We start from the raw sequence: 72,089 nt of genomic DNA, 5'->3' as shown, positions 1-72,089 counted from the left end.
ATTTGACTACAAAAGAGCACAACTCAGAGGAATAGTGCATAGCCCTCCACTCAGTATTTGACATAACCCATCTGACCCAAAATAGCCCACCTACTTAGAACTTCCAACTATATCTCTGGATCCTGATTTCAGGCCTAAAAGACCAAAATTCTCAGGACCATCTCTCCTGCTGTCCATGGCTAAAAATGTGTGTTATATAGAGGAAAGGCCAGGTTCAGCAATTCTAAGTGGTACATCCAAAGAAGTTGGAGCCTCGGGAGACGGGAAATGGAAATCACGAATATTCCCATTGGGCATTAGAGTGAAAGAATGTTGTAAGAAATAATTTTGACCAGAAATTTTTAAAGGGACATCAAAATATGAACAGTACTCTGAGAAATGAAAAGGAAGTTAACTGCAGGAAGCTCTATGGAAGTTTGAAATGAAAACAATAATTGGACTAACTAGAACTATCTCCTTCAAGATTAGGGCCTTAAGTTTCCATTCTTCTTCCAGCCAACCTGTGAATTTTTTACATGACAGAGAAACTATTTTTTTATTTTGTGGTATTTTGAAGTTTTGCCATTTGTGTTTATTGGTTTAAGGGGCCATTTGCGTGGACCAATCCAATCGGGGAATTGCAGCCCCCACAGAATACCTGCCAATGGCCACCTCCAGATGGCAAGGGAGGAGGTGCTCTTGAAGACAGGCAGAGACTTCCACTCAATAAACATCGTTTGATTGCTCTCTGTTCCTGTTATCTTCTGCCAAGATATCAAAGGCTTCTGAAATTTTATTATTTGGTGCCTCAAAGCTATATTTCTAAGACATTGACACAAAGTGACTCTGAACTACCTATACCGTGGTTCTTGGCAGCAGATTCGATCCTCCCTCCCACCCTACTGCCGTGACCTTCTTCACATCTCCTTAAGTTCCATTTTTGTAAGACACAAAGGTTCTTAAAATGTGTTAATAGCTGGAACAAATCACACAACTTAGGTTGTGAGGCAGATTGGGCTGGTGCCTCCATCTCAGTTAGCTTGCTTTCTTGCCTCATGCAGATTTGGAGGTATTTCTGCTGCCTTGGAAGAGATAAGAAGCAGTGACACCCTCTGACTCAGTTTCATTCTCCTTACAATTTCAACAAGCTGTGTGTGTAGAAGGCAGAGTTAGCACTGTCTCGTTTCTTTTCTGAAATGTGTGGGAAAGAATGGTTGCATCTCATACAATGCCTCTTGTGAAACACAGGAGACTCAAAGGAGTCAACACTTCTTTCTAGAACAGGTAAGTTGTACCTTGGGCCTGATAAGAAAAGAGAAAGAAAAGGAAGACCACATCTATAACACAGTCTCTTGTCACTGTTGCTCCCTGTTCTTACTTGTCTTGCATTTGACTGTATTTATCACAGTTTCTGTTGAACAGTTTTTTTTAAGTATTGGGGGAGTTTATCTTACCATTTCCCCTCCTAGTTCTCTGTTCCCATCTGTCCCACTGAGTTTCCTTCATGTTCCTTGACTTTAAGAGAAGGGAAGAAGGGTCTTGGGTTTTGTTTCTTTTTATCTCCTTAGCAGCAGAAGTTGATATTTTTATTTTAGAAAAAGTAAAAGGTAAATAAATTTTTTAAGTGGGCCTTAAAAAAAGCTCTGTGTTCTGCAAAATTCTCTCTATAATAACAGCTACAATTTAATGAATATCTACCTTATGTAAGATGCCCTATACTCTTGATCCCATAAACCTTACAACAGTCTTACAAATGGGTAATATTATCTCTTTCACATGTAATGAAGTCAATGTTGCAAAAAATTGAAGAATCTGCTTTATTAGTCAAGACTTCCCAGAGAAATGGAACCAATGGGATATAGAGAGAGAGACTATAGGAAATCTGCTTGTGTAATTATGTAATTATGGAAGTTGGAAGTGTTATGTTGGAAGTTGTGATTATGTGTTTATGGAAGTATTACAAGTCCCAAGATCTGCAGTTGACAAGTTGGAGACCCAGAAGAGCTGATGGTGTACTTCCCATCTGAGTTAGAAGGTCTGAGAACCAGGAAACCCAATGGTATAGTTCCAGTCCAAAGTCTAGCAGGCTGAAAATAGAAGAATCAATGTTTCCATTTAAATCTACAGGCAGGAAAAATCGATGTGCCAACTCTACATCAATCAAACAGAAGAAAATCCCTCTTATTTAGGGGAGGTTCAGCCTTTTTGTTCTATTCAAACCTTCAGATAAGGCCCACCCACACTACGGAAGACAAGCTACTTCACTAAATCTACCGATTTCAATGTTAAACTCATCCCAAAACACCTTCACAGAAACCCTAGAATAATGTGTGAGCTAATCTCTGGATACCACAAGGCCAAGTCAAGTTGTCACATAAATTAACCATCACACTTGCTTAAAGCTATCTAATTTATATGTGCTAGAGAAGAGATTTAAACCCAGGTCTATCCTCAAATGCCCGTGGTTACTCCTCTGCCACAAACATTGGGCCACAAGACTTGCCTAGAATATATGATTTTACTTGAAGTTTGTGCCAAGATCACAGAAAAATTCGTTGATTTTTTTTATATATATATATAAAACATACATGTATCCCTCATACATACACATATATAGGTACACATACAATTTCAAAATATTAGGTAGCTAGGTAAACCCATTTAATTTTTGTTATTGAACCAAATTAAGTATGCTGGAGCTGGAACACCGCAGAAAGGAAGAAAGTAGTTGCCACTGAAGGTACTATGGAAATAGGGAGAAACCAGCCACCTGGATTTCTTTTTTCAGTAATGTAGAAGTTTTTTCAATGATGACCAAGCCCACAACGCCAAATACATCACTTGTCAATTTGATTATATTCAAATATAGAACAAAAATTAGTTCAAAGTAGGGTTCTCCCCTGTACTTGCAAAAGTATCTCTTTGCAATAACTCAAGAGAACAGGGAGAATTAGGTTTGTGTTGCTGTTGTTAAAATGAGGAATTCAGTCCCTAAAATAGGGATGATCAGTAATTGTATTCTATCCAGACAGTTTAACGACATTTTGGGAATCAAACATCAGGAATATATTAAGGAATTACAGCTGACTAAAATTATAAATTGATTCTGTTTTGTTCCCATGGTTTCATGTGATGTCATGCTTTTTTTTTTTTTTTTTCTCTTACAACTTTTATTTTAGGTTGGGCATACATGTGTTAGTTTGTTACAAGAGTAAACTGTATGTTGCAGGGGTCTGGTGTACAAATGATTTTGTCACCCAGGTTGTGAGCATAGTACCCAACACTTTTTCAATCCTCACACTCTCCTCTCACCCTCCACTCTCAAGTAGGTCCTGGTGTTAATTGTTCCCCTCTTTGTGTCCATGGATACTCAATGACATTATGTGCTTACAAAAGTGAAAGCATATTGCTCAAAATGTGCAGGATATGTCTGCATATGTAGAAATTATAATTCCTTAAGGAAAGATAGTTACATATAAGTGCTGTTCCTAGAACCCACTGCTATACCCATATGCTCTTTTACCAGTGCAGTTTTATTAACCAAATGTCTGCATATGTAGAAATTATAATTCCTTAAGGAAAGATAGTTACATATAAGTGCTGTTTCTAGAACCCACTGCTATACCCATATGCTCTTTTATCAGTGCAGTTTTGTTAACCAAGTATGTACTATTTTTAAACTTGTCTGAGACATAATGAACAAACCAGAGGTCATCTAATTCCATCTGAGTCCAAAGATAACCCTTCAAAATTTCTTTGGCATAAGATGATTCTAGGGGAAAAAGAGAATATTCTGATCACCAAAAGAATAAAAGTCCATCAAACTGGCAGCAATTTGATTCCTAAGATGATTGAGTGTGTGAACATTTATAATCAGTTGTGGTATGCTATTTATTAAAGAAAGAATCTTGGAGGGTTTGCACATCATCATGCTAATTTGGAAAAATTTGCTAAGTCAAACAGGCTTGACCCAATGCACTTTGGCTTCTTTCATCTTCTCTCGTCTTCTTCAGTATCATGTGGGAAATAATACTTAAAATGGGAAGACCTGAAGACGACATTTTATATCTTATTAAATATAAGTTTGGAGGCTACTGTTATGAACTGACATAAAAGTAAAATAAAGTTAGAGCTCAAGATCTCACAGCTCACCCTTTCATAGAATGGGGACCTAGAGTGTGGAGGAGACAACCTTGGACTAAGAGTTGGACCTGGATTCTAATATCTGGACCGGGCCCGGGCATTATCTATGACATTATCCAGGCCTTTGTCCTCAGTTTCTTTACATATCATACCTAATTGATAGTAAGTTACTTATAATTTCAAGTGCATACTATGATGATTCCATAGAAAATTACCAAGGAAGAGAATGGGCAAGAAAACCCCTGTAGTAATGATCAAAAAAAACTGGGCACAAGTAAGCAAATTAGAATAAAATGTTGGTACTAAAGATATGGATATAAGGAAAATAAGAGGAATGAAATATGGAATGGAGTTTAAGGGAGCAAAACCCAGGACATCTAAATTATTATAATTTAGGTGGGAAAAGAAGGAAGAATTAGAAACTCCTGAGAGGAGAAAAAATAATATATAAAAGGGAAAAGAGGAAAATGCAGGAATAAAAAACCAAGAAAAAGAAAAATTTCCATTGGACACTATCTGGTATCTACTGACTCCTCCAAAAGGCCTGGAAAAGGAAAAGAAAAATCCTTTGAAAGACAATAGTCAAAGTATTGTATACTTTGACATGTTAGAACATCTTTACTTCTTTCTCTCATTTGATATTGAAGAACAGATTACAGAACCTTAAAAAAAAATCTGTAGATTTATAAACAAGGAAAGATGCAAAGAAGTCAGCAACTGCCCATATAGGGACTAGGTTATGAAACTTTGACTGAAAAGACACTGGAAATATTTCCAAGACACATTTTTTCAATCATTCAAATGTCAGGGTTGTATGATGTAAGCTTTGGAAATAGCACACTGATTTATTTTCAAAGATTTATTTGGGGAAAATAATCAGAAATGCAAGCTGCAATTTGTAATACCACTGTTAAATAAGCTAAAAATATTGGGTACATATTAGAAATAAAATATCTGGTAGAGACAAGAGCTTTTTGCATTAAAAACATACTACAGTATTAGAGTTCACCCAATAGCTTAATGAGTTGATCTGAAGTCAACACAAAACAATACCTAAACTAAGGAAGAACTCAATAATGGGATGGCTAAATAAGCCATCTGCAGATGTGTGCTTGATCCTTTAACCACACAATTCTATTAAGAAAATAGATGAGTCAGTGAGAGGAATAGCAACCAGCAAGATCATCTGAATAAATAGCTGGTTGGTGGACTTCTTTTCCAGGTTGTCTTCTTTGCTATAAAGATTTCTTTACTTGGAATCAAAAGAGATTGAATATGGCATTTCTGGAAGAGGACCTTTTGGAATTTATAATTATATTAGTTTCTGGTAATAGTTTATAATTATCACCCTGGTCAGAAATGCCTTGTGCCCTCCATTGTATCAGTAAAAATGACCAATAACAATAATCATCTAAAATGTTTATGGGAGTTTTTTTAAGTGATTTGGTTTAAAATGGGAATAAGTATGCATTATCATGCTTTAATGCTCTGATTTTGATAAAGATCCTGCAAAAATATAGAAATAACCCATTTGAAAAGGATGTAATATTCAAGCATGTTTTTTTTTTTTTTTTTTTTTGAGACGGAGTCTCGCTGTGTCGCCCAGGCTGGAGTGCAGTGGCCGGATCTCAGCTCACTGCAAGCTCCGCCTCCCGGGTTTTTACGCCATTCTCCTGCCTCAGCCTCCCGAGTAGCCAGGACTACAGGCGCCCGCCACCTCGCCCGGCTAGTTTTTTTCGTATTTTTTAGTAGAGACGGGGTTTCACCGTGTTAGCCAGGATGGTCTCGAACTCCTGACCTCGTGATCCGCCCGTCTCGGCCTCCCAAAGTGCTGGGATTACAGCATGTTAACACAAAATGTTAAGAAATAGTTAGAGAAAACTTGTAGGTAGAAAGTCTCCAAAAACTGGTAAATAAAGAACTTAAAGTCTTTTGTAAAGGTAGTTCCCTTCTTAGGGACTCACTTTATGCAAAAATATCCAAGGCGCTCTAGAGTAAATGTGGATATATACCCCAACTTCACCACTTTCTAGCCTTTGGATGGTTTATGGAGACCTGCTAAACTCTCTAAAAGCTCAATTTCCACACTTATGAAACAAGAATAAGATTTTTATACTGATATTTTGAAGATTAAGTGTTACCTTTATCACATTGCAGTATAATTATGTGTCCTTGTGGCTTTTTCATTCTTTCCTTCCATCAACAAACATCTCTTGAGAATCTGTTTAAGTGAAAATTAGCTTTACCTCTCTCACTAGTCATGTGGCTTGGGTGAGTTATGTAACTTCTATGTCAATTTCATCTTCTGTGAATGTGGAATAAAAATAGCACACATCTCTTGGGGTGCTGTAAGGTTAAAAGAGCTAATACAAGTAATATGTGACATATTAAGAAAAATAATGCTTGGTATAAATTAGAAAATCAGTATTCATTAGCTAGATTATTGTTGATGCTTTTCTCCTACTATTCTTCCTGTATCTTTTTATCATCATCACCATCACCATCATCATCATCGTCATCATCATGATGTGTCAGGTATTCCACCAGACCTTATCCAATCAGAAGGTGATATTTTTCTGTTCAAATTATTATAATTATTGTAAACATGCTTACTAGATGCTATTTAATAGTTTCCATGATTAGTCAGGACCTTTGGTTTGCAAGTGAAAGAAAGTCCATTCAAACTATCTTCATTCAAAGAGAAAGATTTGTTTGGCAGGTGCGAACGAATAATAAAAAAGTAAGAAGTGAGACTGATCTCAAAATATTGTGGATTCACAGACTCAAAGTTTGTCAGGACATTCCTTACTACCACTTTCATCTCTGCTTCATGTAGAGCATAGGCGCCATTGTTTTCTTCTGCAGACAGCTTTCTGTGAGGCAGAAATCATGTATTTACAGTTCTGGGACTGAATCCTACGAGATCCAACCAAGATAACAAGGAATCTTACCATCCAGTTGCTTCTGGAAAAACGTATGGAAAAGGCATTAATGTCCTGTGTCACATATCCACCCTTGAGCCAGTTACTGTAGCTGGGAGAGAACACATGCTAATGGGACAGAGTATATGATAACAAAACTAAAGAGAAATGGAAAGCAGGGCTGACCCCTGGATATATCCAGCACCTAGTTAATTTCGGTCACTGACAATTCTCTTCTCTATCCCTTCATTTGACTTTACATCTTTAGTGGCAAGCACTGCTTGATATATAAAAAGGCACTCAACAAACATTTTTTGAAAAATGAATCTCTCAAGTGTAACAGCACTACAAGAATGCAAAGAAGAATAATGCAATTTTTAATTTTTCTTTTTAACAAGCTTCTTTAAAAAGATCAACATATTTTCATGATGCTCAACTTTTAATTTTATTTAATAAATGTCATACTACTCATGTCCATCATGATAGCACTCATAAATCTCAGGTTCTCTCTGGTTATTATCAACATTGTAAATCTAAAAATTGTACCTGCTTATCTCCTCTGGACTGAGAATAACCAGCAATCAATTCTCATGTCCTTAGGCGGGTCTGACCTGGATTATCATAGTTCAGAATCACCTGGACAGACTTGTAACCACATGGAAGCTTGGGAATAAAATATTCAGACCTTGGAGTTAAAGGCTTAGTGGTAGATTTAGTGCACGAATGATCCCAGTTTAGAACTTTTTTGCAAGCTCTCCAAGCAAGAGAAATGTATTTTATCATTCCGTGGATATGGACTAGTTTTTTGACTTGTTGTAGGAAGTCAAATATTTTAGAAGTCAATACTATGCTAGTTTCTCAGCCTAGATTTCAAGAGGCCATGTGCATCTTCCTGTGCTCAGGCTCCCTTCTCTACATTCACTGTGAGAATACGTCCAGACTATTAGGCTAGAGGATAAGAGACTTGTGGCAGCCCTGTGGCCGAATCACTCCTGCTGGTACCCAGACATGTGAGCAAGCCCAGTCATAATACAGAGAACTGCCCAGCTGAGCCAATACTAACCATTGATCTGCAGTCTTGGAAGCTAAGTAAATACTTATTATTTTTATACTGCCTTACAGCAGCCATAGAAATCTGATAAAGGGTTTCATTGAGGCCCTACTTAGATTATACCTGTATCAGTTTAGTTATCTCATCATTGATCACACTATAGCCAGTTAAGTTTTTATCCTTGTTTTTCACACATAACTTACAAAGCTGCCTAAAATATCTTCCACAAGTATCTCGTGTTCTCCAGCTGGCCCTTCTGGTCCATTTGAGAATATGATGCTAAATATTGAAGCAAATGCTTTGCCACGAGCAGCCTTGTGTGCTCAGTGACTTGGCAGGCCCCTAACAAGCATTAAGCCTGGAATGTCAAAGAATTCTTAGAAACTTGTCAACTTGACCAAACATGGGCAAAATCAAATTCATAACAACCAGAAACTAACAAAATAAGACCATGTGTAATTTTTAATAGTTGCATAAATCATCCCAGGCCTTGACTAAGAGCTGTATTTTTGAATAGATAATAATGGAAACTCTTGTACTTCAACGTCTCACTGCCCATTTTATGTTTCCAGATAGCACTGATATTTTTAAAATGAATGCTTCAAAATACATTTGGTCAAGAAGTTTCAGAACTCACACGTAATTCCCTGCCTGCTTATCTATCATATCCAAGAAAAGCATGTTTAAAACAAGATGCCAGGTTTTCTAATGAAAAGCAAGGTGAATCTTTAAGGTTCAAGGCTATATTTAGAATAAATAACAGAGTTCCCAAGATTACTCTCTGAAAGTGACTTTTAAACCCAGGGTACTAGAAAGAGAATATTGGCAGCCCTTCTCATATAAAGATGAATAAATGAAAAAGACAATCTGGCAATACAATGAAAACTTCTCTTCATCTTTCTGGAAATTCTTCAAGATCTTCATTTCAGGGAGCAGATATCTGATTAGTTTAATCCTGAAATCACTCAACTGATTATCCCATGATACATTTGCTACAAGAAGAGCTGTCTAGCAAGTTAATTTCAGAAGAGTGGTGCTTGGCCAGATCCAGACGAAATTGAGGCAGTATGGTTAGGATCAGGATAATCCTTTATATTTCATTCCCTAACACGAACGTTTCTTTTTTTTTGTATTAACCCACCTGCAATTAGCAGAAGAATTAGTTGATACAAATAGGCTGTAACCACCTAACCCTCTTTGCCCCATGTCTTCTCTTTCATACCATCTAATCTTATTCTTTAAGAAAAGTTTTTCTAGAAAGAATTCACACTAAGGTGCAAGTAACAGATATTCCTGAATTGATTACCTTCTCAAATGCATTTGTATTTTCATTTTACACTAAAGGAACCTTTGATTTTGGCATTTCAGATAGACATGAATCATCTTGGTAGAGATAATTCACACGTTTGCCAATTAGACAATTCATATATTATGCTCACCTCTATATACAACTGGCCTTGGATGATTATATTAGATAGGCCTCTAGTTGGGATGGAAATTCCACAGAAAGATGCCCCACGACAACTGATGAACACATGTCAGGAAACTGAGAGACACTGTCATTCTTTATTATCTCATGTTTTTATTTTGCTTCCATGTTACCGTCTTCCAAAACTTGATCCATAAACTTTCACTCTTACGCCTCAGATTAGTCTGAATATGTGAGGTCTTTCATCTTTGACCTCAAAAACCATTTCAAGTTTCTGGCCTCACTGCCAACTATTTCCTTGTATGATGCCTCTGTTTCCACAGACTTATTTGCTCCTAAGGTCATAAGTAACCCTAGAACTTTTTGTTACACGTGCCCAGAATACTCGTTAGTTAGAGATCTTCCACCCTGCAGAGTCAATTCTTTACTCTCTTTCTAAACACCTCAGATTTTACCTCTTTATTTAAATTAATGGCAACTAAAATCATAGTACTTTAATGTCTATTTTACATTTACATTGATATTTAAAAATTGAAATTTCCAATCTGTGTATATTTTTAAACAAAAAGTTTTAAAATTCAGCCATAATAGATGCCTGTTTACCTATTCTAGCCAAAGAAAGCACATTCAGAATCAAATACTTAGACTGCCCAGTAAAAAGCACACCATTCCAGACCAATCTTGTCTGAAGTGATCTGTCTCTCTAAATTCCTATACAAATTATTCTGTACACTTGACTTACAGTGGAATCTTCTGATATCTTTCTATACTCTCTTAAACAACTGTTGTTTAGCTGCATATATACATTTTCCTATACATAACCAAAGGAGTGTTTATGTATTCTATCTTTAAAGAGAAATTTCTTTCTTTCCTTTATGTTTATAATGTATGTACAAGTTGGAAAGTTGTTAAATAATATAAGTCATTATGACTCTATTAATATGAAAATAATTTTATTTTTTTTAAATAAAAAAAAATTTATTTTATTAAAAAAAAAAATTTTTTTTTAAATTTATTTTTCCTAAATTTATTTTTTATGTTTACCATAGTCAGTTTAGTGTTGCTATAAAGGAATACCTAAGGCTGGGTATTTGCTTCACAATTCTGCAGACTGTACATGGCACCAGCATTTGCTTCTGGTGAGGGTGTTGAGCTATTTCCACTCATGGTAGAAGGTACAGAGGAGCCAATGTGTGCAGAGATCACATGATGAGATAGGAAGCAAGAGGGGAGGGAGGTTCTAGGCTCTTTTTAACAACCAGCTGTAGTTAAAACTAATAGTGTGAGAACACCCTCATTCCCATGAGGACAGTACCAAGCCATTCATGAGAGTTCCAACCTCACGACCAACACATCTCCCATGACACATCCACCTCCAACACTGGGGACAAAATTTCAATGCGAGGTTTTTGGGAGACAAACATCCAAACTATAGAAATGCCTTTCTCATTAAGTGTTTTTTAAAAATTTTCCTTCAATTTTTTTTTAACATTGGTGAATGTTAATAACAAATCATCTTAAACTATGTAAATTATTTTTGAAGTTTAATTTCTTTGAGCTCTTGATGCTGATTAAATTAAAATGTAGCTTACAACATGATTTGGGCCGGGCACAGTGGCTCATGCCTGTAATCCCAGCACTTTGGGAGGCCGAGATGGGCGGATCACGAGGTCAGGAGATCCAGACCATCCTGGCTAACACGGTGAAACCCCGTCTCTACTAAAAAATACAAAAAACTAGCCAGGCAAGGTGGCGGGCGCCTGTAGTCCAGCTACTCGGGAGGCTGAGGCAGGAGAATGACGTGAACCCGGGAGGTGGAGCTTGCAGTGAGCCAAGATCGCACCACTGCACTCCAGCCTGGGCCACAGAGTGAGACTCCACCTCCAAAAAAGAAAAAGAAAAGAAAAAAATGCTTTGACATGTATTTTCAACAACTAAAGAGCTTACAGTTTTCCTCCAACTGAGAATGGGCAAAACAGTTTTTGCAAGGAAATATGCTAGTCTAAATCTTATCAGTAATAAGAAACATTTACTTTAAAGCTATCCATCACTTTTGAAAAACCACAATTTTGACTGAGAAAGCTAAAGAAAAATGATGACAATAAATGGACTTCATGTTTACTGATAATATCAGATTAATCAAAGTTAAAACCAATTTGAATGTAATTAAGCACAAAATGGTCACAAGATTTCAAGCCAATATCATTGTTCTCCCCTTTTGATAATACAAGCTATAACTTAATATCTGTAAATTTAGATCACTTTTACTTCTATTAGTTTCATATTTCTGTTAACAGTATTTTCCATGCCTTGAAGTTTTTTGAAACTCTTAGAAAAAATAAGAACTGTATCTAGTGAGGAAAAAATGAATGTAATTATGGAATCTCTATTAAATCAAAACTAAACTTTGAATTCCATTTGAGGTTTATATTTTCCCAAATTAGCATTCCAGAAATATATTTTTAGAATAGGCGTTAAAACAGGTGATTCTCAGCTGGGTGTAGTGGCTCACACATATAATCCCAGCACTTTGGGAGGCCGAAGCAGATGATCACCTGAGGTGATGAGTTTGAGACCACCCTGGTCAATATGGTGAAACCCTGTCTCTACTAAAACTACAAAAATTAACCAGGTATGGTGGCGGGTGCCTGTAATCCCAGCTACTCAGGAGGCTGAGGCAGGAGAATTTCTTGAACCCAGGAGGCGAAGACCCCAGTGAGCTGAGATGGCATCACTGTACTCCAGCCTGGGTGACAAAGTGAGATTGTCTTTAAAAAAAAAAAAAAAAGAAGTTGATTCTCATATTTCAAAATCATGAAGAAAAAAATAGTGACGAATCTATTGTACTTTTCTTGGAGAAGCAAAATAAATTATTAGTAAAATTAGACTTTCTTTGTCTATATAATGATTCAGAAAATTATTCAAAACATAATGGATAATCCACCATACTAAATCTTAATTTCGATAAGTAGAATTCTAATGTAGTTTATTTTAAAATATAATTTTTCTCTGTTTTTAGTGATATATTAGTCTAACTTTCAGAAATCAAAATGAATCTTGATTTTGAGTTCTGTTAAAGTTGGGAGAGGGAGAAATTCAGTGTGGGTTGAACTTACTAATTCATTTCCAAAGAATAGAGTATAATAAAAGAAAAAGTAGTCACTTTACAGTGGGGACACCTGGCAGACACCTTAACCTTAATTAAGTGATCAAGGTTAACACCACCAGTGATGTCATCTTCATATCATGTGCCCCTTAATATCATGTGATCATAAATCTTATCATAGTGATATTCTTCACTCACACACACAAAAAAACGGCAACCCAGTCTAACCATGAGAAATATACCAGACAAAACCAAATGGAGGAGCATTCTACGAAACACCTGATGAATACCCCTCCAAACTGTCAAGGCCATGAAAAACAAGGAAAGATTGGGAAATTGTTACTGGCCAGGGAAAACTGAACAACGATAATTCAACATAATATGGTATACTGAATTCGATCCTAGGGCAGAAAAATAGCATTGATATAAAAACTGGTGAAGTATAAAGTCTTAAGTCTAATTAATGAGAATGAACTAATGTTGCTTTTTGAGTTTTAACAAATACAGTAAATTAAGGATGTTAACATTAGGGAAGGCTGTATAAGAAATATGTAGACAACCTGTGTGTTAACTTTGTAGTCCTTTTGTGTAAAAAAAATTATTTCAAAATAAAATGGTTATTTTAAAAAGGATGTAAAGAGAGAGGGGTACAAATGAGACACTTCCAGAAGAAATTACTCATGATCCAACAATCCCACTTCTGGGTATTTACCCCCAGAGATTTGAAATCAGTTTACTGAAGAGATGTCTGCACTCCCATGTCATTGCAGCACTAGTTACAACAGCCAAATTATGGAATCAAACTAAGTGCCCAGCAACAGGTAAATAGATAAAGAAAATGTGGAATATGTAAACAATAGAATACTATGCAGCCTTTGAAAAGAAGGAAATTCTGTCATTTGTGACAACATGGATGGAATTAGGAAACATTAGGGTATGCAAAATAAGACAGGCACATAAAGACAAATACCACATATTCTTACTTACATGAGGAATCTAAAACAATCAAACTCGTAAAAGCAGAGGGTAGAATGGAGGTGGTCACAAAGGTTGACGGGTAGGGAAAAAGGGGAGATGATGATCAAATAGTAAAAAATTTCAGACAGGAGGGATTTTTTCTTTTTAGTTTCATTGCATAGAATGGTGAAAATAGTTGATAACAGAGTATTATACATTTCCAAATTTCAAAGAGTAAATTTTACATGTTCTCACTACAAAAAATCTTAACTCTTTGAGGTGATGAGTATAGCAACTAACTTGATGTAACTATTCCACATTGTATGCACACTAACTTGATGTAACTATTCCACATCGTATGCACAAATCATAACATCATTTTGTATACCATATATATAATAATTCTATAATTATAAATTATCAATTTATAATTTTTAAAAAATCATGTTTAGCTAATTGGAATAGACATAGGTAATTAAATATTATATGTGAAAAATGATCCTGTAATAAATAAAATTGTGTAAGTAAAGCTAAAAATGGAGACAATTTTCTTTTAATTCTCCTTAGTACGCAGCAGGGAGCTTTGTGCAAGTCCTAGTTGCTATCAATAAGCTCCTGATTTTGTGAAATTTGGACAAGATCCGTCTTTGAACACAGAGGAGCTTTATTAGTACTTCTCAATCCACAAACTTTAAACTGTCTCCTAAGGCTCTCTTTCTAGTGGCTGAGGCTCCTAGAGTTTCAGTGATTGTTTCTGTCACTTCTACGGGACTAGCCAGTAAATGGCCAGTCTGCTATCTCTTATTCCTCCTATCATTCAGAGCTCTTTTCCAGATTTCAGGGCTTCTAAATTTCTGGGGGTATACTCAGATGTTCTGCACCTTGTCACCTACTGGAGCCTCGGATTGCAATCTTCCCTACCTGGTCTACCAGGACATGGCTTGATGTGCATCTGATGTTCAGATTTCACACTGTATGTCTTTGATCTTTCTGACTGCCTGGTCTGATCAGGACGCTGTTATAACTTGTTACTTTTAAGTTAATTCCTAGGATTGCTGATTTCATTCCTGGGCCTGCCATATACTCATGCTATCTTCATTTTACAGTGGTCATCTAGCATCCTAGCTCAGTTAGGTCTCCATTACTTCCTACCTACTGAAGTAGAAATTTATGTTAATTCCTTTCTCCGATCAAATTATGTCACCTTACATACAGTAGATATCCAACACATATTTCTTGAATAAATTAGTGGAGAAGAAATAACCAGATTTCTTACAGGTAAACATATTTTGATCAGAGTTCTTTGTTGCAAATGATAGAATGCACTGTAGTTAATTTAAGCAAGAAGAGAATTTAGGAAAGAATATTAGATAGCTCAGAAAATTTTGGTAGAAATAAAAAAAGAGTATTAAGGTTAAATTTCAAGGAAGATGCCTAAAACTGTGCCATAGAACTGGGCACATGAGATAAATGTTGTTGCTACTACTGCTGCTGCTGCCATTGCTACCACCAAATACTAAATATGAATTGAATTTTACGGCAACCATATCTACCGCCAGCACCTTCATGAAACCTGTCTTTCAACCAATGCCGCCCTCAAAGCCAGGTATTTCCACCAATATTTGCAACAGCAAAATAAAAGCTCCTCTTCACAGCCTCACCGCTAGGGTGAAATCTTATATCTATGCACCTCATCATCAGAGCCATGATCACACTTTTAGTTATGAGTAGGACTGATATTTGAGAGTAAAATTTGCATTCAGACTTCTGCATAATGTAGTGTTTAAGCAAATATACGCAAGTGATGATAGGTATCCATCACCTTCTAGACAGCCCTATATCATCACATAAGTGGTTTAGACGCAACAAGAATAGCAATAAGCTATCCCCATGTAACATAGTGCAGTTATTGTTCAAGCATTAAGAATCTTATTTTCAAGGAGTGGAAAGTCCAAAGTATAGATATTACTGAATCTAGCTCTAAATCCAGAATCTTTAAGTAATGTTCATTTTTCTCTCCTAGTTCCCTCATATTACTGTCTTCACATGCTAACCTATGGACAAAATTATAATTTAACCACCATGACATGTTATATAAAATAAAAAGGGAACAGTAGAAAAGACAAAAAATATTTCTGTTAACTGGTTACCAGGCGATAGTTGGTATTGACGATCTGTTTGTAGAATATTGATTCCACTATCGTCCTTTGCCCTCTTATCAGTACTTTGACTATTCGAAGGTCTTCAACAGAAAGGAATGACCCAAGTCACTTTAAATAAGAAGTCCAAGTCCTTGAAAGTCCTGCCAGTGTTAGATTTTTATATATCTAATACACTGAAAACAACATTAGTAGTAACTCATTGTTCCACACTCCTTCCTTCCTCCAGTCTGTAGCAACAATCCTATGTCTTCATGACACTCAGGATACATCGCCCTGGCCAACACGATTACTTCTTTTGTTGCCCATTTGTTCAGAGATATGAGAGTTCAAAATGGAAAGGTGGCAGGCACACTGGATTATGTGGTGCCATATTTATGTCTCCTATTGAAATGTTCCTCTTTGGTATCAAAATGTTTCAACCAACCAAACACAAAGTTTTGAAGATACAAAGTGAACTATTAGGTCTAAAGGTAAGAAGTACCAGCTTCATTTAGGCTCCTTGGTTTCCAGATCCATATGTTTAGTCTAAAGAGATGCAGTTCTATTTATGGAAGGTTTCAGAACATTCTTAGTTATGTCTCAATTGCTCAGTCAATACAGGCTATTCCATAAAGCACACTACTTCTGGGAGATGGAATACATCATACTAGGGAATTCTTTGAATGTTGGCTCATTATTTCTTTTGCCATAAAATGGGTTCCTTGGTCAGAAATAGTATTATGTTTGAAATCACGATATGTAAGACTTTCAATAAGATCATAAAAGTTGTACTCAAAGCATAACACATGAGGAAGGCCAGTGTATATAACAAGAGTCTATCCTGGTGAAGACAAATCACTGCACATTCTGTGATGGAAGAGGTCTAATATAATCAATTTCCAAAGACGATCTAGCCTTTTTGGGAAGTAAAATAGCAGGGGCTCATCTTGTTGCTGATTCTAACAAGCTGGGCTAGCATTTGTAGTAGGAATCAGAGCAGCTGCAGTTAGGGGAATTCCATGTTGTTGAGTCCATACATGACGTTCATATCTGTTATTCTGACCACTTCATTTATGAGCCCGTTAAACAAGTACTGGATTGGGTGAGGAAAAAAAAAAAAATGATTGACATTCATGGGGTAATCTTGTCTAAATTATGATTAAAAGACTTCTCCACAGAAGGGTCTTTCTGGTGAGTTTTTGCCAGGACACAAATGTTCCCATACTTTGGACTCATTCTAAGAGACCCATCCACATTTATCTTCTCCAGATCAATTTGTTACCAGTCCTCCTGTCTTACTGCATCCAAATCCCTTACTATTTAAACTAGTAATCACTATCTGTGAATTGGTGTAAATTGGTAGTTTTTTTTTTTTTTCACTAAGACACTTTCCCTTTCCCTCCAATGCTACCCCCTCAGTTGGGTTTATAGTAAAGCAGTTGTCTTTCATCTCATAGTAGAAACTTATCTATTATCTTTAAAATAGATTCAAAATTTCCCTCCTTTAGGTCATCTGCTTATAGGAACACAATCTTAAGGCCATTCTGCTTATAGGAACACAATCTTAATGCCATTCTATAGGGTCAGATGTATAATCATAAGAGCAGGTGGACTGACATCAGTTACCTGCTCATGCATCTTTCTTGTGCCTTCAGAACCTGATAAATCTGGATTTTACATTACCATTTCAATTTGTTGATGAAAGACTGCTGAGTCTACCTGCCTTTATGCTTAGAGGATAATAACAGTGCATTTTAGGAGCTCAGGCTGCAGTCACCTGCTCATAGTCTCTACCCCAAACCAGTAACAAGCTTAGATCAGTTGAGAAGACATGACTTGGCAATAAAACCTTAGTGGCCTCTACTGTAGCTCTCCCTCTCGGGCTTCCACATGTTCCATACAACACACCAATCTGCCAAAGATATCACAAACTCCATTGGATCTGTTGATTCATAGGGACCAAAGGAAGAACTGCTTGTATTCCAGCTGGAATGCTTTCCTAGCTCTAATCCCACAATTTGTAAACAATTGTGTAAGCAGTTTACTTAGTAAACATGTCAGAGCCACATGTCCACATGTGGTATATATTAATCCAAGTAAGTTCACGAACCATTATGTTTCTTCCTAATTAACAGAGGATAAAAAAGAATATTAGTAGACTTTTATTTTGGAGGAAACATCTCAACAAGCCCAGGACCACTGGACTCTCAGAAATGTTATGAAAATAGATCTTTGAATTTTATGTGATACCTCTGACATGTAGGTATTACCAACATGTTTATTTTGCTATTACTGCTATATTCAGTTTACATGGTCTTAGCAACACAATATATTAATAATATACAGGAATTATTTCCTAAAGGATAAGATGGTAAAAATAGACCAGTGTGATATCCTAAATGATTATGAGATGCTCAAAATCTCTGAACACTAAATTATGGCATAGAGATAACAAAGATAAAGTTAAAGGCTTACATCTATCATTTAGTCCTATTAAGTGATAACAAATAGTATTCTCTACTTATTGGAATAGAAAAAGTACTACACTGACAGCTACATAGTAAACCAACTTTCTGATGTGTGTTGATTTGCCCACTTAAAGAAAACCGTATGAAACAGCAGCTGAAATGGAGTCTGATATGCTTATAATTACTACAATTCATTACATTTCATAAGACCTACCCATCTGCCTTCTGCACAAACCAAACAAGTAAGTTGAGCAAGTTTAATGGGGAGATCCAAGAAACTATCACCATTCTAAGTTCTTGATGGTGGTTCCAACTTTGAAAGAGTCCCAGAAATGTGGCATTGCTTTATGTATCATTTTATGAAGGAGCATGGTCCGCACATTGCTCTTCCCACTGCAGAGTCTTAACAGCACGTGTCAGGGAAAGATTGGGAAATCTACCACTTTCTAAATATATTTAATCAAATTGTCCACACAGGAATGATTCTATTTTGGAAAATAATCACAGTATGCGATTAGTGACTTCTTGGACTCAACATGAAAGGGTCTTTCAGTAGAATTCATTTATTCTCTGACATCCACCCGACCAGTGAATCACAGTGTCCTTTTGGTTCCCAGGGATTGGTCTTGGGCTCAATCTATGTGTAACAACCCTCAAAAGACCTGGATATTTCACATTCCTCAAATCCTTTTGTGGAAGACTACAAAATAAATATGTGTGATATTGATACGGGATGTTTCTTCAAGGGTACCCATCTCCTTATTTATTTAGTAGAGAGTTCTGGCTCTGTGAGATGACTCAAGGCTGAAAATCATACTACTATTCAGCACACTTGAGTTGTATAAAATTTTATAGATATTGGAGGGATTTCAGTGTCCTCACTGCCTCTTTTGATCCAAGGACTCTACATTCACTTAGTTATCATTAAAGATCACTGTAGACCTGACTAGCTAACACAGTAACTATATTCACCCTGCCTCTGGCATCTAAGAAATGCTGTTTGGTCTCTACCTCTACAGAATCTCAACATTTCCACTGAAATCAGGAAGCCTAATCCTATGATAATGTCAGACATGCACATCACAGCTGCATCCCAAGAGAATGTCCTCTACAGTACTTTTTACACATTCTTGTTCTTTTCTCATCACTTTATATCTAATAGCTGAATGAAGGTAATGTCTTCTGACTCTCTTGAGACAAGTGAACAGTTTACACATAATAAATTATTCCAACATTCTTATCTCTCAGTTTTAGAATCTTTCTTCTACATTATACCAAGTAATTTCTGTCATCTTGGCTTTAGTTATCATAGATTAGCAACAAATCCATTTCCTAAAGGTAAATTATTCCTAACGTAAAGTTCTTGATGCAGCAAAACTATTAATTGCTGTGAGTATAAAATACAAAATTCATCAAACATGTAAATATCAACAAGGTTATTACATGCATGAACCCATACCTACAAACTTACTGGAAAGTATGCTCTACCATAATATGTGCTGGTATGGAAAGAGAGGATTGACCTGGGAAAATGGTAAAGACAATGTTTAGGATGATCGTGGTGTGGAGATCAGAGGAGAATAGTTGTGTACCATGCAGAGGCCAATTCGCCTATATTCAAGCAGGTCAGAAAGCTCCAAGAGAGATTTCTTCTATAATATGATGCTAACATGTCACTTAAACGTTTGATGGAGATTTGGGACTTCAACTAGCAAGAAGTATACATAAAATACATAAAAATAAAACCCCAAAAGTAAACAAGATATTCGGTAACTCCAGAGAAAATAACAACTCACTCTTGGAAGGAAAAGCGATTACAGTATATAGGAAATCTTATCACCTGTGGTTAGTGTTTATATGGTCATAATAATGTGAATCCTAAATATTGATTTAACTAAAATTACATGACTATAATAAGACATAGGCAGCCTTGGAAGAGAGAGAGCATTAGGGGGTGTGTGTGTGTGTGTGTGTGTGTGTTGAAAATAATGAGGCACTGTTGAGGCAAGTTTCATTCTTCTCTTACCATATCAACATATAATACCTACAACCAAAAGAGCAACAAGTTGCAAAATAAGATATTTTTAAGGCATCTGGAAATAGACACACAAAAAAATAGCTAAAAGAATTGAAAGTGTTTACCCACAGTGGGAGAACAGGCAGGCAGAGGTGTTGAATGACTAGCGTATGTAGCAAGCAAACCTTGTATAAATAATGTGGATATTTCAGTTATGGGCATGAGTAAACTTGATACAAATAAATTCTTTTGCTTAAGGGAATGTTATCACAAATAGGCATAACATCGGTATCTGAAATTTGGGTGCCAGGTAAATTTTGTCTCATCTAATTTTTACAAAAACTCTATGAGATAGACATTACCTTCTATATTACAGACAAGAAAACTGGCATTCAGAAAGATTAAGTAACTTGTTCAATGGCTCTCATTTAGTCAGTAGTGAATCCAGGAATCAAACTTGGAACCACCTAGCTCCAAAGTCTTTGCTCTTTCTATTATAAATGTACTGCTCTCAGTAAAATTTCTTTATAGAATGACTAAAGCAGTATTGTATTAGGCTTGTAATGAATGGATTTTTAAATATATTAAAAGGGAAAAAAGTACAGCACTCACAGAGAGAACAATGGCAAGTGTTCAGAAAAAGGCTAAAGACAACTGGCCTGATCATAACAAGACCATGTTACATAACAAGGAAGACTGATGTTGGTTAGCTTTAATGGAGACATAGCCAAAGGATTTTTCTCATTAATATCAGAGTGTAGAGGGAAATAAAGAACACTTTGGCTATTATGCTAGTTCCTTTATAAAATTAGATTTTTCTGACAGAGCAACAAACACACATCCATCTGGAAAATTCCTGTGTCATAAGAACAGATGTTTAAATGACCCACAACAAGAAGAAAAGTAAAAACAGAGTAAGAATCTCTTGCTAAAGCAAATTATTATAACAAGAGCATCCACTTCTGCTTGTAGCCAGGAAACTATTTGCTTAACTGAGATACAGCGATGAACACAGGCCCCCTGTGCAATACCCAGCCCTCTTCCATGACTTACATCCATCTTTAAAAACAAAAACACAAATAAAAGCAAATGCTTGTATCTTCTTCTATGGAAGTTCTAATCTAACAGTAATCTAAATTATTCAGAAAAGCAATTGAATTTTGATCAGAGCATTCTTATCAGGTTTATCTTGAGGTTTATAGAATAACAAAACTATCTGCATTCCTTCTAACATGCATGGTCTAAAGAACTCTTTAAAATTGCCCTTTTTTGAATCTCTTTGACCTTCTTTGGACTCTGTGACGTCATCTTTATGAAAAGAAACATTATATAAATGTGGGCTTGGGCTATATAATTTTGGACAATATTTTCTGTGGATATATAATAATTGTGAAAACAATGCTCATATTTAGTTATATATTAATAATTATAACCTAAAAGATTCAGCTGTACTTTAACACAGAAGTGGTAAAGGAAATTGCATGGGTAGAAAACAGCTGAAGATGTTCCACCAATTATTCTAAGTACTATTGTAATAAAAATCTAATGACTTGGATAGTTAGGTTAATAATACACTAAGAAACAACATTTGTTTCAAAAGGAGTTCATTGGAAGTTGTATTTTTTTTCTTTTTTTTTTTTTGAGACAGAGTCTCGCTCTGTCGCCCAGGCTGGAGTGCAGTGGCCGGATCTCAGGTTAACGCCATTCTCCTGCCTCAGGCTCCTGAGTAGCTGGGACTACAGGCGCCCGCCACCTCGCCAGGCTAGTTTTTCATATTTTTTAGTAGAGACGGGGTTTCACCGTGTTAGCCAGGATGGTCTCGATCTCCTGACCTCGTGATCCACCTGTCTCGGCCTCCCAAAGTGCTGGGATTACAGGCTTGAGCCACCGCGCCCGGCCTGGAAGTTGTATTACACCTCCATACAATACCATGGTAATCTAGCAAAGACTCTGCCTTGTGGTCTGTGATTCTGATTCGGCATGCTGAATGAGAATGTATCTGGCAAATATTTTGCCTATGGCCAAGTTTTAAAGAAGATAATTATGATTCCAAGTATTTGAGCAAAGGAGAGGTGAAACTGTTACACACTAGGCATAATAGGTGAGCTGTTACCTGGATTTGAACTAGAAATCCCCCGATACAAAAGAAAATGATATATGCTAGCTAAAACAAACGCACACATCTGCCTCTACCTAAGTATATGAAGAATCATCATTCAGAGTAAAATAACTACATGATAGAAACATATGTGTAAATTATGTTTCTAACAAAGTCTGCTTAGGTATGAAATTCTTCTGTCATTCTGGTGATTCTAACAATGGCTCAAATGTGCTGTGGAAAACCAGATGCTGAATGTCAGGGTCACTCAAGGCTTCAGGAGAAGTAGTGAAAAATAAATGTACCCTAAGAGACCTTTGCAGCCCGACAGCAGAACTGTGTCAAGAACTCTGATCTTCCCTCTCCCTATCTCAGGTATCAATACATGTAATTAGAAGATGGTGGGTGGAGCCATATTCATGTCTCCAGGCTGACAAAATAGTCTGACTCATACGGAAGCTCAAGGCTCAATTTTTTTAAGTTTCTACACCCATACATACATAACTGTTTGGATTCTCCTGGGATTATATTAGTCAGGCTCTTTGATATGACTCTAAACAAAGACACAGCAAGTTTTCCCTAAGTAATAGGAGTTTTTCTAAGAAAACACCCTGAAGTAGGTAAACCACAACCAAACACACACACACACACACACACACACACGCACCCCTCTTTCTCTACAGCAGTCAGATGGATTTCTGCTTCTTCACGTCTCTTCAAGTTGCTAAGCAATATAGTATCTGATTAATGTATTTCAAAATTCTTTGAAAGAAAATAATTAGGCAGAACTCATTAGAGAACCTTCCTAAAAGGCAGAGTTCTAGATCCAGGACACCTCCGAGATCACCAGATTCCCAGGTGTCCAGGTAGCTGCTGAGGGCAGTAAATAAGAACCATTAGTGGCTACTTTGCTAAGAAGGGACTATGAAACACAGACACTTAGAGTGACATGGAGTTTAAAACAGTTTAAAGATGGGCTCTGTTTTCAGTTGGTCTGAATTAAATCCTGAACTGACTACATGCAAGCTTATACAGCTAATGAAAGCTATTTGATCTTCCTAAGCCTCTGTAAAAGTAGTATGATGTATCTCATGTCTGGTTGCATAGATTAAATGATATAATCCATGCAGAGCATTTAGCAGAGAGATCGGATATCATTGCTTAGAAGAGCCTTTAAATCATGTTTAACTATAAATCATCTGAATATCATTTGCATACCAATAAAAATCTCAAGGGCATACAAAACTAAACCTACACTTACCATACAATTCAGCCATTGAAATCCTTACTGTTTACCCAAAGGAGCTGAAAGCTTATGTCCATGTACACAAAAACTTGCACACAGATGTTTACAGCAGCTTGATTCATTATTGCTAAAACTTGGGAGCAACAAAGATGTCCAGCGGATAACTGGATAAACTGTGGTACATCCAGACAATGGAACATTATTCAGTACTAAAAGAAATTAGCTATCAAGCCATAAGAAGACATGGAGAAAACTTAAATGTATATTACTAAATGAAATAAGCCTGTCTGTAAAGGCTACCTACTGTATGATTCCAACTGCATGACAGTCTGGAAAGGGCTAGGTTATGCAGATGATAAAAAGGTGATCAGTGGAGAGATGAACAGTTGGAGCACAGAAGATTTTTAGGGCAGTAAAACTATTCTGTATGATACCCTAATGATAGAAATATGTCATTATACATTTGTCAAAATTCATAGGATGTACAGCACCAATAGTGAGCCCTTAATGTAAACTATGGACTGTGGGTGATGATGATGTGTCAATGCAGGTTCATCAATTGTACCAAGTGTATCACTCTGGTGGGGATGCTGATAATGGAGGAGGCTGTGCATGTGTGGATGCAGAGAGGATATGGGATATCTCTGTACCTTTTGCTCAATTTTGCTGTGAACCTAAAACTTCTCTAACACAAAAAGCCTACTGTAAAAAGCTCAAGGGCCACCAGTAGTCCTTACTCACATAATAGTTGGGTGTGAATGCTTTTGTAAAGTAAATACATTGTTCTGCTTGAGGGCGATTTTATTTTTTGGTTCTAAATAAAAGTTCTGTGTATCAGATTTACTGAGGATGGGGGTATATTGTAGTAAGTCTAGAGAGTTTATAGGTTTGCAAACAAATTAGTTAGCATTTTTTAAAAGTTAACATAACACAAATATAGCTAAGGTATATTTATACCTTGTTCTCAACTTACAAAGGAATATCTTCAAGTACCATTACTGTTCAAAGACTCTTTTTTATTATTTATTTATTTTTTAATGGAGACAGAGTCTCCCTCTGTCACCCAGGCTAGAGTGCAATGACACAGTCTTGGCTCACTGCAACCTCCGCCTCAAGATTTCAAGCGATTCTCCTGCCTCAGCCTCCCCAGTAGCTGGGACAGGCACGTGCCACCATGCCCAACTAATGTTTATATTTTCAGTAGAGATGAAGTTTCACCATGTTGGCCAGGTTGGTCTCAAACTCCTGACCTCAGGTGATCCCCCAACATCGGCCTCCCAAAGTGCTGGGATTACAGGTGTGAGCCACGGCGCCTGACACAAAGACTCTATTCTTTGAGAGAACAGAAACAAACAATGAGACGCCTTATTTATAATGAGCCCAGGTGTCCATGGGAAAGACTGTTCTCTCTCTGCCCTCGCACAGGTTGAGAGGTCTATGCAACAAAATGAACAAATCGGGGCTTTGGTGACAGGCACAGACATTGATTCCTACCTATTAACTATGTGGCCTTAGGGAAATTACTCTCTCTCTCAGAATCTCAGTTTCCTCACACCAGTTGAATCAGATCCTCTGAGATGGGGTACGGGCATATTTTTAAACTCCCAGGTGATTCTGATGCAAAGTCAAGTTTGAGGGCCCACGCCCTGAAGCTAGTGGTTTCCAAACTATAGCATGCATCACAATCTCCTGGAGGGTATATAAACTCCTGGCTGCCGGGCCCCACCTCCAGAGTTTCTGATTCTGCAGGTCTGGGGTGGAGCAGGTTTGCATTTCTAACAGGCTTTAGGCGATGCTGGTGCTGCTAGTCTAGGAAGTGCACTTTGAGAACCATTGCTAAAAGTACACAAATTACTCGTCTTTCCCCTTGAGCAGCATCTCTGTGAATCCTCATCAACATTCTGCTCCAAATTATTCAAAATCCCTTCTCTCCTAATCTTTCTTTTTCACTCTCAGTTCCCACCAATCCTTGGCAGTATGGACGTTCCTCTATGCCCATTAGATACTAATTAGAATGATTTCTACCACAGCACTAAAATCAGGATGTTACATGATATTTATTTATAACCCTGTTGTTCAACCAAGCCTCAAAGTTCCCCTCAGACAAAAGTCCTGCTCTTTTTATCCCTGACTTTGAGCAAAATGGCACATAATGGGAGGATAATAAATGGTTGTGTTAAATGTAAATAATTCATTAGCATATATATGCTATATATAGCTATAACTATATAACTCATTAGCATATATATATATATATAAACACCTAGTTTCAGACCCATTTCCCTGTGAAAGAGCATCTCAAATAATGGTGCAAACCTCATCCTCATGTATCAGGACCTTTCAAGTTCTTTGAAGAAACACATGCAGTGTTTTGCTTGGTAAGAAGAGACATGTATTATTTATAGCCTTATTCTTGTTAACATCTTTTCACACCTCTGGACGTCAGCCTGACCATGTTTGTTCCTGTCAGCCTCCACATACTAAACCTGATAACCACAAACACCTAACACTCATTGCACTATGACTAAAAATACCTAATTTTCCAAACAAGTGTTTCTCACTTGTTACACAGGATGAAAATAGAGAACAAAGGGAAGGCTAGCTGTTTTCCCAATCTGCAGTTCAGGCTAGTAAACAGTATGAAAAGCACAATGAGAACGTCTGAATGAGCCCCTATGGGTGCCCTGATGTCTCTGGCCCAACGTCTGTGGAACAAATGTCTGCTATATAAGGTGGAGGCCAAGACCATGCTGCTATCCTTTAACCTCAGGGTCTGTTTATAACTTGTTATTCATTACACTGCTAATCTTTACCAGGAGGCCAAAAGCTGGCTATCTTTCCATGATATGGTGTCATAAGTCCTGTTGCAGCTTGTTTTGCCTTTGCTTTCAGCAGACATTATTACCAGTGAGCTAAAGGAACAAAAGCATGAAAAAAAAAAAAAAAATAGGGAGATGACACTATGTGTCTAAGATGAGTGCAAGCTCTGGAAAAGAGTCTTTGATAAAACAGGGTCTTGGTCATGGGGCACCAAAGGGCTATAAGGGGAGAACTGTTTTGTTCGTTTGTTGTTGCTGGTTTTATGATAGTGGTGGTTGGGAAGAATGAGAGGTCAGAATAGGCTGGTGGAAAATTGTGGGATCTTTTGACTCCAGAGTGTAAGGAACTCAGAAAAATGTCAGAAGGAGGGAAGTGCCTGAAATAAAGTGCTAGGAAAGCAGGGAGGAAAAAAACCAAAAACCTGTTAACATAACGGCCTGATCTTAAGAAAGAGAATGATTCAAGGAAAGAATGAGTTTTCCTACTTAATACAACTGTTTGAAACCCTGCCTATTAAAATGTCTCCCAAAGAGCTTTACCTTCATAATTTTCTTACTATTTTTCCATCTTCCTAATGAATTGTATCTCTCAATCCCAAAGCACGTTTCCCTAATCGAAATGATGCCTGATGCCCCACCTGTAACTTCTGTTATGTGGCAAATAGCTTCTGCATGCTTACTGTGTTTAAAACTCTGTAGTAAATGAGAAGCACATGCATGTGCACGCATGCACACACACACCCACATACACACACACACACACTGGATCCAGTCTCTCTCCTCACACAGCTTTTAGGCTGCAAAACACCTAATAATAAAATTTTGCTTTAAAGATAGATTTTTATCATAAAGACATTCAGAATGAAGATAGACAACATAAGCTAAGCAACTCTCTATGACATTTGGATATTGAGGGAATAGTGGAGATGCAGAAAGACAGTCTCTGAGTAAATACAGGTTTACCATCTCAGATCTGAAAATCTGAAATCCAAAATGCTCCCAAATCTGAAGCTTTTTGAGCACTGATGTAACACTTAAAGAAAATGCTCATACAACGTCTAATGCTTCAAAGAAGCATCCAGGATTCATCATTCTCAGTGAGAATCTACATCAGTGGAGCTAGAAAGAACAAGAATTTAAATTATTACTTTAGAGTCGTGTAAGGAGATAAATTTACAGGGAGTATTTCTATGCATGTTATTTTCATAACTTGGATCAGGGTGAAACAATTAGAGAAAGAATTGCTAGAAACTTTTTTAAAGAAGACATAATCCATATGTCATTGCTTGTAGAAAACAGAAATAATATTTCTGCTCTCACTTAAAACAATCACTATATTTTTCTTAAGTTTGATTATCACAAATTATGGTATCAACAGATTCAAATCTGTAACACCAAAATATGTTGTTGTAAAAGCCATTTTCTGCTCATCAGAAATCATCTGCCCATGTAGCTCTTTGTAGAATTGTGCTCTTCTCTTAAACCATCTAATTTACCTTCCATTCACCTCTGAAAATGGGTTTTACACATTTCTGTTTTACTTTTAGGGAATACCTACCTACCTTTATCATGCCACACCTTAAGTCTAGCAATTCTTTTAAATTGTAACCAAGACTTAGTATAGCGTGCCCTGTTACACTCTATGTTGAATTATACCATACCATATATAGCAAGTAGTCAAGAGCAGGTTTATCAAAACAGAACAAAAAATTTCTCCTTGTTATTTTAGAATATCTCAAAATCGTGCCTCTAAGCATTAACTCATGGCTTAATTAATGCATGATTTCCTCTTTAAAATTAGAAACAGGAATGAACAGTGCAGCTTAATAATTTTCATTTGCTCTTCTTTTCCAAGCATTCTAATTAAGGCCTGGTTCTGAGACCTGATTAAGCAGCTTCTACATCTGACTGCAGTTTGCAGTTATCCCTGCAAGGCAGGATCTCAAGCTTATTTTGAGTGAATGGGAACAGTCTAGGATGGAGCAAGATGACGGGATGTACTGTGAAAGGGGGAGTTACTTGGTTTGGGTTTTGCTCTTGTATTTAGAATTTGCCATGTGCATTGCAGAGTGCAACAACTCCATTTAATAACAAATGTCAAAAACATCAGTCTCAGTCATAAAACCTAAGTTTATTGGAGCACTTTGTCAGGAGGATCTTGTTTTCATTGCTTTTTCATTTGGCTTCTTTGAATCAAATGGTGTCAGAACAATATATGCTTTATTTTTCATTTTATATTAAGAAAATGCAAATGAGGTCTGTGGTTTCACTATCCAATGTTCTTAATCTCTTGGATTCACTGTAATCCTGAAATTCATTTGAGGTGTATTTTTGATGGCTTTCACGGAAAAATGTGAAGAAAAAAACATTAATTAGCAAACATGAAATATTTCAAAATTTTATAGTAATTTGAACAGCCCTAAAGTACTTAAATACTTCAGAATATTTTTTAAATATTGAAAAAGTCGCACTGCAATATAGACAGTATTCATAAAATGTTTCTAATATTCAGAAAATAGATATCTAAGTAGTCCTTTGTAACACAGGAGTAAAAGTCAAAATTCCTGTTAGGCAGGGTAAAGTCAATGTTTTAGAAGCTACACAGATGTCCACCACCACCACCACCTTCGTTTTAAAAAATATATTTTAGCTATGAAGCTGGTGTCAGGCGGAAGGACTACCATAAATGTAATTGAGTAGAGTGCAAACGTGAGAAATTGAGAACTGGTCTTCATTCTTTCTCTATAATTTACCACTGCTCTTATATTCTCTGTATTAAACTTTCATGCCTCCTAAATCCCTGTTTCATTTTCCTGGGGTAATGTTAACTCATCCCAAGAAGTCACTTAACTCATTAAATAAATTCAGAATGTTTCACAGTCTCTCCCTTACCATCCCCATTGCCAAAAGCCCACACCAGACCAATAATGTCTTTGCTTCAGTATTGTCCCCCCGATGTGTTCTCAGTGCTTCCGTCCTCTCCCTCCACACCTGCCTGCATGGTGGAGTCACATGGCTCTTCTTTCTTAACACTTGGTTTACATTATTCCCCAGTTTAAAAACTTCAGCCACATCCAGATCAATCACTGGGGACCTTTAAATTCTATATCTCTTGCTGCCTCTGAGCCTCCCTTTTTTTTTTATTTTTATTTTTTGAGATGGAATCTCAGTCTGTCACCCAGACTGGAGTATAATGGCATGATCTCAGCTCACTGCAACCTCTGCCTCTCAGGTTCAAGCAATTCTCCTGTCTCAGACTCCCGAGTAGAGATGGGGTTTCACCGTGTTGCCCAGGCTGGTCTCAAACTCCTGAGTTCAGGCAATCCACCCGCCTCAGTCTCCCAAAGTGCTGGGTTACAGGCATGAGCCCCTGGACCCAGCGAGCCTCCCTTCTAAAATGACCTTCTCCATTACTGTTTGCTTATGCAAATCCTAGAGACACTTGAAATCACTGGTAGTTCTTGTCAAACACGAGTTTCAATTCAGTGCATTTGTGATGGAGCCTGAGATTCTGCTGTGATTTGTTGCTGGTGGTACATGGACAACACTTGGAGAAACAATGATTTAGGTAACTTTTTTGTCAGAGACATACCGGTCTCTGGCAAGGACTTGTGTGAAGGGCCAGTAAAGAAAACTATATACAGATTTTATTGTATATAGGTACCATAAAATACCTATGTCTGATTGAGGTTAATGGATCAGGTTAAAGACTAGGCAAATTTTAAATTATTTTCAGGAGTTATACATTTATACAGTAGGGCATGGTTAATAACTTTGTACATACATACCATAGAATTGTCAACACGTAAATAAATAAATGGAACTCAAAAGGATAATTGAAGCTTCTGAAGCAGCTATCCTAAGTGTTTTTAAGTAAATACAACTCAAATACTAGCCCAAGTTTCATGACGAAACTTTGTGTAAATACTGTAGCTCTGTCCTCCAGGGCTGTGCATCATGAATTTATTTGTTTGTGCTCAGTCACTCACTCCTGCCTGCAGTGATCCATGAGCTGGATTCTCTCCATCTGTTCCACTACCTGGAGTCCAGTACCCTGTAGCAAATGGTAATTTGGGCTTGTCTTTAATCTCTGCATCATTTGGAGAGCTGAAAAATACCTTTCAAAAAATTCCTGGTCTTTGTGGTGTTATAGGGTTTATATACTTTTAAATAAAGCATGCATTTGTTTTAAGAAGATCATAATTTCTACTTGGTTTCCCATGTGGAGTATTGATGTAGATTAACAATCCAACTGAACAATCTTTAAAGTGGGCACAATAATAACTCTTAATTACACCGTCCAGAAAACACAGGAAAGTAAAAACAATCTAATGTGCCCCGTGTTTCAAATACATTATTAAATATATAGCTTCAGTGCTTTTATTGAGTTCATTTTCATGATAAAAGCTTAAACCTTCTCAATTCTGGGGGTCCAAAGAAGGCTTTTATCTTGTGGAAAATAAATTCAGCACGTCTGTAAGTCTTCCATACATGTAATTCAATTTTTATATAATAGAAAAGTTTGTCAATTTTATAAAACCTGATAAAATAAGCATTGTCAAATAATGAGTGCTGTTTATCCACGTGTAATATTTTATCTTTTAATAAATTATAAGCTTATTATAAGCAGTGTCTATTAGTCTTGTAATAAGTCCTGAAACTCCAACTAACTTGAATTCCATTTTGCTTAGTCCAGGGTTGGACATGTTACTCGATCAAGCCAGTAAAAGACCTTGCCTGAAATGGTTATAATTACATTTGGAAGAAAAGTTCTGTTTCTACTAGGTTTGCTAATTTAGGAGAATGTGAGAAGTCCCTGCCACGGGGGAAAGTATATAAATTTGAACAAGTAGCAGAAAGAGAGAGGTTGGAAGGAGAGGAGAGGAAAAGGCAAGGATGAGGAGAGAAGAAATTTGACAGTATTGAATTTTAGAACCAACTGGTAAGGTCCTAATACCTGAAGCTTTTCTTTAAATCATGTGAACTACTCCCAGCAGCTTTTCCAAACTAAAAGATGAACTCCCTTATTTTGGTTAATCTAGTTTGAATAAAAAATATATGACTACTGTACTACATCCATACAGAATGTGTTCAATCTACTGAAATTGGTGGCAGGGAGGCAGTTCTTGTTTGTTTACTGAATTGCTGTTTTTTCATTGGCTCGATTCCATTTGGGAATGCAACACTTGTATATTTCTGTAGCCATTCTCAATGCTCTTGTTTCATAAGGTAACAAGTATTCAATTTTATGACTGCATTATCTTCCAGTTTGGAAGAATATACTAGGACTATCTTTAAAGCATATGACAAATAAAAAAAAATTCTTTTTTTTTTTTTGAGATAGAGTCTCACTCTGTCACCTAGGCTGGAGTGCAGTGGCGCGATCTTGGCTCACTGCAAGCTCCGCCTCCTGGATTCAAGTGATTCTACTGCCTCAGCGTCCCAAGTAGCTGGGACTACAGACACGTGCCACCACACCCAGCTAATTTTTGTATTTTTAGTAGAGACAGGGTTTCACCATGTTGGCCAGGATGGTCTTGATCTCCTGACCTCGTGATCCACCTGCCTCTTCCTCTCAAAGTGCTGGGATTACAGGCATGAGCCACCGCGTCCAGCCAAGAAATAATATTTTGTCTGATTTTTTTTCTGTCTATATTGGACCTGAAGCCAAGAGAAGAAAAGATTATCTTTCTTTTCCTCTCCCAGATACTCCAAATGCCAACAAGGTTTTGCCTGTATGGAACCCATAATGGTTGGCAAGTCAATACATTTGTGTGCCAAAAAACTCTGAAGGTTAAAGTCCTACCCAAAATTGTGTAGAGCTCAACAAGTTTACCCTAATGACAATTTGAAGAATATACTTGTCAATTTTTCTGAGCCTTCTTATAAACTCAGAGTGAATGAGGACTTCCAAAACTGCTACTCCTGTGGTGGCTGCAAAATTTAATATTATTTCCTGTTTAATGAAAGTGACATACATGGAGTCTAGAACCAAAATTAGATTTTATGAATAAATAGGAAAGAAGGAATGGAGAGCAGTGGAATCCTAAATCCAAGAAATTGATTCCATCATTGAGCCCTATCTAAGTACTGAAGCCCTTGTTAGGAAGAGGAAGCCTATTGTAATAAGAGAAGTTTTTTGCTTTGTTTTCTTAAGTTGGAGACATGCAGAATTATTGACCCTAAAAACATGTCTCTAAAATATGAATCAATTTATTCCTATCTCTGCCTTCCCTAAGGTTGTTCATTTCAGCTCTCATCTTCCTGTGGCACCTCTCTAGCAGCTTCACAAAGTTGAGCCATCCTCAACAGAGGGAGCCTTTTCTTCCCATCCTAATCTCCATTCTTTCTGTGAGAGTAAATCATCATCTAATCAGTCATGGAAAAAGAAGAGTTGAAGTGGTGACATATTTCCAGAACAGACATCACAGCGTTGCTCCTCATGGGCAAGGTCCACCATCAATACTGCCCCAGTGATTACATCTCATACTCCAGACATTCTAAGTTCTCTCTTGGCTTCTCTTTGTCAAACTCCCTTAAGCTACACAGCCACCTTCTCTGGTAGACCACGGTCTTGCTATTGGTGAAAGATTTCCAAAACCCTTTGGCTTTTTTCTCCTCAAAGACAGACAATAAATCTGGTGCTAATGTTTCACAAAGGATTCTCTTTCATTATGCTACAAATTTATGCTTGAGTCGTAGTTGAGAGAAAACAGCATAATACAATGCTTAGGATGTGAACCATTTACCTCTGCCACTTAATAACTGTGTGACCTTAACTTTTGTGTGATTTAAACTTTACATTTTTCATATGTAAAATGGAGAAAGCAACAATACCTCACGTGTTGTGGTATGTTGAGAATTAATGTGTGTGTGGCTATGTTGAGAATTAAATTAATACATGTAGAGTTTATACAATGCCTGACACAGAAAATGCTATATAAGTACATGCTGTTATTGCTTCCTGAATTCTCTTCTTTCACTGTTTCCTCTACCTTGCATCCTCCTTTTACTACTTTTACAGACACACAGGCACATACCTCCCTACCCTCACACACAAAACCACATACACATTCCCCCCTCAATTAAGTTAAATCCTTAGCTTGTCACTTTAATGGGAATTTACTGCTTAACAAGCTTTACGCCACTTCGGGAATTTGTGCTTGTTATAAACAGATTAAAAATTAACATATTTAAGAACCTTGTCTTATCACAAATTTCAATCCAGGTTTACAGGCAAATCTACAGGAGTTATTTTCAAGTTGGTCTGATAAATGTACTGTTAAAGCTAGCTCTACTTTTTTTTAGTAAAATGAAAGGGAGCATGGAAGGAAGGAAGGAAGGAAGGAAGGAAGGAAGGCAGGCAGGCAGGCAGGCAGGCAGGCAGGCAGGCAGGCTGGCTCACTCTAAGGAAAATCATAAAACTGCATCAAAATTCAATAGAAAACAATCCCATTTCATATTCTACTAAACGCCATAGGAAATGACATTTGCTATAGTAAGAAAAGCAGATGGTGGAAAGAGAGTGGAAAATAAAACTCCTTGAACATTGAGAATGAAAATGCCACTGTGAACATTTTGGGTCCCTCTGACGTGTTCCTTTATCAAGTTGTAGCCTCCAAGACAACCACTTTCTTCATTATACGCACGCCTTCCAGCCTGAAATAGTTTTGTGGGGCTTCCAAAGTAAGAAACGAGTGGTGTTTTGGATGTGTGTTTGTGTGAGGTTGCATGTGAGTTCATGAGTGGGGCCAGGACAGAGAACACTGAGGGTCATTCAAACCCATGAGACAGACAACTATGACCCAGGATCCTTCGCCAGCAGCACAGTGATTCATCCTCTCAGGCACAAGTACATCAAGTCCTCTGTTTTCTCTTAGTTCACATTTGTCCTCTTCAAACCAATGAGTCATAAGTTGGAAATATGTATGAAATAAGCTAGCATAATATGTCACTGAGTTATTTCTGGTGATTCAATATACACATCCTAGGACACCAGGCATCTGAAAGGCAAATTTTTAAATTCAAGAGATTTATACAAAGCAGATACAGTTGATTGTGTAAGAAAGAAGAAAATCAGGTGCAAGAAGAAACGGATCCTGGTAAAATGATTAACTTTCAGTGAGGGGGGTAAACTATTCCTTCCTGCTCTCAAAAGGATAATTTTCTTCAGAGGAAATTGCATAAATTCTTGGTCACTTGAATTAGCAGAGAACTCTTCTCGCCAAAGTTTAGTGCTGGGAAACAACTGATACTTTGGCCTCTTGCAAAGCGATTCTACCTCTCCAAAGCAAATATGAGCTTCATTCCTTAATGCAAAAAGAATTCATACCTTCCCATTCATATCTTCAAACCTCATTTACCTGAGATATCAGAGGATTTCCTCTTATGAAGAAGTTTTATCATGAGAAAATGGAAACCTGAAAACATAATGCCTTGTCTGATATTGACCAGTGCAGAAGCTTTTCCCATACTGATTTGTCCAGCAATTACTTGTTGGGTACCTCCCTTGTGTCAGGTCATAGGTATCCAAGGCACTGAGGAGGCAGCAGTCCACAGGCTGACACTGCCCATTTCCTTCTGGAGCAATGGAGTAAGATAGGCACTTAGCAAATATTAAGTTGTTGCAAAAGTCATTGAGGTTTTTGTCATTACTTTCAATGGCAAAAGCCGCAATTGCTTTCGTGCCAACTTAATAGTAACAGAAGTCATGCCCATGACAATCAGGGGTATAAAGAGCAGCAGACATGGCCACCTTGCTTGTTTGGGTTTAGAAGAGGCATGTATGATGAGGACCTGAAGATGTGAAATTCAGCTGAGACTCCAGAAATTGGAGAATGAGAAGGCATTGGCAAGAATATTTCCAAGTAAAGGAAAGGTCACGGCAAGGCCCTGAGGCTGGAAGGAGAACGGAGTTTCTGAGAAGCTGACATAGGAATGTAACTGGAGCACAAAGAAATAGAGATATGGGAGACGAGGCTGGGGAAGGCAGGGGTCAAACCGGCAAGATATTCTAAGCCATGCTGAGAGCGGCTGACTTTCTCCAAAGGGTAATTACAAATCACTGGAAGCTGACAGGGAGATAGCCACATGTGCATTTTTAAAGATAACTAGCTTTTATAAAGAGAATTTGTGGAGGAGAAAGGAAAAAGAAAATGTCCGGGGCAATATAGAGGTTCTCCAACATCTGGATCCAAGATAATGGCTATGGGGGAAAGGAAATGTAAAAAAGGCTGTGAGAAACTGAGAAAGCCTTATCAATAAGACTTGTTTTCATGCATGTATAAGATGGAGCTGGATGAAAGGAAAAAAATCAAATGGGAGTGAAAGGGGGTCTCTGTAAACCCGCCTCTGTGATTTTTTTTTTTTTTAAATCTTCCTCTCAGTATCACACATATGCTTATAGCTTAACTAACCTAACTTTCACTAGTCTTCCAACTCTCAGTTCCCTCTTCCTCGCTGTTTTATATAATTAACTTCACAATAGAATTCATAGTTGAAAGACCCTCTGGTCAAAGTTTTGGCAGAACAATGGGAGGAATTGTTATTACTCAGGGTAGCCTGGGCCAATCGATAACTAATAGGATTGGTGTTATCTCCCTTTTGGTAAGCTGGGAATACATCCTCAGACTTATATGAAATTTTTTGTACTTGTTTCTTTTTTAAATTTTTTTTTTCTGTATTTAAGGGGCACAAGCATGGGTTTCTTTTTTTATATACACTTTAAGTTCTAGGGTACATGTGCACAACGTGCAGGTTTGTTACAGAGGTATACATGTGCCATGTTGGTGTGCTGCACCCATCAACTCGTCATTTACATTAGGTATTTCTCCTAATGCTATCCCTCCCCTAGCCTCCCACCCCCTGACAGGCCCTGGTGTGTGATGTTTCCCATCCTGTGTCCATGTGTTCTCATTGTTCAACTCCCACCTATGAGTGTGAACATGTGGTGTTTGGTTTTCTCTCATGATAGTTTGCTGAGAACGATGGTTTCCAGTTTCGTCCATGTGCCTGCAAAGGACATGAACTCATCCTTTTTTATGGTTGCATAGTATTCCATGGTGTATATGCCACAGTTTCTTACTCCAGTCTATCACTGATGGACATTTGGGTTGGTTCCAAGTCTTTGCTATTGTGAATAGTGCCGCAATAAACATACATGTGGATGTGTCCTTATAGTAGCATGATTTATAATCCTTTGGGTATATACCCAGTAATGGGATAGCTGGGTCAAATGGTATTTCTAGTTCTAGATCCTTTAGGAATCACCACACTGTCTTCCACAATGGTTGAACTAATTTACACTCCCACCAACAGTGTAAAAGTGTTCCTATTTCTCCACATCCTCTCCAGCATCTGTTGTTTCCCGACTTTTTAATGATCACCATTCTAACCAGTGTGAGATGGTATTTCATTGTGGCTTTGATTTGCATTTATCTAATGACCACTGATAATGAGCATTTTTCCATATCCCTGTTGGCTGCATAAATATCTTCTTTTGAGAAGTGGCTGTTCATATCCTTTGCCCACTTTTTGATGGGGTTGTTTTTTTCTTGTAAATGTGCTTAAGTTCTTTGTAGATTATGGATATTAGAGCTTTGTCAGATGGGTAGATTGCAAAAATTTTCTCCCATTCTGTAGGTTGCATGATCACTCTGATGATAGTTTCTTTTGCTGTGCAGAAACTCTTTAATTAGATCCAATTTGTCTACTTTGGCTTTTGCTGCCATTGCTTTTGGTGTTTTAGTCATGAAGTCTTTGCCCATGCCTATGTCCTGAATGGTATTGCCTAGGTTTTCTTCTAGGGTTTTTATGGTTTTAGGTCTAACATTTAAGTCTTTAATCCATCTCGAGTTAAAATTTGTATAAGATGTAAGGAAGGGATCCAGTTTCTGCTTTCTACCTATGGGTAGCCAGTTTTCTCAGCACCATTTGTTAAATAGGAAATCTTTTCCCATTGCTTTTGTCAGGTTTGTCAAAGATCAGATTGTTGTAGATGTGTGGTGTTATTTCTGAGGCTTCTGTTCTGTTCCTTTGGTCTATATATGTCTGTTTTGGTACAAGTACCATGCTGTTTTGGTTACTGAAGCCTTGTAATATAGTTTGGAGTCAGGTAGCATGATGCCTCCAGCTTTGTTCTTTTTGCTTAGGATTGTTTTGGCAATGCGGGCTCTCTTTTTTGGTTCCATATGAACTTTAAAGTAGTTTTTTTCCAATTCTGTGAATAAAGTCAGTGGTAGCTTGATGGGGATAGCATTGAATCTATAAAGTACCTTGAGCAGTATGGCCATTTTCACAATATTGATTATTCCTATTCTTGAGCATGGGATGTTCTCTCATTTGTTTGTGTCCTCTTTTATTTCATTGAGCAGTGGTTTGTAGTTCTCCTTGAAGAGGTCCTTCACATCCACAAGCACAGGTTTCTTACATACATAGATTATGTAGTGGTGAAGTCTAGGCTTTCAGTGTACCCATCACCCAAATAGTGAACATTGTACCGATCAGGTAGTTTTTCAATTTTCACCCCCTTCCCATGCTCTCTCTGTTCATAGTCTCCAATGTCTATTATGAGATAATTTTACTATGATATCTGAAAAAATAGAAGTATACATGTAGAAAGAAATATGTTATGATTTTAGGCAGTCAAAGAGTGGTATCCTATCAGACATTTGTCATTTTTGGAGGGTGTCTAGCATCTGATCTTCCTCCTTAAATTTAGAGACATTCACAACTTACAGATCTTGATGGGAGGCATATCCTACTGCAGAAGCAAAAGGTGGTATATACTCGCTATCCCAGACTTTCTTGCAGCTAGGGCACAGGCACATTTCCACAGCATCAATCATATGTACCCAGCCTGTATTATAAGGAACTAATGACAAAAAGAAAGGATAGTTGAAAATGTGCTCTGCTGATGGTGGTGGTAGCATAGTATCTGCTTTTCAGGGACAGTAGGCTGAAATTCAGGAGTCAAATTCAGGAATTACCAGCAATAGTGTAGGTAAGACACATCTGAAGGTGTAGTTCTCAGCAGTGTACCCACTATTATTTTCTCCAGACCAGTTACATGATGTGTTTTCTTGTTGTTGTTGTGACTCTTGCTGCATTAAATCTAAACCTCTTTATTCTGCCTTCCCAGTAAATCTGGGAGTTGCAGTATCGTTTCAATTAATTTCTTTCTTCCATTTGTACCTGGCCTTTAAACTAAAACGCTTTACTCATATAATAACTACTCTTTAACAAAGGATAAACAAGTGTGAGAATTTTAAGAGTTTGTGTGTTAAAGTGTGTGTGGGCATGACCATGACCTAGACAGACCTGGAAGACAGCCAGTGTATCACTGAACACTTAGATAAAGTCTGTAGAACGGCAACAGAATCAAGAGCAATGGTGGATTGTTCAGATTCTGTAGTTCTTTTTTTCTGTTTCAGAGAAAAACATTCCTTTTGTGCAATTCAGAGGTAGGCGAAGTAAGTTTTGCTCAAGAAGTGATACTGAATTTCCTGGTATAATTTAGGAATAAGTAGCATTCTATGCAGTTAGTTAAGGGGCATATGTGTACCTGAGCAAATCAGGCCAGTAACACTGCCAAGAACCTATCCAAAACTGAGCCCTTAAAAGGAAAACACAGATGATTAATGTTTTCAGAGTGTCAAAACCATGGAAGACATCTAATTCTAAGATCTCTGTATGTGAGTTATGAGCACTGAGGAGTTCATAAAAATTCACTTTGAATAACTTCTTGATTATTCTCTAAAGGTAATAACTCAAATTTTCAATTAGAATAATGATGAAGAAATGAAGAATGGCAGCCATTCTCTTCCTGAATGACCAAATTTATTTTAGCTGAAAAGGTCTTGAGGGAAAATAATGATATCCAACTATAATTGCTTCCATTGTTTATTCCCATTATCCTGAAACTTGACAACATTGACAGGTTTCACAACAGCCTTTCAGATGGTAGACTGCATACTATCCATCTTTATGCACCTTTTAAGTTTGGGTCTTTAAATTATGAACAAGATTAAAACATCGAACAATTCTTTTCTCTGCCAATCCCTAACAATTTTATTCACCAAAAAGCAAATTGACAGTTGTCACTTAAATTATTAGTGGATAATATTACTGCTTGAGCTTTCCCCACTACTTAAGCGGCTTTCTGAATGGCCCTTGTGAAGCACCTACTCCAAAGTTGGTATCACTGGCTTCCTCTAGAATCTTGGTACTACCTAAAATTAACATTATTTGCATCAAATCACTTCTTTTACATAAATCATTGTTACAACTGCATTTTTTATTGGTACAAATCACCACATAAAATTTAACACCCCTCTCACTGAACAGTTCAACAAACTGAAGAAAATTCCCCAAATGTGGTTGGTTGATTTGGAAGTTCATAATTGTATATTTCAGATCATTGGTTTCTTTATGTGACATATCTTCATTCAAAAATCTCAGTTTTTACTGTTTGTTGTGTTTTATCACTTCTTAAAATTTATAAAAACATATTCTTTTCCCAAAAGGCACATGTACTGTTATAATCTTTGAGAAGATGATGAGTAGGGATTTGACTCCAAGCCTCAAAATAACAAGTGCGATTCTTTCAGCTTACATCTCCACAATATTCATGCCAACAGGCATGATCCTACTCACACTGCTGACATAGAAACTGGCCCCTTGCACCAACTGTCAGAATCCAGAAGACACACAACCTCAGAAAGGATGCGAGCCAAAGGCAACACAGGAACAGCAATGAAAGGAGAAGACTTAATGTTTCCACAAGACAAAGTGGAGAAAACCAAAGGTACATAATTCCAGGCTCCAATTCCAACATATTCCTCACATGATTCTCTTTTCTTATAATAAAAAGATCCACCAGTGAGCAGGATATGCTCACTTACCATGAGTCCAGCCTAGCCTGATAATCCTGCAAGCATTACCACAAAGAGGTGGACATTCCAGGAAGACTCAAACATGACCCTGCCTTGTTGATAGTTTTTGTCCTCCAACTGCCTTCTTGGCAGGGCACCCTCTTTAAAAAATTGGCAATATGCCATGACAAAGTTCTGGCTTGTTAAAGGTAGCCTTTTACTCTTGGCAACCAAGTGCATTTTATTTTCCCCTGAACTAGAATGTTTCTGATATTCCATTAGTCTTAGCTCCAATGCCTACTCAGTGTCAGGGGCTCCACACTGACCACACTGTATTGTCAATGACAGTAACATGGCTGACATTACCAGAGCTCAAGACAAAACAGAGGTGAATTGAGAGTAAAGAGTGCTGAATTAAGTGGGGTCATCCCTGCCAGAAAATGTTGTATATGATAGGTTCTCCTTATTAATTCTATACCAAATACTCTCTCATCCTAGGTTATTCTCGTCTAGTTGCATGACTTCAAATATCATCTGACAATAGCCAAATATCTATTTGTAGACATTTGTATTTCTCCCCTAAACCCTAGAAACATATACTCACTTATTTATTTGACATATACACTTGGATGACTGAAGGTAAACGAAACTTTAAATGAGCAAACCCAAATATTTGATTACTTCAACATCTTCCCACTACCTGCTCACCCCCCAGTCATCTTCATCTCAGTTAATGGTAGCTCCATTCTATCAATTGCTCAGCCCCAAAACTTAGAGTATCCTTCACTTCCTTCTCATTTTTAGACTTCACATCCCAACCCTTCAGAAGTCCTATAAGTTCTATTATTAAAATATATCCAGAATTTGCCCAGTTCCCAACATCTTCCCACCACCACCCAAGTGCAGACTCATCTCTTCTCAGGGCCAGTATCAATAACCCTTTAATTGGCATCTCTGGTTCCATTCTCTCCTTCCCAACTTTCACTGAAGCCATTCAGTCTCCACTTAACAAAGTTAAACCTTTAAGGCATAGATCCTTGCTGATTAAAACTCTTACAGTTTTATATCTCACTCAGAATAAAATCTTAAGTTTCTACCATGAATCACAAGGCTTTCCTTGATCCAGTCCTGTGCTTCCTCGCTCGCCTCTAATCCTACTGCCCTCTCTCTCTTTCCACTTCAGATACACTGGCTTACTTGGTTTTTCTTATACATACCAGGCATCCTCCCACTTGAGGGCTTTTTGCACATTGCTGTTTTCACTTCCTGAAATGCTCATTTTCAAATTACAACCTACAACTTTTCTAAACTTCTTTCAAAAACTTCCCAGATTCCTACCTAAAATTACCTCCCCCTATTAAGTCATTTTGTACCCCTCTCTTCATGCTTTATTTTTCTTCTTCCCATTTACCTCTATATTTTTTGCTTATGTGTATATTTTTTGTTTACTCCCATTGGATTGTAATTCATACAAACAAATTTTCCTTATTTGGTTCACTGCTACATTTCAGCTCATGATAGCCCATCCATAATAAACCCTTGCTGTATATTTATTAAATGAATAAATGAAAGAATAAAAATAGATCCAAGCAGGCATCCCTAAAGAAATCATGATATTTGGGGACTGAGGAAATAAAATTAAGAGAACCTTGTATAAAATACTGAGTAGTCTCCAAAGAGTGGGCAAGTAAACCAGAAGGGCCAGTGTCACGGTAACCAACGGAAGCTCTATTTTAAGTTAAATAATGTGGTTAACATAGTAAAACGCTAGAGAGGACTGGCCAGTGAAGTGTGCGAAGAACAAAAGGTGATAAAGACTCAGGGTTAAGTGAGGAAAGAGTTTTAAAAGAAGATGATCGGGCGCAGTGGCTCAAGCCTGTAATCCCAGCACTTTGGGAGGCCGAGGCGGGTGGATCACGAGGTCAGGAGATCGAGACTATCCTGGCTAACATGGTGAAACCCCGTCTCTACTAAAAATACTAGCCGGGCGTGGTGGTGGGCGCCTGTAGTCTCAGCTACTTGGGAGGCTGAGGCGGGAGAATGGCGTGAACCCGGGAGGCGGAGCTTGCAGTGAGCCGAGATCACGCCACTGCACTCCAGCCTGGGAGCACAGCGAGACTCCGTCTCAAAAAAAAAAAAAAAAAAAAAAAAAGAAGATGATGATCAACACTGTCAAACATTGTTGAAGATTCAAGTATGATCAAATGGCATTGAGTGTGTAAAACAGAGGTTAATAAGAGCAGCTTTGGTGGAATGTTGGAAATGAGAATCTGCAATGGGCTCAAGAAGCTGCAAGAAAAGAAAATGAAATAATAAGTACAGAAAATTCTTTAAGGAAAATTTTCTGTAAATAGAAACTGTAGAGGCTAAAGATTCAATGAAAACTTAACTTGCAAAATTCAGATTAATAGGAGAAAAGGCACACAAACTTATTTGACATGTACATGTGAGAGCCTTTAGAATGAAGACCCAAAGATACATGGGAAATTGTTCATTTTACGCTTAGGTTTGGCAAAGTACGAACAGCCATGTAGAAATAGGATTTGACAGACAGGGTGTGATCTAATGCTAATAGACTGAGTGGGGAAACTCAGCAAGGCCTGTGTGTCTAGATCCTTCTTGGCCTCTCTGAGCATGTATTTCCTCCTTCAGAATATGGGGCAGGATTATCTCTGGAATGGAGGTCTTATGACATACACTCCAAATAGGTAGGTCAGATAATCATTTACGGCAAGTTTTTACACAGAAAGGCAGAGGGAAAATTAGAGTAATACTTATGTTTTACAACTAACTTTGGGGAGAAAGAGTTTTGATTTCTATGGCCTGCCTTGGGGAAGAAAGATTCTAGTTTCTATAGTCTCCAGGGAGAATGGGACTGAGAGACAGGAGAGCAGAAGAAGGTCCGAGAAAAACTTGCTTCTGAGGCCTTCATTTTGAAATACTGTTTTCTGAGCCGAAGAAGAAGAAGAAGAAGAAAGAAGAAGAAGGAGGAAGAAGAAGAGAAGAGAAGAGAGAAGAAGAGAAGAGAAGAGAAGAGAAGAGAAGAGAAGAGAAGAGAAGAGAAGAGAAGGGAGGAGGAGGAGGAGGAGGAGGAGAAGAAGAAGAAGGAGGAGGAGGAGGAGGAGGAGGAGGAGGAGAAGAAGAAGAAGAAGAAGAAGAAGAAGAAGAAGAAGAAGAAGAAGAAGGAGGAGAAGAAGAAGAAGAAGAAGAAGAAGAAGAAGAAGAAGAAGAAGAAGAAGAAAGGAAGAAGAAGAAGAAAGGAAGAAGAGGAAGAGGAAGAAGAGGAAGAAGAAGAAGAAGAAGAAATAATGAAGCAAATTGAAATAGGATGTGGAGTAACTTGGACATTTCCTTTTTCAGACAGATGATATTATACTATCTTGTATGTGGATGAGAATAACCTTGTAGAGAAGAAAAACTAGGCCAGGCATGGTGGCTCACGCCTGTAATTCCAGCACTTTGGGAGGCTGAGGTGGGCAGATCACCTGAGGTCGGGAGTTCAAGATCAGCCTCACCAACATGGAGAAACTCCGTCTCTACTAAAAATACAAAATTAGCCAGGCGTGGTGGTGCATGCCTGTAATCCCAGCTACTCAGGAGGCTGAGGCAGGAGAATCGCTTGAACCCAGGAGGTGGAGGTTGTGGTGAGCCAAGATCATGCCATTGCACTCCAGCCTGGGCAACAAGAGTGAAACTCCATCTCAAAAAAAAAAAAGGAAAAAGAAAAACCAATCATGCAGGAAGAACAGAGAGCAGTAGAAATAATATCTGATAACTGAACTTCATTCCCCTTTGCCCAAAGGCATTTTTGTCCTTGTCTCATTTTCAATTCACTAAGAAATTCAAAGATCACCCAAACTTGCCATCTTGCTTTCAATTGGTCTTTTCCAAATATGAACAGTTGTAAATCTTGTGTACAATCAGATATGATCAAAACAAACCCAGTTTACATCTAAACATATGCTAAGCAAGAAGATATTTTCTATTATATTTCATTGAGAAGAAATGATGTTTGTGACAAATTCATTGATTCATGATCTGCTAAAATGTTGTGATTGAAAAACAGCAATCTCAGGTCTGGCCATGGAAAGTGGGTGGCTGTGGTGGAGTGAAGAACAAGATCTTTGCAAATGAGGAGGTTCCGAATTTGAGTGACCAGGGTAACGGAAAGACACTCAACAGAAGCATATTGAAAATACCAAGAATTTGGTAAGATTCATGTTCACAAGAGAGGAGCAATAAATCAAGTGCTAATCCTTTAAGAATTGATGTCTGACATGGTCCAAATGTCTCTGAATGTCTGCCATAAGGAGGCACGAGAGGGGACTGAACCTGTATGTTTGAGCTTCACTGGAGCTGGTATTCTTACTTTGTGTACCTTCCCTGGGTGATCTCAACATCTCCTACCACTTTAGTGATCAACTGTATGTTAGTGTCTCACAAAGACACATCTCCAGTAATGCTCTGTCCTCTGAGCACCAGATCATATAGCCACCTACTTACCCAACACCTTCACAAACCCAGAAATTACATACATATAAAACTAAAAGTCTCTCATTTCTTCTTAATTGCTTGAGAAAGAAAAGTCAACCCCAATCTTCATATCCCTATACCTGTCAGGCCACACATCTATAGATTGAACCACTATTAATTCTAGTTCCTAGATCTCTCTCAGATCTGCCTATTTCTCCAGACTCTTCTGCCACAAGTCTGCTTCAGGAGACCATCATTTCTTGCCTGGGTCTCTGTAGCAGCTTCCTGATAATTACTTCTGCCTTATTTCTTCTTGGTTTCTATGCAGAAAAATGATTAAAGGGAAAATGACTGAAAGAAAAGACCACCTACTGGAATTTCATTTTATTATTATTGTTTTTATTGCCCAATTTTTTGGTATTTCCAACTTAAAAGAAAATGGCCTATTGTGCACAGCTTGGAGGAGGCAGACTGTACTTTCCATCACAGTAATTGAAAGAGAACAGGTTTTTTTCCTTCCCCAACCTTTAGTACCTAAGGCATGAGCATACAATTTAGGTTCAGACAATTTGATACAAGCACTCAGGACTTTGAATCTGGAGTAGTAAATAAGGTGAAAGAACATTTAGCTGTTTCACTCACCAATAACACCATCCAGAGGGTGAAGCATCAGCAGAGCCACAGGTGGGAATGGAATATTTTTCAGCAGTGCCAGTGCTAGTGGTGGTGTCCTAGGCAGATGGTTCTGATGAATCACGATGGCTGTAGCCCCAGCTAACCAGACTTCATTGGTTCTGTCACATCTTCTGAGTCTCACTGTCCAACTATCTTGTTGATTCTATAAGTATTCCCAAACCTGGTGAAACATTCTCTTCTGTTTGAGCTAACCAAAATCATGTTCTATTGCTTACAATGCAAATTCTGATTGACACAGACCAGTTAAGAAGTTATAATAATTTAGGATAAAGAGAATAGTGACCTGAATTAAAACAAGGGCAGTATGATAGAAAAAGGAAGGCAGGATTGAAAAATAGTCAGGAGTTAAAATTCACAAAAATGTATTGGATATTGGGATAAAGAGAAGAAAGTCTCAGTTGATGGTTTTTGCCTAAGTAAATAAAGTGGTTGTCAATAGTTCTAAACACAATAAAGATAGGAAAATAATAATAATGAAGGAGTTGAGCAGATGGCAGGGGTGAAGGAGATGTGGTGGTGGGACTAATTACTATTTTATAAAAACTGAGTCTGAGATTTTAAGATAATGCTATGGGAGACAGATGGATGAATCTGTGGGAAATGTCAAGGATAAAGATAGAGAATTTAAGTCATCAGGAACTGAAATCATGAAAGGAAATGAGATCATTCTGGAAGAGTTCACAGCATGAGAACAGTGGGTCGAGGATACACATCTAAAAAATACCATAATTTAAGAGACGAGCTTAGGAAGAGAGGCCTAGAAAATAAATCACATCAATCTGGACCACAGTTTTTTCTTGAGGTGATGATTTGAATTTTCCTTGGACATGTAGTGCTACTTAAAAATCATTTCTTGTCTTTGGAAGCTTGTGAGAAACAATTTCAAATAATTATTTGCTCACGTTTCTAGCCAAAGATCTAAGCCCCATGTTCTTTTCCAAAGACCTCTGTCTTCCAGGTTTGAAGAACAGCAAATCCCTCTGCGTTTTAGGCAATATCTGAAATATGAAGAGACTTGCCTATCACTAATACTTCCATATACATCTCTAAGTACAGAGTTTCTCTACTTTCCCCCTGGGACCACCCTGAGTTTATGGGTTCCAAAGAAGCAGAGCCCTGCTTTAGCCATTCAGTTAGGATCTGCTTAACCCACAAGAGATTTACTAGTTACTCCTCAGGGTTTTTTTTTCTTAATTTTGTTTGTAATTGACATGTAATAATTGTACATATTTGTGGGGTACAAAGTAAACCTTGACAAAAGTATACAACGTGTTATGATCCAATTTCAGCATAATTAGCATATCATTCCAAATTGTGCATGTTGGGAAAATTAAAAATCCTGTTCCACATATTTAAAACTACACACTAAATTATTCTAACTTTATTCACCTGACAGTGCTATAGAACACTACAACTCATTTCTCCTATCAATTGTGATTTTCTATCCACTAATCAACCTCTCCGTATCCTCTTCTCCCTCCCTTCCCAGCCTCAAATAGCCACAATTCCACTCTCTACTTCTATCAGTTCAACTTTGTTAACATCTACCTATGAGTGAGAACATGCCTGAGAGTATTTCTCTCTTTTGCCTGACTTATATCACTTAACATAATGTCCTCCAGGCTCTTCCATGTTGTCACAAATGATAGAATTCCTTTCTTTTTCATGGCTGAATAATATTCCAATGTGTTTGTGTTTATATGCATATATATATACATGTATATATACGTGATTAGTAATGTTGAGCATTTCTTTATATACCTGCTGGCCATTTGTATCTCTTCTTTTGAAAAATGTCTATTCAGATCCTTTGCCCATTTTTAAATAGGATTACCCTTATTGTAGAGCTGTTTGATTCCTTGTATATTCTGGATGTTAGTCTCTTATCAGATGTATAGTTTGCAAATATTTCCTCCCATTTTACGCACTGTATCTTCATGGTTTTTTCCTTTGTTAAGAAGCTTTTTAGTTTAAAACAGTCCTATTTGTCTTTGGCTACTTTTGTTTTTGTTGCCTATGCTTTTGGTCTTACTCATAAATTTATTTATTTATTTATTTTTGCGACGAAGTCTCACTCTCGTCCTCCAGGCTGAAGTGCAATGGCATGATCTCAGCTCACTGCAACCTCCGCCTCCCGGGTTCAAGTGATTCTCCTGCCTCAGCCTCCTCAGTAGCTGGGATTATAGGCACCTGCCAACACGCCCAGCTAATTTTTGTACTTTTTTTTTTTTTTTTTTTTTTTGAGACGGAGTCCCGCTCTGCCACCCAGGCTGGAGTGCAGTGGCCGGATCTCAGCTCACTGCAAGCTCCGCCTCCTGGGTTCACGCCATTCTCCTGCCTCAGCCTCCCGAGTAGCTGGGACTACAGGCGCCCGCCACCTCGCCCAGCTAATATTTTGTATTTTTAGTAGAGACGGGGTTTCACCGTGTTAGCCAGGCTGGTCTCGATCTCCTGACCTCGTGATCCGCCCGTCTCGGCCTCCCAAAGTGCTGGGATTACAGGCTTGAGCCACCGCGCCCGGCCAATTTTTGTATTTTTAATAGAGACAGGGTTTCACCATGTTAGCCAGGTTGGTCTCGAACTCCTGACCTCAGGTGATCTGCCCACCTTGGCCTCCCAAAGTGCTGGGATTACAGGCATGAGCCACCGTGTCCAGCTAAATCTTTACCCAGAATAAGATTGTGAAGCATTTCTTCTATGTTTTCTTCCAATAGTTTTTTTTTGGGGGGGGGGGGTGGGGAGGTTGAGATGGGGTCTCACTCTGTCACCCAGGCTGATGTACAGCAGTGTAAATATAGCTCACTGTAGTCTTGAATTCCTAGACTCAAGCAATCCTCCCACCTCAGCCTCCTGAGTAGCTATGACTGCAAGTGTGCACCACCACACCCAGCTAATTAAAAAAAAGAAACATTGTAGAGATGGGGTCTTGCTATGTTGACCAGGTTGGTCTCAATCTCTTGGCCTCAAACACTCTTCCCACCTTGGCCTTTCAGTGCTGGGATGACAGGCATGAGCCACTGTGCTCAGCTCTTCTAGTAGTTTTATAGTTTCAGGTCTTACATTTAAGTCTTTCATCCATATTGAGTTCATTTTTGTATATGGCGACAGATAGAGGTCAAGTTTCATTCTTATGCATATGAATATTCAGTTTTCCTAGCAGCATTTATTGAAGAGGCTATGCTTTCCCCCATGAATGTTCTTGGTTCTTTTGTCAAAAATCAGTTGGCTGTAAATAGTGGATTTGTTTCTGGGTTCCTTATTCTGTTTCATTCATCTATGTGTCTGTTCTTATGCTACCATGCTATTTTGATTACTATAACTTTGTTATATATTTTGATGTCAGGTAGTGCGATGTCTCTAGCTTTGTTCTTTCTGCTTAGGATTGCTTTAGCTATCCAGGGTATTTTCTGGTTTCATATGAATTCTAGGACTTTATCTTCTATTTCTGTGAAGAATGCCTTTGATATGTTGATAGAAATTGCACTGAATCTGTAGATCCTTTAAATAGAATGGTTATTTTAACAGTATTAATTCTTATAATCCATAAACATAAAATGTCTTTCCAACTTTTGTGTTCTCTTAGATTTCTTTTACCAGTATTTAGTAGTATTTTTTGTAGAAGTCTTCTACTTCCTTGGTTAAATTTATTCCAGGTTATCTATTTTTCTGGTAGCTATTGTAAATGAGATTGATTTTTTAAATCTAGCTCATTTTTACCATGTAGAAACACTGATTTTTAAATGTTTGTCTGTTTTGAGATGGAGTCTGGCTCTGTCACCCAGGCTGGAGTGCAATGCACCATCTCGGCTCACTGCAGTCTCTGCCTCCCAGTTAGCTGGGATTACAGGCACCTGCTGCTGTGCCAGGCTAATTTTTGTATTTTTAGTAGAGACGAGGTTTTGCCATGTTGGCCAGGCTGGTCTCAAACTCCTGACCTCAGGTGATCTGCCTGCCTCGGCCTCCCAAAGTGCTGGGATTACAAGTGTGAGCCACCGTGCCCAGCCAAAACATTACTGATTTTTGTATGTTGATTTTGTGGCCTGCAACTTTGCTGAATTTGTTTGCCATTTCTAAGAGGTGTTTTTTTTTGTTTGTTTTTTTTTTTCAGTTTTATAATGTGTTCTTTTTAAGTTCAGGGATACATGTGCAGGATGTGCAGTTTTTTACATAGGTAAACATGTGTCATGGGGGTTTGTTGTAATTTCATTACCCAGCTATTAAACCTAGTATCCATTAGTTATTTTTCCTGACCTTCTCTCTCCTCCCACCCTCCACCCTTCAATAGACCCCAGTGTGTGTTGTTCCCCTCTATGTGTTGGTGTGTTCTATTTAGCTCCCACTTATAAGTGAGAACATGTGGTGCTTGGTTTTCTGTTCCCACATTAGTTTTCTAAGGATAATGACCTCCAGCTCCATTCATGTCCCTGCAAAGGACATAATCTCTTTTCAGTCGGCATAGTAATCCATAGTGTATATGTACCACATTTTCTTTATCCAGTCTATCACTGATGGGTATTTAGGTTGATTCCATGTCTTTGCTATTATAAATAGTGCTGCAATGAACATACGTGTTTCATGTGTATGATAGAACAATTTACATTCTTTCAGTTATATACCTACTAATAGGATTGCTGGGTCAAATGGTCTGTCTTTATGGCTTTGAAGTATTGCCACACTGTCTTCCACGTGGGTGAACTAATTTACACTCCCACCAACAGTGTATAAAAGTGTTCCTTTTGCTCCACAGCCTCACCAGCACCTGTTATTTTTTGACTTTTTAAAAATAGCCATCCTGACTGGTGTGTGATGGTATCTCATTGTGGTTTGGATTTTCATTTCTCTAAGAGTATTCTGATGAAATTTTTAGGCTTTTCTATCTATGAGATTATGTCATCTGAAAAAACAATTTGACTTCCTTTTTTCAATTTGAATGTCCTTTATTTCCTTCTCTTGCCTAATTGCTCTGGCTAGGATTTCCAGTACTATGTGAAATAAGAGTGGTGAAAGCGGCCATCTTTGTCTCACTCCAGTTCTTGGAAGAAAAGTTTTCAGTTTTTCCTTGTTTAATGTGATGTGGTCTTGTTATATTTTGCCTTTTCGTGTTAAGGTATGTTCTTTCTGTATAATTTTTAAGAGTTTTTATCATGAACGGATGTTGAATTTTATGAAATTCTTTTCTGAAATACTTTCCTGCATCTATTGAGGTGATCGTATGGTTTTTGTCCTTCATTCTGTTGATGTGATGCATCTTATTTATTGATTCACATGTCAAAACATCCTTGCATTCCTAGTAAAACTCCCACTTGATTGTGATTAATCTTTTGGATGTGCTATTGGATTTGGTGTGGGAGAATTTTGTTGAAGATTTTTGTATGTGTGTTTATCAGTGATGCTGACTTGGCTTTACAGTTCTTGTTGTTGCTGATTTTTTGTTGTTTTATGCTTTTGGTATCAGAGTAATGCTGGCCTGATAGAATGAGCTAGGAAGAATTTCTTCCTCTTCAATGTTTTGGAATAGTTTAAGAATTATTGGCCGGGCGCGGTGGCTCAAGCCTGTAATCCCAGCACTTTGGGAGGCCGAGGCGGGCGGATCACGAGGTCAGGAGATCGAGACCATCCTGGCTAACATGGTGAAACCCCGTCTCTACTAAAAATACAAAAAACTAGCCGGGCGTGGTGGCGGGCGCCTGTAGTCCCAGCTACTCGGAGGCTGAGGCAGGAGAATGGCCTGAACCTGGGAGGCGGAGCTTGCAGTGAGCCGAGATCGCGCCACTGCACTCCAGCCTGGGTGACACAGCGCGAGACTCCGTCTCAAAAAAAAAAAAAAAAAAGAATTATTAATACTTTTTAATAAGTTTGGTAGTATTCATCAAAGAAGCTATCCAGTGCTGAGCTTTTCTTTGTTGAAAGAACTTCTATTACTGATTCAATCCTATTACTTGTTATTGGTTGTTCAGGTTTTCTATTTCTTCATGATTCAATCTTGGCAGGCTGTATGTATCCAGAAATTTATTCATTTACTCTAGGTTTTCCAATTTTTCAGTGTATAGTTGTTCATAATAGATTCTCATGATCCTTTGTATTTCCATGGTATCAGCTATAATACCTCCTTTACTATTTCTGATTTGGGCATTTTTTTATTCTTAGTTTAGCTAATGGTTTATTGATAGTTTTTTCTTTTCATTTTGCTCTTTTTATGTTTTTAGTTTGTTTTGGTTAGTTCTGCTCTGATCTTTATTTCTTTCCTCCTAATTCGGGGTTTGGTTTGTTCTTTTCTTCTTGAGGTACATCATGAGGTTGGCTATTTGGAATCTTTCTGCATTTATGATGCAGGTGTTTATTGCTATACACTTCCCTCTTAACACTACTTTTGCCATATTCCGTAGGTTTGGGGATGTTATGTTGCTATTTTCATTTGTTTCAAGGCATTTTTTTTAATTTTCTTATTTTCACTGACTTGTCATTCAGAAGCATGTTTAATTTCCATAGATTTACAGTTTTCAATGTTCCTCTTGTCATTGATTTCTAGTTTTATTCCACTGTGGTCTGAATACATAGAATAGATACTTGATATAATTTTGATTTTTTAGAAGTTGAGACTAGTTTTGTGGCCTAACATGTGGTCCATGCTGGAGAATGTTTATGGTGATAAGAATGTGTATTCTGGAAGGAGCAGGGTCACTGGCAGTGACAGAGGCAGGCCCCAGGTAAACCAATCCTCAGGCCACTGGGGTGGTATATTTGTGTGCCAGGTGACTCCACTGCTGGAGAAAGCAAGATTGTTGGTAGCAGTAATGGATCCTGGGCAGGGTGGTCCTCAAGTCCCTGGGGAGCATGCACAGGTACACAGCTGCTCTGCCACTGGAGAAGGTGGGGCCACCAGTGACAAAAACAATGAGGTTTTCAGCAGTTTGAGGTTGCTGGCAGCAACAATTCCTACATAGGTTGGTCCTCATACCCCTGAGGGGCACATGTGGGTATACAGCTGCTCTACCACTGGAGGGAGTAGGGTTACCTGTGGTGGTAGTGGTGGCAAGTCACAGGCTAGCTGATCATCAGGCCTCTGAGGTGCATGTGAGAACAGAGCTGCTCTGCCACTGAAGAGGGCAGGGTCACTGGAGAGGCAGCAAGTCTCAAGCAAGCGGGTTTTGAGGCCCCAGAAGGATGCCAGCTCCACTGTGGGTAGGGTTAGTGTCAAGTGTTGGTGGTGGTGGGCCCCAGGCAAGTTGCTCTCAGGTTCTAGACAGCATGCATGTCAGTTCCCTCAGTCCTGGGGGCAGCCTCCCCACATTACTGAACCACCTGTTCCTCAGGGTACAGTATACAGCAGGGGTTCTGGTACCAGGATGATGGCTGCAGTTGGGTCCAGCTGGTGTTGAAATGCTGCAGCCTCTAGATGAATGTGACAGGATGTTGGTAGGGCCCCATGGATGTGGCAATTAGGAGGTATTGGGCCCCAGAGCATGATGCACTCTGTTAATCACCCAACTCTAAAACAGACAATATGCTCTGGTGGCCTGGGTCCCAGAGGGTGGAGGGTAACACAGTGTAAATTCCCTCTCTTGACCAACGCAGTCATGTGGACTCCAGGCAGCTCCTTTACTTGGATCATGGCCTGCAAGGTCTGTGGGGCTCTCCTATTGCTAGGGCTGAAGGCATCTGTGGTGGGAATGTGGAATGTCCTTTGCTTACCTTTCCCGTGTAGTGGGGAGTCCATCTTAGCTCCAAGTTGATCTTGGCTGAGTACTTTGCTTTTTTTTTTTTTTCTATGCTGCTATCTCAAGTCTCTGTGCCTCTGGGTGTCTTTGTCAATTTGCTCTATTCCAGTGTGTTCCTGTAGACACTATTTGACATGTGGTTATCTGTTTGTTGTTTTGGTATTTCTTTGTGGAGGAGTAAAGTGCTGAGTGTCTCTAGTCAGCCTCTTGATCTATAACCCAGTTACTCCCTGGTCTTTTGATATTATTTTTTTATCTTCATTGCCTTCTATCAATGAAACATTGCTGGTTAAACATGGGAGGATAGTGTTGACATTAAGAATTGCCTTTGAGTTATGAAGCCACCCTTCTATTTTGCTTTTGGTTTCCAAAGGCCTCCTCAGACTTTACTTTTGCTTCAACAAAACCACTTCTAGTTGGTGAGGAACAGGTGGTAAGAAGGAAAATAAACATACATTAAACTATTTCCCTTGTCTTTGGGCTGAGAAAAAATAAAGAAGTGGTTGTGTTCCATAGTCCCAAGATAGGACAGATAATTCCTAACCAATGCAACAGAAAAAAATTGAGAAAGGAAGTGATAAGCCAAGCTTAAATTAATAGGATTATACTGAGATTCAAATGTAAGAATACCAAGTTCTTACAGTGCATTTAAGAATACATGCCATTCTAAAAATACATGTAAGATACCAAGTGCAGAGTATCAGAGATTTTGAAAGTTTCAACTCACAGAGCCAAGAGTTCAGGTTAGAAACAAACGGACTGGAAAACTGGAGGAGTCCTGGGGCTTGCCATAAGCCTAGGAAGTGTTTATAATTTATATAAGGATGTGTAGTAAGATTTGGCTCACTTAAAGTCAAGGGTAAAAAGATATAGCATCAGTGAAACTCTGGAAAACAATGTAGTTGATAGGCAGAAGAAAAGAAAACAGACTGAACAGAAGCTGTTTGAAGTTATGACTATGGTTTGAATGTTCCCTCCAAAACTCACATTAAAACTTAATTCCCTGATATGGCAATATTGAGAGGTGAGGCCTTTAAGAAGTGACTGGATCATGAAGGCTCTGCCTTCAGAAGTTGACTAATCTATTTATAGATTAATGGTTTAATAGTTAATGGATTAATATGGAAGGGAACTGCTGATTTTACAAGAGGAGGAGAAGAGACCTGGCCTACCATATTAGCCCACTCAGCTTCCTCACCCTGGGGTTTTATGTACCACCTCAGGACCACAGAGTCCCCACCAGCAAGAAGGCTCTCATCAGATATGGTCCCTCAACCTTGGACCTCTCAGCCTCTATAACTGTAATAAACATTTATTTTCTTTATAGATTACCTAGTTTCAGATATTCTGTTATAAACAGAAAAAGAACCAAGGCAGTTATTTAAAAAGCAATGAGACAGGGTCTTTAAGACAACTAAGAAAGAAAAGACAGGAAGATTATGTCAACTGAAACCAATGGAGATTGGATAAGAATAGAAATACAGTCACTGATTTGACTATTATCAAGCCATTCATATCCTTGTCAATAGCTGTTTCTGTACTGTGACAAGGATAGAAAGCAGAAAACAGTGTGTTACCAAGTAAATGGGAGAAGAGAAATTACACAGATGAAGCAAACACTACATTTCAACAACTGCAGTTATGAAGAGAAAAGTAATAATAAAATGCTAGCTAGAAGGAGATAGAAGCTAAGGAGGTTTTCTTTCTTCAGAAAGAGTTGAGCAGTATATATGCTTATCTTTTATGTGGCAAATATAAAATCCAACTTGGATTGCTTAAAAAACAAGAATTTATTGACTTTTTAAAACAAAATGATCCACAAGTAGAGTAAGTTTTAGGAATGGTCTCGTAAAATTTTCTGCTGCTCTAATAAAAACTATTCCCTAGAGTCAGCAGTGGGGCAGGCTTCCTTGGGGTCTCATGATTACCCCTGCTGGAGATTGTTGGTGAGATGAGGGGGAAAGATGTAACAGATGTTGAGGAGACCACCAAAAGGTGATCCCACTTCAGTCCACACGTTATAACATTCAACATCCAAACATATTTTTCATTATATATGCACAATTTTAAAAATACACCCACGCCTATATGAAGTACACTCCCTCCCTCACCAAATGAAGTGATCTCCAAATCCTTTCCAGTTACTGTATCTAGGACAACCCCAGTGTTTCTGTGCCAAATCCAGTCTTACCCAAAAAGAATGGTTTAGGTATCTATAGCTAACCGAAAAGCTGTCCACCCACTATTGTACAACATTCAGTATTTATATCAACTGAAACGAGAGATTTTTCCCACTGAAATTATTTGAAAAGCTCCCAATATTTGTTGTCTACCCAATTATTGATAAATATGTACGTGTATTTGTGTGTGTGTGTGTGTGTGTGCGCGTGTGTATGAAAAGAGAAAGAGAAGGAGGAAGAAAAGAAAGGAGGAGGACAAGGGAGAGGAAGAGAAGGTGGAGGAAGAAGTTACCACTCCAAGGTAGAATTTTTTTTTTAACTTAGTGACAAGAGAAACCTGGACTGTATTTTAAGTATTTTCAAAAATACTAGGAAATAAGAACATGAAACTGGGCTATATTCCACATAAAAAGTTAATCTGGGTAACATGAAAGAATTAATGGATAACGATTTTACATAAGTAAACACATTGGCTCTCACCTACAGCAGACTTGATCGCACATTTGTTGGTTAAGTAACGTCATTTAAAAAAATAAAGACAAAAGCAAGCATAAGCCAACTAAAATTGGTAGATGGAAAGAAATGGTAAAGATCAGAGCAGAAATAGATGAAATAGAGACTAAAAGGCAATACACAAGATAGATAAAATGAAAAGTTTTTTGAAAAGATAAATAAAATTGATAAACCACTAGCTAGACTAATAAAAAGGATGAGAGAGATAAAGACCCAAATTAACAAAATTGGAAAAGAAAAAGAAAATGTTGTAACTGATACCACAAAAATACAAAAGATCATCAGAGACAAAAAACAACTATATACTTGAAAAACTGGAAAATCTAAAGGAAATGTGTAAATTTTTGGACACATACAACCTACCCAGATTGATTCAGAAATAGAAAGCATGAACAGACCAATAATGAGCAATGAGATTGAATCAGCAATAGAAATTTCCTAACAAGGAATAGCCCTGTCCAGTTTACACACTGCCAAATTCTACTAAACTTACAAAGAACTAACGCCAATTATCTTCAAACTATTTCAAAAGACTGAAGCAGGAGGAATTCTTTCTAACTTATTCTACGCTGACAGCATTACTTCAAAACCAAAAGCAGACAAGGATGCAAAAGAAGAAAGCTACAGGTCAATGTCACTGAGGAATATAGATCCAAAAATCCTTAAAATACTAGCAAATCCAATCCAATGGTACATCAAAAAGATAACACACCATGGTCAAGTGGGATTTATCTCAAGGATGTAGAGATGGTTCAATATACACAAATCAATAAATGTGATACATCACATCAAGAGAATGAAGAACAAAAATCGTATGATCATCTCAATACACACAGAAAAAGCATTTGATAAATTTCAACATCCCTTCATAATAAAAATTCTCAACAGGTTAGGCATAGAAGGAAAACACATCCACATAATAAAGGCTATATATGACTAATGTAATGTTATCATAATACTGAATAGGGAAATGTTGAAAGCCTTTCTTCTAAGAGCTGGAACACAACAAAGCTGCCCAATTTTATCAGATCTGTTCGACATAGTACTGAAAGTCCTAGCCAGAGCAATAGGCAAGACAAATATATAAAAAGCATACAAATTGGAAAAGAGGAAGTAAAACTGTCCCCCTTTGCAGATGATGTAATCTTATATCTAGAGAAACCTAGAGACTCCACCAAAAGGCTCTAAGATCTAAAAGCTAAATTCAGTAAAGTTGTAGGATAGAAAATCAACATACAAAATGCAGTAGCATTTTCTACATACCAATAACGAACTAAGAAAGAAACCAAGAAGGCAATCTCATTTACAGTAGCTACAAATAAAGTAAAACACTAGGAATAAATTTAACTGAAGTGAAAGACCACTAAAAAGAAAACTACATCTGTAAAGTGGAGATTATAGTAGTTTTCCTGCAGATTAGTTTTTGTCTGTTAAACGTGTATGTGTGTGTGTGTGTGTGCATGTATATGTGTGTATGTGCGTCCATGTGTATTTGACCACTATTCTATAGAGTACAACGTAACTCTAGACACAAAGTCTCTAGATATCTCCCCTTTATTGCCTAAATAGCTCACTGTGGAGAAATCTGTCAGTAACAACATAAGATTTATTTGTTCTACTCCAAGGATCTTTCTTTGCCCTTTTGTCTATGAACAGGAAGAGCAGTATACCCATATTGCAAGGTTTCTCAAGGGCAGCACAGTGGACATTTTGAGCTGGGTGATTCTTTGTTGTATGGAGCTATCCTGTGCACTGAATGATATTTAGCAGTATCTCTGGCATCTTTTAACTAGATGTAAGTAGTAGCTCTTGTCTTGCAGTTTTCTAGTTGTGACACTTGAAAATGTTCCTGGGGTTGGAAATGGAGTTGGGAGGAGTTACCCCCAGTTAAGAACCACTGCTTCATTATAACGCAATTTTAAAAGCTGAGCTATTACTCCCATTATTTCAGTCACTTTTTTTTTGCAATCAAATGTATATTGAGCATTTAAAAGGCAAAAGACATTGTATACATTTATATTTTCTGCACTTGGTCCTTGAATATTTTACATAAGTAAATCAACTATCTCCAAGTATGAATCAAGTTTGACAAGTTTGTAATCTACATAAAACTATGTAAATTTTAGTATATTAAATCTTGAATATTTTATTCATCATTATTAGGTTTTTTATGGTTTCATACAGTCTATGTAATTCTTATTTTAAGAATCACCACATGGTACTCCATTAAACAATGATTAATACTTGTTCTATTTAAAAAAAAAAAGAAAACTACAAAACACGGATGAAAGAAATTGAAGAGGACACAAATGGAAAAATATTCTATGCTTATGGATCAGTAGAATACTGTTACAGTTGTATTACTCAAAGCAATCTACAGATTCAATTTAATCCTTATCAAAATATTAATGTCATTTTTCACAGAAATAGAAAAAAACTATCCTAAAATTCATAAGAACCAAAGAAGAGCCCAAATACCCAAAGCAATCCTAAGCAAAAAGAACAAATCTGGAGGCATCATACTGCCTTACTTCAAAATATTAGAAAGCTATAGTAATCAAAACACCAGGGTACCAGCATGAAAACAAACACATGGACCAGTGGAACAGAATAGAGAATGCAAAAATAAATCCATGCATTTACAGCCAATTGATTTTGACAAAGGTGTCAAGAACATACATTGGGGAAAGGATATTCTTGCCCAGAAACGGTGCTGGGAAAATTGAATATTTGTAACCAGAGGAATGAAACTGGACCTCTATCTCTTTCTACGTACAAAAATCAGTTCAAAACAGGTTGAAGACTTAAATGTAAGACCTGAAACTATAAAACTACCAGAAGGAAGCTTAGGGAAAACACTTAAATAAGTCTAGGCGAAGGTTTCATGTGTATGACTTCAAAAGGACAGGCAACGACAAAAATAGACAAATGATACTAAATTAAACTAAAACCTTCTGCACAGCAAAGAAAACTATCAGCACAGTAAAGAGACAACCTGTTGAATAGAGACAAATATTTGTAAACCATTTATCTGACAAGCCACTAGTGTCTAGAATATACAAGGAACTCAACTCAATAGGAAAAACAACAAATAATCCCAGTAGACAGTTCTCAAAAGACGACATACAAATGGCCAACAAGTATATGAAAAAATGCTTAACATCACTAATGATCAGAGAACTTAAAATCAAAACCACAATGTGGTATCATTTCACCCCAGCTAGAATGGCTATTATCAAGAAAACAATAACAGATGGTGGTGAGGATGTGAAAAAAGGTGGGGAACTCTTAAACACTTCGGTGGGAATGTAAATTACTATCATTATGGAAAACAGTGTGGAGAGTTCTCAAAAAACTAAAAATAGAACTACCACATGATCCAGCAATCCCACTAGTGGGTAAAAAGTCAATATATCAAAAAGATACCTGTATCCCCACATTTGTTGTAGCACTATTCACAAGAGCAAAGATATAGAATCAAACTAATGTATCGATCACAATTTAGCCTTGGTACTTACACAGCGTATATTTGGTCTTAAATTCAGTGTACTGAAATTAAGCATTCATGCTGGATCTTTTCAAGTTGTGTTTTGGAAGAGTCAGTGAGATATGTATGAATAAATGGATGCTGCAGTGGGTTTTTGTTAACAAGTTAGATTTTATTTAATAAGAGCAGTAATATGATTTTTATTATTGTCACTAAGTATAGGAAATAAAGTTGGCATTTAATATTTAAATATATGTATATATTACTTTATATCATTGCATCAAATATATAATTGATTATAGGAAGCCCCATTTTCCTATATACCACTAAGAAAAAAAATGCTTCCAATTAAATGATGACAGAATGCTTTTGTATCACTTACAGTGATTATACTTGTTAGAGTTATTTTAGACCTCTTTATATATAGATTGTTATTGTATATTACTTTTGTGTATATGTAAAATGAATATAGTAGTAAAATAAATGAGTAAAGGCATTTCCAAACTTCTTTGCATTTAAAACTTGCTCTTCTAAATCAAAGTTTGATTGAGCATCACCAGTGTCTATGACTTTCCACACACAACTCTCCTCTGCAAAATCAATGTCAGTGTTATGCACATTCCTTAAAAGAATACTCCCCCATGGTCTGGAGAATTTTCTTCCATGACCCGGTTCCTCATACCATAAATATTCGTGTTGACTTTCTGAATCTTACACTAAAGTTCCAAAGGAGGGTTTTCAGACTAATTTCATGCAGGTAATCACAACTGTTTCATTACTGCAACCTGGCAGACAGCAATTTGTAAGTTGTTTTCCATCATTAGAAGAATCCTGACATCAAAGAGCTTAAAATGTAAAAAAAAAAAAAAAAAAAAAAAAAGTGCACCTTAGAATTAATGAAATATGAAAAATGTTTTCTTATTTGGTATAATTATATTTAAGAAGTATATCAAAATTGGCCCCCAAGTGATTTTTATATCTACCTAATAAATGCCTAAAAATAAAAGGAATATAATGGAAATATTGAATGTTACATTGTAAAAATAACCCTCTGCTTGAAGGAGTTTCAACTTTTTCAGTTCATGAAAAAGTTTCACGTTTCAATTGAGACATATTTCAAATGTCAAATAATGGTACACCCACATGACTGCAAGCATTACAAATAAAAGAACTAATTTGCTCACCATATATGTTGCCAGTAACTATTTGTCCCAGAAGAGTTAGGTATGCCCAGATACTGTAAAAAGCACATTTATTTCCAAATATTTATTTAGGTTTTAATTTCAAATCAATGCTATGTTCATTCTTGAAAAATATTTTAACACAAAATAAGCAGTTCATCTGCAAGCACTCCCCAATAATGGAAATAGTTTAATTGTGATTATGTTTTTACTCAAGAATTAGCATTTTTAAACTTCTGTTTACTACATTTAATAGCCAATCTTCTGATCAAGTTTTGTTTGTTTTTTTTTTTTTTTTGAGATGGAGTCTCACTTGGTTACCCAGGCTGGAGTGTGGTGGTGCAATCTCTGCTCACTGCAAGCTCCGCCTCTTGGGTTCAGGCCATTCTCCTGTCTCAGCCTCCTGAGTAGCTGGGACCACAGGCCCCTGCCACCATGCCCTGCTAATTTTTTTGTATTTTTGTAGAGACGGGGTTTCACTGTGTTAGCCAGGATGGTCTTGATCTCCTGACGTGATCCACCCACCTCGGCCTCCCAAAGTGCTGGGATTAAAGGCATGAGCCACCACACCAGGCCAGATCAAGCTATTTCTATAACTATACTCTTAGGTCACTCAAGAACACCTTTAAATGCTAATACATAGAATTTCTTTAATATTTATTTTTGCACACCTCTTTGACATATATTATAAATATCAGAGTTGACAATGCCCACATTCTGTATTTGTAAATAAAGTTTTATTGGAACACAACTACACACATTCATCTACATATGGCCGCTTTTCTACTTCAAGATCAGACTTGAATAGGTGCAGTAGAGACTGTATGCCTGGCAAAACCAAAAATATTACCTGATCATTTACAGAAAAAAATTGACAACCCCTGTTCTGGAGCAAGGTGACAGTTTTATGCACCCCTTCCTCTCCTGAACACTATGGCTAACCTGACCTTCAAGCCAATGTGTTTTACACTTTAATAATGAGACAAATTAGATTATATGTAACAGTAATGTACTGTAAGTACTACTTTCCCATTGAGTAAACTTAGAAAAAAAGTTTTAAATGTTTCTTTAGAGTACAAGGGAAGCATAACCTCAGTCCAAGTATACAATCTTTCTCGTGCTCATATATCAAGGACTACAACACCATTTCCTTTGCAATTCAGTTGACTACCTCCTGTCTCCCAATATTACAAGTAAAATCTTCTTGGTATACTCAGTTACACTGCGTTTTCAGAGAAGAATCTCAACACATTTCCAAATATCAAATACTATTTTTGAGGGGACAAACTGAGGAACAGTGAGAAATTTCTAGAGATTCTTATTTTTGTTTGCTCTGTCCTCCTTTCCTTGTTCTGGGTACATGTCCTGAGCCCTTGGCATCAAAGTCAGGGATGGGTTTGCAACCTATGCTGGGCCAGTTACATCTCATCTCAGTGTCCAAAGTGGCAGATTCAAGAGAAGGGACATATCTTTAAGCCAGGCAAATCATAGGACTGTCCTGGGTCATCTGGAGTTTAAGAGTTTCAAATTTTCAAATGTTTGATCTCAGAGCTGTAATTGAGGCTGAATATTTCATTAGCCACATTTCTAGCTATGGCTCCAGATGGCCCCAGGAGGTCAAGCCAAAGCAGCAACAGCGATGAGAAGGGAAGGAGAAAGAGTTTTGATGAGGACCTAGATCGCTGATTCGAGATATTCCTAAAGACAGCTCCACTCCTGCCCTTCCTGGTTTAGACAGAAAAGCCAAAACTATAATTCTTTTCCTTCAACTAGCTTAAGCTATGTCACTTGCAACCAAGACTTCTGACTAATAAGACCAGATAATCTTCAGTGCAGGCAGCAGGCAGCATCAACTTCAAGAATGTGATACCTTTACTTCTTAAAGGCAGTAATGGCAACGAAATCTAAGAGTGTATTACTGTTGTCTTGTAGAAAGTTTCCCTCCCTTTTTATTCTAGTGGTTTCAGAAACAAACAGTTTGGAAAAAAGAAGAAGCATTAGTTCGCCATTCTTAGCCCAATTTCACAAGCAGTAATTTAATCTGCCATGTGCTCTTCAAAGCAGATTAACTCTAATCACACAACTTTCCTCTCCATTTAATTATTCTATCTTTGTGCTTAAAACTTTTACATCTGAAAACCTTAAAATTTATGTAAAATCGACTAAGCATTTAGCTCATGTATCAAATTCATTTACATCCCGTTAGATATAAGAAATCTTCTTCAGTGTTGAGTAAGGCAGAACTGTAAAGTGAGGCAAAAGGTAATAATATACACAAGAACCAAACTTTTTTTTAACTTGGCTGATCCTCCCCTGCTGTGTGCAGCTCATGTTTTGCCTCTGAGAATAGGACTTATTAGCAACCCTTAAGTAAAGACAGGATATTTTTCAACAAGAACTTCTGCTTTGCCAAACATCCCAGTTTGTCTCCAAGGACTTGAAAAGAAAGAATGAAGAACGGAAACCATAAAGCATGCAGTACAGCTATCATCTAATTACTGAATGAATGGTACAGTTGTTTTGTCTGATTGCGCTGAGCTAGTTACCCACTGCTAGCTTCATTGACAAAAAGGGAACCTACACAAATTATAGGGAAATTCAAGCACTTAAGGAATGTTTTGGTTCAGAGGTTTGCAATGACTATTGGCTTTGGTTTTTAGCCAAAGCTCGTTGCCGTATGAACTCAGCTGTGCTGGGTCAGCCTAAAGTGTTCCCAAAAGCCTAGAAGAGGACTGACTTCCGTGTCATCTGTATCCCATCAATAAATTAAAGTGATGTTCTCCAGCTCGTGTTTGTTTCTTGGCAGGCTAATCTACAATCAGAAAAAGAAAAGCCTTTCATTTGTGGACTCCAGCTAGAGGAAGGAAGCTTTTGTATGTGGATTCACTGGAGACCAAAATATTAAGAAGTGGAAGAGGAAAACCATATGTTGCAGTTCTTGTAAGCAGGCAGCTCAAAGCTCTGGTTAAAGAAATTCTTGAGTTCATTATACAGAAAATTAAGTATTTTACTATGAGAAGAGGGCATACTGATAAAAATATTGATATCTGTTACAAACATTGACATTTTAAGTTGTATTCTGTTTTCTCTCATTTTTTAAATCAGGAAAACCTAAAAATTAGATATTTCAAAGAAACACAAATTGACTAAACATTTTAGCATAATTCTTCAAAATGTATGTTTCATTTAAGGAAGATATCCAACAGAATAAAAATAGAAGATAATTTTTATAAGCTCATGATTCCTTCTCTTCTATGAGTCACAGCAAAGTTAGTTGATACTTTATAGTTGTAGCAATTGAATGCAGGTTATAATAGAAGTGGGGAAAATCACTGTAATAATTATCTGCATCCTATTTCGTAGTCAATTCAATAATGTAATGTTAAGATAGTCTCCTTATCTCTTGGTTGACAAAGGGTTATCCTTGCCTTTGTATTACTTGTGAACAAGCCTAGTGATGAGAACAAGATTAGTGTGGTCATCTTCCAACTTCCTATATGAGAGAATGCAAGAAGATCTTCCCATTCTTTTTAACCTGACCACATTTGTCCGATTTCCTTTTTATGTCTTTGAAGCAGCCAAACCAATATATCCTGCTTTAATACATGTATTCTTTAAAGAATATGGCTTCCAGCTCAAAGTTTCAGTATGTGAAACCCAAAGTATCTATGACAGGTCTCAATTTAGAAAGTTTATTTTGCCAAGGTTAAGGAGACACCCATGACACAACCTCAGGAGATCCTGATATGTGTCCAAGGTGGATGGGGCACAATTTGGTTTTATACATTTTAGGGAGATATGAGACATCAGTCAAATACACTTAAGATATATATTGGTTCAGTCCAGAAAGGCAGGACAACTCAAAGCAGGTGCTTCCAGGTTATAGGTAGATTTAAAAATTTTCTGATTGGCAATTTGGTTGAAAGAGTTGTTATCAATAGAAAGAAATGTCTGGGTTACGACAAGAGGTTGTGGAAACCAAAGTTTTATCAGGCAGATGGAGCCTCCAGGTAGCAGGCTTCTGAGAGAATAGATTATACATGTTTCTTATCAGACTTAAGGTCTGTCTTGATATTAAATGCTGGTCAGCTTTCCTTAAATTCCAAAGGAGAGGAGAGCATAATGAGGCATGCCCAACCCCTACTTTCTGTCATGGCCTGAACTAGTCTTTCAGGTTAACTTTAGAGTGTCCTGGCCAAGACGATGGAGTCCATTCACATGGTTAAGAGGCCTTAGAGTTTTATTTTTCATTTGCAAGTACTTTCTAACCTTATGTACCAGTAGTTCATCTCATTACAGAATGGAATTGATTTTTTCTTTATGGTGGGGTCACATAAAACAAGCATTGGATCAAGTGAAGGAGCACGATTGGCAGGTGCACCTAATGAAACAATTGATAGAGTATGTACTGATGGGGTTCAGAAAATGCCATCTCAAAATATGATGGTAGGAGGCCAGAGTATACCCCCCTAAAATATGCCTCTTTGGATGAGTTCATGTCCTTTGCAGCAACATGGATGAAGCTAGAAATCATTCTCAGCAAACTAACACAGGAACAGAAAACCAAACACCACATGTTCTCACTCATAAGTGGGAGTTGAACAATGAGAACACACGGACACAGGGAGGGGAACATCACACACCGGGGCCTGTTGGGGTGGGGGTAGGGAAGAAGGGGAGGGACAGCATTAGGAGAAATACCTAACGTAGATGACAGGTTGATGGGTACAGCAAACCACCATGGCACGTGTATACCTATGTAACAAACCTGCATGTTCTGCACATTTATCCCATAACTTAAAGTATAATAAAAATAAAAAATATATGCCTCTTTGGCATATTGATTATTTTAAGCTGGTTATTCTCATAAACTGCAGATACAGAAGCTCAGGAAAGTTACCATTTTGTCAGAAATTTGTATCTATAAGGGAAATCGTCATTTGTAAGGGCATCTCCTCTGCACCAGAAAGAAACAGATGACTAAATCCCTAGAGAGTCTTAATTGAATAGAGAAACCTTACATTTGTTTAAGGTGCTTTTCTTGGCCATCTCATCTTAACTGGGCTTTTTTCTTCACCCTCCCATAATGTGTCTCCATTATTTCCCAGGATACTCCAAACCTCTATCCCTCCCTGCAGCTCAGAATGATATGTAAGCCTCAATCATGTAGCTTCTTTGAATCTCATATTTTTGTGGGACTCTCATGCATGTGTACATAATTAAAATTGTTTTTCTCTTGTTAATCTGCCTTACGTCAATTTAATTTAATTTACAGACAAGCCAATGAACCTAGAAGAGAAGGAAGAGATTTTTTCAAGAATATGTTGGACAGAAATATAAATATGGCTTTGATTACTCATGAGATAAGTGAATGTGCACTTACCTTAACTGGAAAGAGGATTAACCCCACAAGTCAGGATTTTCTTTCTTGTCCTAGCCTTACTGAGTGGTGAACAGGACAGTCTATGGAGCCAGACTCTGACTTGAGCTAGTTACTTAACTTCTCTGTGCCTCAGCTTCCTTATCTTAAAATGGGAATAAAAATAATGCTAACCTCACAGGGTTGAATTATACCTGGCACCTAATAATCACTATGTAATTGTGAAATAAAATAAGTTACCCTTCTACTGACAACAGATCAGATATTAATTTTTCTATTCTGTTTTTGTTTGTAAATAGAGATAATAACTAGTGCTTTTTTTTTTATCCATAGGAATGTTTTTAACTTTTCCTCTATTTTCTGAAAGTTTGATAATTTGAGTTTCTGAAGTAAACTTGACAGTAGACAGATTAAATAGAAGAAAACACATACAAACTTATGTGTATATGCATGGTAGTACTACAAAATATGAGACTCAAAGAAGGGTCAGATGGTTCAACTTTAAATAGCATTTTGAGCTACCAAAAGATAAAAAAATGGTGACTTCCGTTGGAGAAGCGGTGACACAAGCTGTGGAGGGTGAGGGAAGGAAATGCGTGATGAACAAAGGTTGTCTTATTATGCAGTTAAAGTCTCTTAGGTCACTATGCCCAGACAGGCTTCTCACCAGTTCTGAGCAGCCCTTAGAAGAATTGGTGAAAAGTGTCAGGGCATAGGGCCTTGGTATGGAGGTCTTTTAGTCTCCTCTCCTGCGATACAAGTTAATTTTTCCAGTTATTGTAGATTCCAGAAAGAGGGTTTGTGACAATTGCATTCCTTTTAGAGGAACTTCCTTCTGTCAGATAAGGAAACTTCAGAGAGACTCCCTTTCTGAACTTTGGAATTGAAAGAAAATGGGGGCAGGCAAAAGTTATGGAGATTTTGGTTCTGAGGCCTTTCAATTGCCATTAATTCAAAGTACTCAGTATAACAAACTGTCATATTGTGGGATACTGTTTTCTGAGCCCCAACATCACCAACGTGTAAACTATCTTATTTTTTGCCCCATCCTGTTTCCAGATACAGGTGTATGAAAACACGAATTTTTTGTCTACCTTTCATAATTCTTAAACGGGACTCCCTGCAACAAAAAACAGGTTGACACGAGAAAAGCAAATAGAAGTTTAATAACATGTACACTTCCTGTATGTCTGATAATATGTATATCTCCCAGGAAGATATACATGAAAGATAACCAGAGAAATGAGTAAATCCTTAGAGTTGATTTCAAAGGTATAGTTTAAGTACCATTTTGTGAAACAAAGAAAAAAGGATGTGAGAAAATGGCTAGTCAAAATAGAATGAACAGGTAAATCACGTTAAACAAAAGAAAAATTTGTACTACAGATTTAAGTCAGTACCTTCATCATTGATTTGGAATCTGTAGAGATTTAGTCATCCTTCTCTTCCCAGTGTGGGCACAGAGTGACAACCTTACAAATGAAGATTCCCTTCATAGGTGTAAATTTGTTTTATGAAAAGTTTCAGCCATATTTTAGTGTGGCATATTTTGATGTCTAACAAGGAAATATGCTACTGTGAAACTAAAGACTTCTGGTACTGTTACAGGTAGTTAGAGGCATGAGTGGGGCAAGGGAGGGCTCTCCCCCACCCACCAAGCATGCTGGGTGATGGTTTGGCAATTGTCACATTGCCTTTCTAAAAGTGAAAAATTGGTAGCCGGTGCCAGGGAAAGGCCATTTCCTGATGGTCCACACTTGTTGCACTAAAGTGTTAATTAAGCATAGATACCAGGGAGAAGCAACTTGCCAGGCATGTACATTAAGAGTCAAAATGGCAGAATATGACCTTCTGGGGGCACTCTACCTGAAAAGGGAAGAAAGTCTCAGATGGGCATGCGTACAACTTCCTAAGCACACTGTACATGCTCACTTTCCAAGGATAAGGAGGGCACTAAGCATGTGGGCAGCCCACCTTAAGAGAAGAATCACAGGAAAGAGGTGCAAGATGCCAGAAGTGGGACAGACTAGAAAGTCCTAGGATCAAGATTAAACATTGCACTTGTCCTTCAAGTTGCCAGCTTGGGTGTCTTCCAAGTGTACTTTCCTTTCTTTCTTGTTTTAAAGCCTTTTAAATTAAACTTCTACTCATGCTCTGAAACTTGCCTCAGTCTCTTTCTGCCTTATGCCCCTCAGTCAAATTTTTTCTTCTGAGGAGGCAAGAACTGAGGTTGCTGCAGACATGTATAGGTTTGCTGCTAACTCAGATACCTTCCACCAATAACAGTACAAAACAACCTTGCCTTCCATTGTGCAGACAATGAACAACAGTAGTCAATGCAGAATTTAAAGTGGCTATAGGCTGGGCACAGTACTATAGCCAACACTTCAGGTGGCTGAGATGGGAGGATTGTGTGAACCCATGCATTCAAGACCATCCTGGAAGACAGAGACCGTCTCTACCAAAAAAAAAAAAAAAAAAAAAAAAAAAAAAAAAAAAAAGGCCGGGCGCGATGGCTCACGACTGTAATCCCAGCACTTTGGGAGGCTGAGGTGGGCAGATCACAAGGTCAGGAGATTGAGACCATCCTGGCTAACATGGTGAAACACTGTCTCTACTAAAAATACAAAAAAATTAGCCACGCGTGGTGGCGGGTGCCTGTAGTCCCAGCTACTCGGGAGGTTGAGGCAGGAGAATGGTGTGAACCTGGGAGGCAGAGCTTGCAGTGAGCTGAGATCACGCCACTGCACTCCAGTCTGGGCCACAGAGCGAGACTCTGTCTCAAAAAAAAAAAAAAAAAAAAAAAGAAGAAGAGTCATTAGCCAGGAATGGTGGCACATGCCTGTAGTTCCAGCTACCTGGGAGGCTGAAGCAGGAAGAGCACTTTAGCCCAGGACATCAAGGCTGTGATGACCAATGAATACCATTACACTCCATTCTGGTCAACAGAGCAAGGCTCTGTCACAAAAAAATAAAAAATAAAGTGGTTGTAAAAAATTCCATCAGAAACCACTCAGACTGAACAACTGAATACTACTTTCCACTGAAGAGGGGTTTGTACCTGACTAAGAGAACAAATTCATTACAGGACCAAAGAAGCTTTCTCTCTACATACCCAAAAGATACATTGTTAGCTCTTCTTTGTGGCAAATCAAACAGTAGGAAGAGTTTTTCAGACAGTCATTTGTAAAGACTAACAACTGATCAAGTATGAGGAGTTTGACTTGTGACTTTAAGCAGATTACTTCTTGTCCATAGAAAATACTTTCTAAATAAATCATTAGTTCAGTTTTTTAAATTAACTTTCATCACAATCCTCTGCAATTAGTCATCTGGAAAGCAATAAAGAATTCATTTTTCTTAGGAAATCTCTCATAAATGAGAAATAGACACATTTAATTTCCTATCTAAACACATCTTTTTCTTGAACTTCAAGTTTGAAGGAGTTCTTACAACATCTTCCAGGACAGGCATGGTGGCTCATGCCTATAATTCCCAACACTTTGGGAGGCCAAGGCAGGAAGACCGCTTGAGGCCAGGAGTTCAAGACCAGCCTGGGCAACATAGCAAGATCCTATCTGTAAATAATAATTCAATTCAACCCATTTGGAGCTTGAAATACACAATAATCAGTGCCCAATATATGGTCCTCCTTTAGGATTAGTGAACCGCTCCATTTCTGTGCAGCTCTGATTACTATAAAAAAATCTTTCACAGGATTAATGGTTCAAATTTTGGCAAAAGACAAGGTATAGAGATATATCTTACATTATACACAAAAATATTTTTTGTTAGATCAATGAGTACATTGCCTTTATAAATCCAATAATCATAGAAAACTAGAAAAGGGCTGGACGCATTGATTCACCTGTAATCCCAGTACTTTGAGAGGCCAAGGTGGGAGGATCACTTGAGCCCAGGAATTTGAAACCAGTCTCAGCAACATAGTGAGACCTCATCTCTACTAAAAATAAAGTAGCCAGGGATAGTGGTACATATCTGTTGTCCTAGCTACTTGGAAGACTGAGGCAGGAGAATTGCTTGAGCCAGGGAGGGTGAAGCTGCAGTGAGCCGTGATTGTGTCACTGCATTCCAGTCTGGTCAACAAAGTGAGACCCTGTCTCAGAAAAAAAAAAAAAAAAACTAGGAAAGAATATTTTTCATGTCTTTGGAGAGATAATGACTTTTAAAGGTTTAAAGGTAGTAGAAACAACAAAAGAAAATAATTAACAAATTTAATTCCACAAAAACTTAAACTTTTTAAGGAACAACCAAATAATTTAAATAAGGCAGACAGCTCAATGAACAAAAATATAGATGATCAATTAACATAAAAATACAATGCATAAACAAAATATTAAGTTTTGGTCTCACCGGTAACAAAAAATAGGCAATTTTTAAAAACAGTAACATTTTATGATGAATAATCATTATTGACTTTTAAATTATATAATAACATCTGCCTAATAAAAACTAACAATTGTTGCCTTTAAAATTAGATCATGTAACACTAACAAAATATACACACAGTGTTGATGTCAACATATATTAAAGAAAACTTTTGGCTGGGAGCGGTGGCTCAAGCCTGTAATCCCAGCACTTTGGGAGGCCAAGACGGGCGGATCACGAGGTCAGGAAATCGAGACCATCCTGGCTCACACAGTGAAACCCCGTCTCTACTAAAAAATACAAAAAACTAGCTGGGCAAGGTGGCGGGCACCTGTAGTCCCAGCTACTCGGGACTACAGGCAGGAGGCTGAGGCAGGAGAACGGCGTAAACCCGGGAGGCGGAGCTTGCAGTGAGCTGAGATCCGGCCACCACACTCCAGCCTGGGCGACAGAGCGAGACTGCATCTCAAAAAAGAAAAAAAAAAAAAAAAAAAAAAGAAAACTTTTGGAAAGCAATTTGCCAGTACTTGGTTAAAAAGAATTACATTCATTGTTCTACAAGTAATCTCTCCTTTGTGATAATTTTATTCTATGTAAAAATCCAATAGAAAGGGCCTATCTATATTTGTATTGCAGGAGACAAAAGTAGTATTTTTCTGACCTGTCACAATGTTCACGGCAGAGATTCCTATAACAAAAGACAGATTAACAAGAAAAAAGTTAAAAAATTAATTAGCAGGTGAAATACTTCACACACTTCACAATTTGAGGTGGAGGGTGTGAAGTATTTCACCTGCTAATCTAAATCTTAAAAAAAAAAAAAAGGGACAAGAAAAAAATTTTTTCTAGTGGCAAGATCAGAGCTCACTGTAACCTCAACCTCTTGGGCTCAAGCAATCCTCTGGCCCCAGCCTTCTGAGTACCTGAAACTACAGGTACATGCCAATGCCCAACTAATTTTTTTAAGCTTTTTGTAGAGGTAAGGTCTCACTATGTTGCCCAGACTGGTCTCAAACTTCTGGGCTCAAGCAATTCTCTTGCCTCCCACTTCAGCTTCCCACAGTGTTGGGATTCCAAGCATGAGCCATTGTGCCAGCCAAGGAAAAAAACAAAAACAAAAACAAAAGCAGTACCTTTCAGTCTCTACAGGGAGCTACAGAGATCTGAGAGAGCTGTCCTTGGGAAGAATTCTTACCCTTCTGTCAGTTTTCCCAGGATCTCATTTGCAGACTCCAGAGCCAGTAGCATGTCTGTCACTCTATGTGCCAGAAAATGTAGCAGAGAAAAAGTAATGTATTTTCCTCACCTATCACAAGGTTCAGGGCTGAAACCCTTATAACAGACAGACTGAGAAGAGAAAACCATACTAATTTAATATGTTGTATGTGACATGCCAGTCTGCAGAAGTGAAGACCCAAAGAAATGGAAAATTGCATATTTTTATGAACAGTAGTGCAGAAGTTGACTGGAGAACAAAAGGGTAGTAGTATCCAGTGGTGATATACTGGGAGAAATTCAGCAAGATCTGTTTGTTCAGATTCTCACTGGCATCCCTGTGTAACATTTCCTTTTCTCCTGGTCTAGGGCAGGATACTTGTCACATGAAAGTCTTCAAGGGGAGAAAGGAAGAGGTGGTCAGAGAGTGACCTTCCTAAGTTTTATGGCCTGCTTCAAGGACAAAGAGTGGGAGACGGTCAAAGTGACCCTCCTGCTTCTGTACTTTTTCTTCCAAAAGCCAAGGTGCCATATTTCAGGACAGCATGTCCTAAGCACTGTCAGTATAATCATAAAAGCATTATTTAAAGTGGCAAAAATGTTAAAATTTA

The sequence above is a fragment of the Theropithecus gelada genome, chromosome 17 (assembly GCF_003255815.1).
Source record: "Theropithecus gelada isolate Dixy chromosome 17, Tgel_1.0, whole genome shotgun sequence".
Classification (NCBI taxonomy): Eukaryota; Metazoa; Chordata; class Mammalia; order Primates; family Cercopithecidae; genus Theropithecus; species Theropithecus gelada.
Note: the sequence above shows the minus strand (reverse complement) of the source record.